Here is a 66826-nt window from a genome sequence, read left to right as displayed (position 1 = left end):
TGGCTCTGACAAGCCCATGAGCCCATCCTGCCATACATGACCGTGAGCAGCACAGCCCACTCGAATACCTGCCAAAGTCAGTGTGTGGGAGCAGAGGGAGCTGCTCTTCCCCAGGTTCACCAGCTGGAGAAGAGATGGTGTCCATCCTCACCCTGCCTCGGGGCTGTGGCAGTCACCTTCAGGAGACGAGTGGTCTTGGTCTGCATCTGGGCAGTGGAATGGGATATTTGCCCTGTGACACAGAGGTACCTCTCGGGCAAAGCAAAATATTTAGAGATTTTTTTGACGAATTTTCATTTTCATTCTGATTTCATGCTGCCTGAACTGTTTTGTCGAATCCTGACTGTTCTCCCCAGCTGTCCATCACCCACTCTCATGTTTTGATGGCTCGTGTCACAGACAGCCTGGTAAAAAGATCTTGGTTATTTTCTCTTTCCTTTTTTTCCCCTTTGAGAAGTCTCATGAACTTTTTGCAGCTGTCCTGACTCTCCTCCCCTGTCCTCCCTGGGCAGCAGTGTGGCAGTTAGAGTTGCCCCCCCGGGAGGAGGTGTGCTCTGCTGGCTGTTAAAGAGTTGGCAGCGCTGTGCTCTGTGCTCATCTCCAAAGCTTCTCTGTTCCCCCTGGGCAGTGGATTTTAGTGTTCTGCCATTCCGAGTAAAGTAACATCTGTACAAATACAAAACCTCTAGCTCATGGATTGGGTTCGTGAAGCCCTGATTCTTTTAATCTCCTTCGGAAGCTCTATTGCCCCACATTTTCTCTCTCCCCTCTTCTCTGTCAGACTGTTTCACAGCTGCCCTTCTTCCCCAGGCTTTGCCTCGTCCCCTGGTCAGACTCGAGCTGTTCAGTTCCTGCAGGCCCAGGGGCTGTTGGGGGATCTGAGCTGCTCAGAGACAGCAGGGCCTGATCTCTAAAGGAAGCAGATTTTGTGGTCTGACTCTGATCTTGCTGAAGCTGCTTTTGTCACCCTTTCAGAAACCAACCGAGGGCTGAATCAGAGCTGGCCATTTGCTGAAGGTACCAAAGAATGGGGGGTTTAGAAGTCAATGCCTAATCCTGTGGACAACCTTAATGCTGTTTGTTTGGTAACTTGTCGGAGGTATTTTATTGTGGGTTTTGTGTAAGGTGCTATAAAGCAATCCCATGCAGCTGGAAGCCAGAGGCAAGACTATTTATTTCAGGGCTTCAAAGATCTCTACTCCCGGGACAGCTGTCTCGCTGCTGCAGTGGTTGGGTTTTATTTTGCTTTGGAAAAACTGAACAAACACTTTCGTTCCATTTCCTTTTCCCTGAGGTGGGAGAATTCCTGGAAGTCTCCAAATCGAGTTAAGGGGTGTCTTCATCTTTTTTGCCTGGGCTGGGCTGAGTGCAGCTCCCAGAAGGCCGGGGTTTGGAAGGCTGGGAGCGCTGACCCGACCAGTCCGAGAGGATCCTGACAGCAGGGCTGGGCTGCAGATGTGGCTGCAGGTACTGCGGGGAGATGCTGGGTGTCTGGGTGGGCTGACCTGGCTGGTTTTGTTGTTTTGAGGGTGCTGTAGTCTCTGCACCAGCTGCTAATAAGGTGTTTTCTGTGGGCAGGGCTGGTGGCCCATCGGTCTGTGTTCTCAGAGATGAGCCCACAGGAGTCCCTCGCTGGGGCTTGGCTGCAGAGAGCTCTGTGGTGTCTTGACAGTGTTTGACATTTCCCAGACAATGCTTAAACCTGCCAGCTGACGCTGTTTAACACTCTCCTCTGTCAGAGCCTTCCAGCGGGGATGCCTATCAACTCTGGCTTTCCCTTCAAAGAACTGTTACCAAAAGCTGCTGTATCTTTGTCACTTGCCAGATGCCACCAATGAATCTCTACTTTTGTTGCTTTGGGCTTTTACATGTTGCCTTTAATTAGGATGTGTGCTCATCTGTCCAGGGGCTGGTGAGCAGCTCTCTGGTGACCAAATCCCAGAGAAAAGAAGGGGGTTTACTGTATTACCTCTTGTACTTGAAGGAACAATCCTTTAGCCCAGGTGTCTTTGGACGTGTCTTTTGGGAGGGGGATACCAGGCCTCCAAATCCAGCAGTTCGTCAGTTTATTCTTTGTCCTGTTTGTGTTTTGCTTCTGGCCCTTAATCTGCAGCGGCAGATTGGGGCTGTGTGATGCACAGAGGTTCAGGGCAGGGTCACCTGTTCCTCCAGGACAGGATCTGCTGATTCAGCTCAGTATTTTAAGCAAGATGGAGCCGAATGAATCCTCCTTGTAGCAAGAGCTGGTAGCCAGGATGGATGAGGAGTTCATTCACAGTTACTGAAACACTGAAGGAAATTCAATTTGTACATTTAAAACTGCTTTCTTAACCAGTGTTTAGCATCTTGGGGTCTCAAGGGTTAAAATACCCCTGGCACCTTGGATCAATCTATGGGGATATAAAAGTGCTCTGGATTAAACAGGCAAATGAGTTAAACAGCACTTAGCTGATTCCCTGGCTGTGAATAATCCAGCCAACCCTGTGCTGAAGACATCTGGGGCTCGTCTGCTGTTCGTAGTGGAGGTTTCGGACCCTTTCTCAAAGATGTCACCGGTCTGTAAGTTACGGCTTTACTGACCAGAAGGTAGGAGGCACTTTGGGAGTGGCCCCTTGTGATGGAGACTGGAGACCTCTGCTCTTCTGTCCTGGACGTCAGGCAGTGGCTTTCACACTGGTCCCATCTCTCAGCTCAGCTCTGCTTTCTGTCCTGAGGATACAGCTTTGATTTGCCAGGGCTGAGTGAATTGGGACATCCCCTACTGCAGATCTGCACGAGACATACCCCTCTAGCAAGGTACAGGACAGCCTTACAAATACAGAAAGCTGAACCTCCCACTAATTACTCAACGGGAATGCAGCAGGCAGAGCTTTTTGTCTAGATTGCATCCGTGCTGCTGTTAGCTTCAGGAACCCAGTGCTTCCAGCCCTGCATCTTCCTCCCCGTTCTCCCCCATGCCCTGGGCAGATCTCTGTTTCAGGGTTGGCCCTGCTGTTCCATGAGCTGTGCCCTCTAGGTGTGGTTATCCAGTGTTAGGACAGACTTTGGGTGCTGCGCTGTGTTGTTGCAGTGGTTGTGTCAGTCAGATGTGGACAAGTCCCAAGTGCAGATGTGTGGTGACAAGTGCCCGTTATTTGGCCCTGACTGCAGGAAGAACTGAACCCCTTCAGCCTTCTCAGTCTGGGTGGCAATGAGTGATGGAAAGCAGTTGCATACTTTCAAGGGATCAGTGAAAGGAGGATGCTTTGCTCTGCTCCCTCAACTAAAATGCTCTGCTGGCAAGCAGCAGCTCTGGGTTTGCCTTGATTTTTGCAGCGACTGCTTGTGTTTAATCTGCTGCGCTGTTATAAGCAGTCTCCCTGCGAGCGAGAAACTTGTGAGTGGCTGAGCTGAGATTTCCAGGTTCCTGATCAGAGGAAAGGCTGTCCCAGCCACATTGGAGTTGGGTTCCTGGTTGCATCCCGATAGAAAAGATTATTCATCCAGTGGGAAAAAAAAACCCAAACCAGAACTGCTGTTTTATCGAGTGTTTGACATACCTTAGCTGAGCAGATCTTGGCACTCAGTACGAGTTACAGCTCTGCTTTTCTGAGCCCATGAGCTGGGCTCACTTACAGCTGGCCTGACTCTCAGGAATGCTGCCTGCTTTCTGACTTTTCCTGCCCCGTGGGCCTTGGGGGCTTCAGGAACCCTTTTCCTCCTTTCCTTTTCATTATTTACCACATGCTCCATCAGGTTGTAATAGCACAGTTAAGCTTTGGCATGAGGAAATTATGTTCCTCTTGCCACTGGCCTGGCTGGAGCCTCAGTGCCAGTGGCGCATGGCCAGGTAGTCTGGGTCTGCATCTGTGCCCGCATGTCGGGGGTCATTCTGACCCAGCTCATTGAGGCTGAGTCATGAGAGGGTCAGAACTACCAGAACAACAGTGGGTTCGTGGTTTTTAAGAGGGGTGTTGTTACACATCATCTGCTGTAAACAAGTGTGCGGAAGAGACCCAGGTGTGAAGCACGAGGCTTTGCTGGAAAAGCAGCTTGTGTGGTTGTGTGTATGGAACTGTGCTTTGTGCCCCTTGAGAAGGTGAAGCACTGAGTCATTTCTGACTCGTCTTTGGCCTGTAATTTTGGGAAGTGAGGCTTTGGGTCTAGAGGGGTGTTCTGCAGGGCTCTTGGATATCTGTCTCGGTCTGTTTCCCTAACGGACTGGTTTACATTATCTTACAGCCAACGAAGATTGATTATGGTAGAAACCAGGCAATTTCCTTTTGACTTTCATAATATATTCTTATGATAATCTAATAGTTCTGAAAAGATGGTTGATGTCTATCACTGGATGGGTTACAGACCAAAACTGTTCATTTGGGTGCTTGGAACACTTGTATGTAGCTCCCACTCTGGCAGAAGGCAGGTGGGGAAGGGGCAAACAGGCACTTTCCCACGCAGCTCTGCAGTTAGCACTGACTTCTGCTGGCTATGAGCTTGCACGTCGTCTTTGGCAACATGGTCTTCCTGGGAAGACTAAGCCAGGTGGGGAGTTGTTTCCTTGGTTTCTGTGTTCAGCACCTGCAGCACAACAGGGTGGCTGCAGGTTGAAGATCCTGAGTTACAGAAACTTAATCAAAGCTGGTTTGCGAGCGTGGTGCTAGGAAGGCAGTTTCCTTCTAAAGTCTTTTTCTGCAAGTCAAACGTTTGGGATTTTCTCCGGCAGAGGGAGCTTGGTTTGATTGATGAACAAACACATGTACACGCTTGCATTTCCTGCCCTATTTGTAGTTCACAAGAGTGCCCGGTGCGCATCAAAATAAACATCAGTGCTGGCAGCTGGTTTGCTCCTGCCTGTTTCAATCGGAGCGTAACTCCCTGCACCACCGTTTCCTGACTGATGCGCTGACATTTCCAAAGGTGCGTATCTAGGGAGATGCCTCTGGGCATTTGAAACAAGCTGGCAGCTCCCAGGAGAGCGCCGCTGCTGTGTTTGGATACAGGCGTGCAGCTGTTTTCCCTGAAATCCTCCTCGCCCTGTTTCTGGTTGGGCTTGGGGGGCTCCCCCAGCTGGGCGGGTTGCAGCTGCCGTAGCCACGGTGATGGGAAGGAGAGCGGGGATCTCCCCTGCCCGCCCTGCCTTCGGCTGCTCCGGAGAGCTTGGTAACTGATTATGACTTCATAAATGATCATGACTGTTCCGTGCCCCGGCGACGGTAACCGGGCACAGGGAGCTCGGCTATACCTGTGGTCACAGCCCGGGCTGTCTCCAGTGCGCGAGGAGCTGCGATGGCTGCCACACGCGCGGCGGGGCTGAAGGGCCGAGGCAGGAGCACCAGCTCCATGCAGGGCCGGAAGGCAAAGCTCAGCCAGCACGCCCAGGAGCTGCGCACCATCATCGCCTCGCAAGGTGCTGCCCCTTGGGTTTGGCGGGGACGGCCCAGGGCGGGCGGGGGGCTCTCGGTGCCCCCCTCGTCCTGCATGGTACCAACAGCACCTTCGTGTCCTCCAGAGCAAGAGAAGAAGGCTACCCTGCAGTTCTGCGAGGAAGAGCTCCACCGTAAGAGAGAGCTTCTCGCACACCTGCGTGAGGCGGTGAGGGACGTCCGTGCCCCGAGCGGCGTCCAGAAGGTACCAGCATGTCCCGCCTGCTGTGCCCCTGCCTGTGCTGGCCCTGCAGAGCCAGCTCCCCCACCGCTCCTCTCCAGGAGCAGGCAGCACCGGGCAGCCAGAGAATGTGACCGTCCCCAGGTGGGGAGCTCCCTGAACAGATCCTTGGCCCCAGCACAGCTCCTGGCCGTCCCAGCCTGCATGTCCCCAGGGCTGCCCGGCTTCCTGCAGGCTCCAGCTGCGTCCCTGGGAGAGAGAAGCTGTCTCTGCCCTTCCCTGCCTGTCCCCAGGTTATGACCTGGCTGTAAGGCCGTGGGGACAAGGGGCGCTGGCCCCACGGAGCTGCCTTTCCCCGGGGCCCTCTTGCAGGGACAGGGCGGTGCCACCGCTCTCTGCCAGCAGCCACATCTGGGGCACCAATTGATGGATTTTATTGGTGCCCAGCCCCAGGTCTGCACTATGCAGAGCCCCTAAGCCCGACCCAGCGCTGCCCTCAGCACGTGCCCACCTCCGCCTTAGCCCAACCAGCCCCCTAGAGCAAAGCTCTCCCAGAACCCGTCCTGCCAAGGGAGCGACGATATCCCGGAGCAACGTCCCGACATCTGTGGCTCTACCTCCGGGGCAGTTTTCCAGACAGGACCCTTCTGCGAGAAGGTGCCCAGCGAGCCCTGCCTCCAGCCTGGCCAATGCTCCCATGTCCATCCAGGTGGCCCAGGAGAAGCTCCAGGCCGAAATCTATGCCCGGGTTAACACCTGCAACATGCTGCTGTACCAAGTAAGGCAGCGGAGCCGAGCCCGGGACGAGCTGCAGAGGCGGCTGCGGTGGCTGCAGGCTGTCGAGAAGCAGGACAAGCAGCACCAGGAGCAGCTGCAGGTACCCAGGGCCCCTTCCTGGGGTGGCAGCACCCGTGGGGGGCCTTCATCCAAGCCCTGCACGCCCCGGGTGGGTTCCAGGCTCGGCACGCGGGGTCACCCCGTGTCCCCCCTCCCGTCTCTGCCCCAGGTGGTTCGCCAGCTGGAGAACAGCATCGAGAAGATGCTCATGAAAGTCCACGCTGGACAGAAGGTGACCGCCCTGTACCTGGAGGTGCGGGATGCCCTGAGAAAGGTGAGCTCCTCCTCACTGTGCCATCCTCCCACCTGCTCCCCCTGCCAAGGCAACAAGGTGTCCAAGGGGCTGCTCTGGTGGGATGCCCTGCTGCATCAGCCAGGTCCTCCTGCTCCCCTCCACCCCCTGTCACAGTGCAGGGGACCCCTGGGGCTCAGTGGGGTGAGGTGCTGTGACTCCCTGTGTCCCAGGAGCTGGCCCACCTGCCTCCGCACCTGGACCTCCTGTGTGGGACAGCCGAGCTGTACGATGGGGAGCTGGAAGACGTGGAGCTCATGGCTGCGGATGCCCTCAGAGCTGCTGCTGCAACCAAGGTGAGATGGTCCAGGGAACCTTGGGGCCCTTTCCCATACTCCAGAGCCCACAGACGGCACCATGTGCCCTGGCTGGGGAGTCTTCCTGCAACAGAGACTCAGCTGGGCTTGCCCACAGCACGCACATGCCTCCAGAGCTCCTCCTGGGTCTCACTCTTGGGCCAGACTGCCCTGGGGCTGGGGACAGCCTGCCTGAAGCACCAGCCACGGTGAAGGCAACGTGCACATCACGCTCCCATCCTCCAGCCCTCCTGGCCCACTCTCCTTCCCAGCCTGGTTAGGTGGTGTGGGGGGGTTGTCCTTTTTGACACTGGTCACCCCAGAAGCTCAGCTGGCTCCCAAAGGTCCATTCCGGCTTTGGCAGTCACTTCTCCCTTCTCTGATACGCTGCAGGAGGACCTGAAGAAGGTGCAAACCCAGCTGCGGGCGGACAGAGAGTTCAGGTACCGCTCCCAGGCTGCGCAGGAGGGGCACGTGGAGGAAGGCAGGGAAAGGCATCTGAGAGAGGTGAGCTGCGGGGACCCGGCACAGGCAGGGTTGTGGGCAGGTGACAGGCACCAGTGCCGAGCTCCCCGTGGGTGGGGGGCCTGCTGGGCCAGCTCCCCCAGGGTGCCAGCAGCTCGGGGGTGACACTGAACGTTCTTGCAGCAAGCCGGGCACAACCTCGCCACGGACTTCTTGAACCTGCACCTGCAGGACCCTCTTGCAGGTGAGTGCCTGGCGGGGTGCACGGGGGTGGGACGTGGGCACAGCTGCAGGCAGCATTCCCTGACGCTTCCCTCCCACCCCAGGCACCCAACTGGAGGCCACCAAGTCCCAGATAGAGCACGAGGCCTGGGTCGCCACAAAGATGGAGAAGGCCAAGGCTGCGGTGCCATGCTCCCACCTCTGGGTAACGTAAAAACCCATCTCCGTTAAAACGCAGGGCTGCGCCAGCCCTGGGGAGCCGAGACCTTTGTGTCCTTGCGGGGTTCTCTGCTCTCCTCCGCCCCTGCAGCCCCCCAGACCCCCTCTTGTGCAGGCAGGGATGGAGCTGCTTTTCTCCATGCCATGAACCTGCAGCAGTCTGTGGTGCAGAAACCTCCCCGAGGCCACGGCCCGGCTCCTGTACCCTCCAGGAGTGCCACGGGCTGAGTCCTTGTGCTCTCCCCTGGCCAGGGCATGGCTGGCAGGTTCCTGGCACAGCAGAAGTCCTCGGCGGAGCTGGAGCAGTATCTCCAGCAGTGCAAGGAGAAGGAGCAGGCACTGAAGGACACGCTGAGGAAGCTGGAGCTGGAGCACGCTGAGCTGAAGTTTCGCCAGCCCCCCAACACCCACAGGTGCTGCTGGCCTTGGGACAGTCGTGCCAACTGGGCTACCACCCTTGGAGGAGGGACATGGGCATCCTGGGTGTCCCAACAGGGCGCCCCTTCCTCCGTCCCACTGCAGCCACCCACCCCTCCTGCTCTGGGAGGATTTCTGAGCAGAGTGCTCCCCCAGCGCTGGTCCTGGCAGAGCACCCAAAGCTCCCACTGTGGGTGGCAGCAGGAGGACCCTTGCTCCTTGCCTGGCATGGGGAGTGGGACCAGCAGCGTGGGGTTGGGTTGCAGGCAACATCTCTGCTCTGCAGGCGGTGCGGGGGGCGAGACGAGCAGTTTTGGCAACAGATGTGGGGTGTCTCTGCACCCCTATGCAGTTGTATGGATGTGAATGTGTTTGGCTGCAGGAAGCTGGAGGAGGAGCTGAGGAGGAAGTTGCAGCAGGAGGAGGCTCGGCGGGAGCAGATGCGAGCCCAGATGCTGAGGGACGAGGATCTGCTGTTCCAGATTGAAAATGCCACCAACAACCTTGTTGTCCTTCTGCGTGGCATCACCGTGCCCGGCCAGGTACCCGTGCGGTGCGGGGGTGACCACGGCTCCAGCCGGTGCTTGGGGGTGCAGCGCGGTGACGCTTGGTGCGGCCACTGTCACCCCAAGAGGCTCTTCTTCTCACCAAGGGGGTTGTTCTCTCTCTGATTCCAGGACTCTTCTGCCAAGGCCCAGGGGGTGCACGAGAAGCTCCAGCACTGTAGGCAGAGGCTGCAGTACCTGGTGCAGCGTGTGGACAGCCTGCCCCGCAACAGCCACAGCCTCGATGAGGACGACAAGGTGCGTGTGTGGGGGCTCCATCCCTGCAGTGGTCTTTGGGGACCCGCACAGGGCTCTCCCAGGTGGCCATCCCAGCTGTCCTCCCAGCTGGGAGGATGGAGGTGGCCCCAGGGAAGAGCTGTGGAGCAGCTCAGCCCCAAGTGGCACTGGGTGCTGTGGGGTGTCCCCCACAGGGGGACATGGAGGTGGAGCACCCCTGGGCTTGGAACACCCCCCTCCCCTTCAGCACTTAACCCAGAGTGTCTTTCACAGGCTTTTGTGAAGGTCAGAAACCTCCTGGAGAAGACGATGGCGGAGGATCCCCAGAACCTGAAGATTTCCTTGGAGGAGACAGAGAGTAAGAGAGCACAGCGGGGACACTTCCCCCAGCGACTGTCCCAGCCCCTGTCCATGGGGAGTTCTGAGCGCCCCACTGTCCCAGCAGACCCCGATCCAGGAGTTGCCTCCAGACCTTGTCTCCAAGGCTTTGAGCACGGGGGGTGGCTTTAGGTGGGGATGTGGGAGAACGATGGCAACCGGTGGGGTGGTAAGCGCTGAGCCCCAGCAGAAACAAGGAGAGATGCTGCGGGGCAAGGAGGGGGCCCTCGTCTTCAAAGTCCCCTTCGCTGGCTGTGAAGAAGAACTAGTGCTTGGCTCTGCCTGGGGCCTCCTCTGATTAGATGCTCTTGGAGCAGACAAGGAGCTTTTGGCAGCTCACCGCCCTTTTATACCAAAGCGGAGGTGAACCCACTGCCCCGCAGCTCCAGACCTTCATGGGAAGCCCCAGCAGTGTTGGGGATGGACCCCAGCAGTGGCATCCCCAGGTCCTGCAGGTCACCCTGGGATGCTGGGCTGGAAGAGCCCGTCAGCAGTGCCTGTGCCCGAGGGCCTGGCACGGGGCTCTCTGGGATGCCACCAGCCCTCCAAAACGGGCCAGATCTCCCCGGGGACACGGGCACAGTGGAGGTGGCCCCGCAGACCCTCCCCAGCCTGCTCCTCTCTGCTCTCTCCTCCAGACCCCCCTGCTTTTGATGATCAAGACCACGACCTTGTCCTCACCCGGGAAGACATCAAGAAGCAGGGGCTGCGCCTGATAGAAACCAGCAAGAAACATGGCAAGAAGTAGCGGTTGCTCTACGCACAGGAGCTCTGGATGCCTCCGACCACTCCTTCTGCTTTGGATGCCCCCGACCACCCATTGTACCCTTTTTCTTAATACAGCAAGTGTTCTTAGGCTTAATACAGCAGGTCTTTGTCATTTCTCCCAAGCCTACAGTAGACCTGGACCGGGAGCTCCTCGGTCACTTCTGTCAGCCAGAACGCAGCAGGGTCAACCCCTGAGGGGTGCTGAGCTGGGTTTGGAGGCAGCCCTATCCCCCTGCCCCTCGCCCGCCCAGCTGCTCTCCCCGCAGAGGTGGGGATGGGCTGGGCCGGGCTCAGCTTTCCCAGACAGAGCAGAGCTGGGGGCAGGCTGGCTTTCTCCCCCTTGGTCCTTCCTGGGACCTCTGCCCCCCCAGACAGCTCTAGGAGCCCCGTGGGCTGGTGTCTGCCCAAGGCAGCTCTGGGGAAACGTGGGGCAGGGGCTGAGGCCTGGACAGGTACTGGATCTCGGGGGGGGGGGGGGTGCGTCTTCGTGTGCGTGCGTGGGAGTGGAAGGGCAGAGCCTGCCTTGGAAAGGGAGAGCCGAAGCGGAGGTGAAGCCCCTCGCCTGGGCTGTCTGACCTGGCGTGGACCCTTCGTGCCTCTTCCCTCCCCTGCTCCCTGTACACACATTGTGCGACTCGCCCCCCTGAAATCCGAGCGAGCGTCGGGGACAACCTCTGGGCTGCAGGGAGGTGCCTGGAGGGAAGGGCTGACCCAAGGTGCCCCAGGCCAGCAGAGGATGCTGCAGCAAGCCTTTGGCTCCAGGATGGGATCCCCAGCCCTGTCGATGGCTCACAGACACCCAACCGTGGAGGCCGCAGCATCTCCTCTGCAAAGGCAGAGAACCAGGGACGCTGCTAGGTCCCAAGTGCAGCCAACGCTGAGGGATGCTGCCGGGGACCTGTGGTCCCAGCTGGAGGCCCCCGAGAGTGGCACCTCCTCCAGCTCCCCAGGGGCCATCAGTATCAGAGTGAGCTTTCCCTGCCCTTCCGACTTGGTCCCTGTGCTTCGTGCTGACACCACCACGGGGGCAAGGAACAGCTCTTTCTGCCAAGCCTCTCGGCAGACTGGCAGGTCACCCCAAATGTTCGTGGTGAGTTTTGTGTGACTGCAGGTGCGGGGATGACAGTGCCCAAATACAGAACAACTTGTGTGTTTTAAAGGAAGCTCCAGAGAAAGCGTCACGTGCCAGTGAACGCATCTAACGGAGCTTCCCCGATTCGACAGTCGTCTAGGCGGGCTCTTCTGCAATTAAAGAGCACCCTAGAATTACACCCACCCACCCACCTCCCAGCCCTGTCCCCTTCTCGCGTGCCCACCACAGCCAGGCTGTGGCTCAGGGAATCCTCTGCTGCCAGGAGCTGCCCAGCCATGGCAGTAGAAACCTGAACATACTCTGCAAACCAGGGGGCAAAGCAGACAGCGGGGGTGGGTGGTGCCGGGCCACTCTGACACTGCCCACGCTCAGCACACCCAGGGTTTGAAGAACCTCAGCCAGGCTGTGCTCAAAGAGGTGCCGTTAAGAAACAAAACACCTGCCCAGCACCCCCCTTCCTGCTGACCTGCCATCTCTGCTGGTGGTGTGCAGGCAGCGCGGGCAGCGCGGGCAGCGCCGCTTCAGCACCCTGGAGAGCGCCCGGCGGCAGCGGCGCGGGGACCGTGCGCGGACGCGCCCCCGCCCGCGGAGTCCCGGCCCCGCCCGGAGCCGAGACACGGCCACGGCCACGCGCGACCGGCCCCGGGAGACGCGGCCGCCACCCCCCGCCGCAGGCGCAGCGGCACAGTCGCGCAGGGGCGGAGGCACACGGGCACCGGGGCCGGGCAGGCGCAGAGCCCCGCGCACAGACAGCGTGTGCTCACGCACCCGCGCAGGGGCACACTGAGACACGCGCACACGCAGGCACCGGGGCGCGACACCCGTGCGCGCTCCCGTGGGCGCGGGATCACCCGCACCCTGACGCCGACACCCCCACAGACCCCACACGGCCCCGCGCCCCACTCGCGCCGTCGCACACGCACTTTCTCACCCGCCGCAGCCCCCGTCCGCGCTCCCACAGCCCCCCCAAGCGCAGGCACAGTCCCACGCGTACACCCAGCGACCCCCGGACACAGTCACACCCGCGCACGCACACCCGGACCGCGCGTGCTCCCGCCCCCCGACACGCCGACACACACGCCCGCGGGAGGGGCGGCAGGCGCGGGGGGGGCGCGGGGCGGGGCGGGGCAGCTGCCGGCCGCGGGGCGCGGGGCGAGCCGGTGCCGCCCGTCCCGGCGCGCCCCGGCGCCGCGGCCCCGAGGCGGGGGAGCAGCTTCCAGCCCCGGCCGAGCTGGCGGCAGACAGGGACAGCCCGGATCGCGCCGGGGCTCCCCCGGCACCTCCCGCCCCACGGTCAGGCTGCGCTCGCGCCCGCAGCGAGGGGGAGGGGGGCTGGTCCGTGAGCGGGCGCGGGGGGGCGCGGAGCGACACGCGGGGCCGGCGCCGGGCTCCGCGCCGAGGGGGCCCGTCTGAGCGGGGCCCGCGCCCGCCCTCGGGGCCGCTCCGGGCAGCGCTCGGTCGTGGCTGCGCGCTGGGGAGGGAGGTGTCTGCTGAGAGTCTGTGCGTGTTCATGGGAGAGGGAGAAAATGCGCGAAGGATAAAATTGAAAGCGTGCAAAGTAAATTAAAAAAAAATGAGAATAAAGTAGGTGTTTCTGGGCGCCAAATCCATGTGGAAATTGCATTTTGGGCAATAGTGAGATTGAATAAAGGATCAGTTTTCTCGTCCCTTCTCAGTATAACTGGACTATGTATATTTTAGCGGATTTTTAAAAGCTGCGGGGAGTTGTCTCTAGGGAATGCTGATGTCAGACTCACAGCAGACACCCGGCATTACCCTCCCGAACACCATCTGCCAGGCTGTCTGGAGATGGGGGCTGGAGTCTGACATGGGATGGCTGTTAGAACCCTTTAACCAAGGTAAGAGTGTAACTGCTTGAGGAAGCAAGAGTTAATGCCCTGGTTGTGGCCGGGTATAGAGAGGAAGGAACTGGCAGAATTATTTCTGGTGCAGGAGCACAGGACAGAGGTGCAAGGGTCTCTGTGACCGTGTATTTCTGGGATGTACCCACGGTGAAGCGATGCTCCCAGACCCCGGGTTTCTGTTCTTTATAATCCATGACCAGCCACATCGGTAACAATAGCAGCCAGGTGTTGTTTTTAGGGTGTACTGAGCTTTTTGGATTGCTGGTAGATTTTGCATAAAGTGTGTCAGTGTAGGTTTGAAGGGTTTTGCTTCAGAGGTGAGAGCCTGCAGCCTCTGCTCTGAGTTGGCAGTGCTGTGGTTTTCCATGTCCGTTGGTAGAACCTGAGGTTGAGAAGAGACCTGCTGCGGTGTGAAGCTGCAGGAGGGCACACAGTGACGGGCGTTCCAGAGATACAGTTTCAGTTGGTGGCACTGGATTTACTTGTAAAGGTAAAACCTGATGTCTTTCCCCATTAATGTTTTTTTTTTTGTTTGCTTGATTTGTTTGTTTGTGTGTTCTGGTGTACTTAACCTATTTTAAAAACAACAAATTAATTGTTTAAATAGCAATAGGTAGCTGAACTCTAAAGAACAGGCAAACCTCCATCTGCTGGAGAGGACTTTTGCCTGTTAACTGAACTGTTTTGTGTACCAGTCTGTTACCAGAGCTGGAAGAATCACACTGTTTCATGGATAGTCTGAATAGATTTTCTTGTAAACTGGTTACAGGTGGTTATTTTCTCGGGTAAGATAGTACTGCTTCTAGTCAGGAGATGTGAGAGATGTTTATCTGATTCGTGCCCATGTGAGTGATAAAATGTAATTCCCTTATGTATGGAGTTCCTAAATGCTTTTGTATTTTTTTAGGCAATAAGATGTTATGTCCATAGCTCCTGTTGTTAAGATCAGTTGCTGTTAGAGGGCAGTTAAAATAGCCGTCTTCATCGGACCAGACAGTGTCATGTCTGGACTCATTGATACTATGTCTGCAATCGCACCTGTGCTCGGACATCAGCCGTGCTGAGTCATCTTCATAAATGGGAAAACCCGAGAAACCCCCCCGAAAATTGACTTCGCAGACCCCTCAGGGAACACACCCATGCTCATGAATATGTATAAGGACTTCATTGTAAAAGGAATCGGTTTTGGGGTGTGTGTGTGTGTGTCCTGGTAGAGCAGAGACTCCCGGCACACCCAGCACTGTTTGCTTGTCTTTATTCGAACAATAAATTTGGAGTTAAGTTTTTAAAATCTGAATGAGTCTGAGCTCATTTATAACATCCTGATCAGCGTATGAAGTCAGGTAACGCTGGGTCAGATCAAAAATGCCAACAGTGAAGAGCGTGTTCTTGAGCAGCATCTTTCGTACTGACCTTGTGCTTCTGCCACAGCACACTAAGCGCAATTCCCTCCCCGTTGGGCTGTTTCTCTTTCCTTTTTCTGTTCAGAGTAGTGGGTAGGTGTAGTGTGATAATTAGCTAGCAAGTGGATAGGAGTCCCTTCTGGATTCTCCCAAGTTCAACCTCCCTCCCAACTTATGCTTAGAGAAGAAGAAAAGGTTTATAAATTCAGCACGTTTGCTTTTTTAATTGTTTTTCTCTGATCTATTAAATACGACCTATTCAAAGAACCCTCTCTTTTTAGCACTAGCATCCCTTAACAGCGGGCGATGGGGGAAATGCAGTTTGGGGCTGGGCTGGGTTGGTGTGGGGCATTTTGGCAGCGGCCGAGGGGCTACAGGGACGGCTCCTGTGAGAAGCTGCTGGGAGCTTCCCCAGCCCCAAGTCGGCCCCGCTGCTGGCCAAGGCTGAGCCCGTCAGCGCTGGTGGTCGTGCCTCTGGGAGAAGGTATTTAAGAAGCGTCGGGGGGAAAAACCCCAGGAAACTGCTGGAAAACCTGCAGCAGGGAGAGGAGTGCACAGTTTGCGCGTGCCCCCGTGGGAGGGGCGTTGTGCGAGCGCGTGCATCGCTGGGGTGTGCTGTGAGCTCGCGGGTGGGCGCAGGGGCGGGTGCACGCAGGGTGCGTGTGGGGCGTGCGGGTGGGTGCGTTCCGTGTGCTGCAGCGTGTGTGTGTGTGTGTGTGCACACTCGGGCTGTGTGTGAACACCGCGTGTTGCACTCTGTGTTCCACGTGTGTCTCGCAGTGCGGGTGTGCGCACGCTGCGGGTGTGCATCGCACCTTCTCTTTGTACCCACGTGTGTCTCCAGGCAGTGTGTGTGTGTGCATGTGCCCCAAAGCTCTCTGCATGTCGCATCGACTTTTCCTGTCCTCTTTCTGGCCCCGATGTGCAGGTCTGCTCCGTGCTGTGGGGGCTCTGAGCACCCTCCTCTCAGTAATCAGAGACCCCCATCCAGAAAATTGTCTTATCTCTGGAACTCGGGGAAGCATCTCAGACAGTGACTTCTGAGGAAAAAAAAAATTTAAAAGGATTGTTAGTCAAGAGTCCCCAGCTGGAGTCACCACTTTTACTAGAAGAGGGAAAAGTTCAGGCAGCGGTTTGCCAGCGGTGAAGTAACGGCAGCGTGGGGCGGGAGGGCGGGACGGGCTCCACCGGGAAGTTGTGAGATCGCAGGAATAAAACAATAAAGTGAAGAACAAGGCAATAAAACATGAGGATTTTGGCGCAGATGCGGGAGGAAGAGGAGCTCCGTGGCTGCCAGCCGGCCGGTTCTGCCGGCCCGGCAGAGAGAGCAGCCGGTCAGGGCGAGCAGGCAGCGTGCCCGTGGGCCCGATCCCGGGCTGGTGGCAGGGCTGGGCCAAGCCTGCCCATACCCCCTGCCCGTACCCCCTGCCCGTGCCCCCTGCCTGCACCCCCTGCCCGTGCCACCCCCCCCCCCCCCCCAGTTTGCATCCTGCGAGCCGTGGCAACCGCGGAACGCTTCGGGGCTCCCTGGGCAACAGCCCCGTGGCCAGGCAGTCCGGCAGCGGACGAGTGATGGCCGGCAGCAGCGGTTTGGCTCTCCTGGCGTTTCTCGCCCCCGACCCCCCCCACGCCCCTCTGGCCCCTTCCCCTTCCCGCCGCACCGGGCCCCACCGCCTCGTCCCTGCCCCGCGGCTCTCGCCCTATTGGCGGTGGCGCCGCTGGATGGGCCGGCGCGGCTGGGCCTGGCGTGGCAGCACCGCCCCCCAGCTCTGCCTGGCCCGGCCCTGGCCCCCGCTCCCCCCGGGGCCGGCGGGGGGCTGCTGTGCCGAGGCCGCTCCCTCCCCGCCGCCGCCTCCGTCTCTGCCTCCTCCGTCTCCTCCTCCTCCTCCTTCTCCCCGGGCTCCCCCGCCCGCCCGCAGCCACTCGGCAGCCCAAGTGCCGGCACCGAGCCACCGGTGCCCGGTCTGGTTCGGGAGGTGCTGAGCCCGGGCCCGGAATCGGGCGAGGGGGTCGGGGTGCCGCTCCCGAAGATCCCCTCGCCGGCCCGTCGACGTCCCGGGAGCGGCGGGGGGCTGCATGTGGCCAAACCACCACCAGGTCAGAGCGGGACGGGCCGGTTTGGCTGGGCCCGGTTCGGCAGGGGGCGGGGGGGTGGCCGGGGCGGGGCGGTGACGGCCCGGTCTGGCCCACAGGGAAGGAGAAGGGGCGGCTGGAGAAGCTGTACCGGGAGGGGCAGCTACTGGGGAGCAGCGGCTACGGCTCCGTGTACTCGGGCATCCGCCTCTCCGATGGCACCCCGGTAAGTGGCGGGGACGGTGGCAGAGCGGAGGGGGGGAGGAGAAGGAGGAGGGGGAGGCTCATCCCGCCACTCCCCTTGGCATGCAGGTGGCCATCAAGCACGTGGCCCGGGAACGTGTCACAGCATGGGGTGAGCTGGTGAGTGACCGGGGCTACCGGGAGAAACCGGGGCGTCACAAGGTGGGGGATAAGGCGAGGCCCGAGAGGACGGAAACTGGGACACCGCAGGGGGAGCAGGTGTGGAGTCACTGGGGGACGCGGAGCATCCCGGGTGAGGGGCTGCCCAGTACTGGGGCGGCCGGGCGGGGGGGCACTGGAACTTCGCCTTGGCAGGGGGGATGCCCGGGCACCTGTGGGGTCAGGCGGGGGGCACTGGAACATCCCGGGCAGGGGCTACCAGACCTGATGGCATCACGGTCCCCCCGCAGCCCAGCGGCACTCGAGCGCCGATGGAGATCGTGTTGCTGAACGCGGTGGGCTCCTCCGGCTTCCACGGTGTCATCTGCCTCCTCGACTGGTTCGAGCTGCTGGACGGCTTCATGCTGGTGCTGGTTCGTCTGGAGCTCGCGCAGGATCTCTTTGACTTCACCGTCGAGAGGGGATCCTTGTCAGAGGAGGTGGCGCAGGGGCTGTTCCGGCAGGTACTGGAGGCCGTGCGGCACTGCAACGCCTGCGGTGTCCTGCACCGGGACATCAAGGCGGAAAACATCATCATCGACCTCGCCAGCGGTGAGCTCAAGCTCATCGACTTCGGCTGTGGCACCTTCCTCCAGGACACGGCGTACACCAAATTTGCCGGTGAGCCCACAGCCGGGGGGATGCTCCCGGCACTGCACGGCCCAGCCTGACCGGGCACCGGTTCCCCCTTTGGAGGGGGGGGGCGGAATTAATTACTCAGCCGGCTGCCAAGTTGTTTTTGGCATGGGGCGGATGTTGTGAAATGGGAGCCAGCTCCCAGCCACTGCCACCCACCTGCCCGGGGCTGGGGTGGGGGGAGCCAGCCTGACAGAAACAAACACCCGTGGGGGTAGCAGAGGCAGTGGGGTGGGAACCTGTATGCTGGCCAGTTTGGTTTGCAGGCGTGGAAGGGCTTGGGCTGCTCCACTCCCCTTGTTTGCCTTGGCTTTTTTAAAATTTTTTTTTGGGCTAAGGCAGGGGGGAAAGGCGTGGTTTTTCCCCACCCATGGGTTTTGGGTTTTTTTTTTTTTTTGCACGTAACAGTCAGGCCTTCCCCAGGCCCGTGCTGCCCTCTTCCAGCACCAGTGGCTTTTTTTTACAACCCAAAGTTTGTAAACAAGAGTCCCGTGTTGGCGAGGGGGCGGCAGGTCACACCATGCGTCGTCCCCCCCACCAGCGGTGCAGCCCCCATGTCCCCAAGGACGCTCGGGTGAGGATCCGGGAGCGGGCAGCATCCGCCTGACGAGCTCCGCCTGTCTCCCGTAGGAACACGAGAGTACAGCCCGCCGGAGTGGGTCTGCTACCACCGCTACCACGGGCGTTCACAACAGTGTGGTCCCTGGCCATCCTGCTCTATGACATGGTCTGCGGGGACGTCCCCTTCGAGCAGGATGAGGACATCATCAGGGGACAGCTCTTCTTCCGCCAGCCGATCTCCCTCGGTGGGTCCCCGGCTTCGTGGCGGGCAGCGGGTTTGGGAGATGGCACCGGGTGCACGAGCATCCCTGCTCTTACGGCTGTGGAGGAGGGTGATCTCCCGTGTTTAGCTGGGGGAGGTGGCACATGAGGAGGGTGATCTCCCAGGGTTAGCGGGGGGAGGTGGCACGTGTCCTGCCATCCTGCTCTCCTCCAAAACAGCTCCTGGATCGGGAGGTTTGGGGGTAGCTCTGAGCACACCCAGCATGTCCTGGGCACTGCGGACGGGGGTGGAAGGTGGACAGGAGCCTTCTCTGACCGGCGGTGTCTGGTTTCTCTCCCCAGAGTGCCAGCATCTCATTGGGTGGTGTTTGTCCTCGCAGCCTTCAGACAGACCATATCTGGAGGACATTTTCAACCACTCCTGGCTGCGAGGTATTCACCTGCCCTAGGAGATGGCAGAGACCCCACCTGGATGGTTTGGCCCGGGACCCTGGCACATAACAGCTCCAGGCATCTCCTGGCCATAAGAAGCAGAGAAGACCAGGCTTCCTCACCACCGTAGCACTGAGCAGGGATCATCGGGAACACGCACATCCTGTCCCGAAGCTGGGCTGGAGACTGATCTTCCAAGTGCTGGTGGCCACCACCCCACCCAGCTGTCCTGGGCTCCATCTGAATGACCCTGTGTCATTTGCTGGTCTTGCCAGTAATTTTTTTTTTTTTTTGGTTTTGGTTCTGTTATTGGTGGAGAGAGGAGACCTTATTGCAAACCGTCTGGTTTTGGTGGCTCCCAAACATCTCCCTGACCACCTGAATTCGGGATGGCGAGAGGATCGGAGACCTTATTGCAAGAGAAGCTTCAACGGGGGAAAAACAGTGGCCGAATGGCTGCCGCCTCCGCTGTCACCGTAATCGAGTGCCTTCAGCTGAGATCTGGGCTGTGCTGGAGGAAATACTTGAATTTCCCTACACTGCTGCTTTTCCAAGACTCGCCTGGGTATAGACTTCCTCTTCCCCTTTCAAAAAGAAAACAGGTCAGAAGAGACCTGGGAGCCAAGCAGGTGATCCCTCACCTCCTGTGCCTCCACCTCGCCTGGATTTTCTGGGTTTCTTTGCTTCCCGGTGCCCTCACGAATGCACAAACAGTGCAAACCAACAGAGCTGTAAATGTGTTCAGTTATACAGGAGCGAAGTTTGATGTACAGTTGTTAATAGTGACAATGTTTTACCTTTTTTTCTTTTTTCCAGTTTTTGTTTCCAATTTATTTTCATAGATTTGTTTATTAAAGAGAGAGTTCTAGCCAGCAGGATAACTTATTTATTTATTTATAATTCCCGTGGGTTTCCAACCCACGCTTGCTCCCACAGCTGCTGCCCCCCCGGTTTTCTGTTCGGGCCTTCCCTCCGTGTCTGCCCCGTGCCCATCCCCACCCGCAGTGTTTCTGGCTGGCGGGGTGCGGAGCGGCTGCCTGCTCCCCAGCTCTCTCTGTACAGAGTTCTGGTTGCTCTTGTTCCCTTGCCAGGTGTTTTGGTTTTCCCCGCGGGTGTCTTGTTTGGGGCTGGGGAGGGGGGAGCTGCTCTGGGCTGTCCGCGCTGTCAAGTCTTTATATGTTTTAGCTGGCGGGTTTTTTCTTAGTAGTTCGTATTGTACAGGGAAATTCAGAAATCTTATATTTTTTTAATGCAGTTTTAAATAAAAACAAACCACTTGATGTGACGGAGACATCCCTTTACTGCGGGGCGGGTTGAAGGATGCTGCGAGCGTGCTGGGTACCGGTGGCCACACCGTCGCGTGGCTACTGCGGGGCTACTGCGGGGACTGCCCGTGTGTCTCCAGCTGAGACTAACCCCAAAGGCTCGCTGAGCCACGTCAGCCAGGACCAGCCAGCGACAGCCCCATGGGGAAGGCTGGACCCATCCCTCGGCGGGGTGTTTCCAGGGCCGACAGCTCCTGGCAGGTCTGGGAGGGATCGAAGGGCTGTGGAGCCCTTTGCATTTCCGTTCACCCGCAGGCTGGTGCAGAGCGTGTGCTGGGGACGGCGAGGGAACAACCATCAAAGTGACCTTGTGAAAGGCCAGGTGTTGTCAGCCACAGTAAATTTCAGTCAGGCAGATCCTGTTGCTCCAGCGCTGTTGGCGCAAAGCAAGTGTTGGGTGCCGGGGGTGAAGAAAGCCACCGGCGGGCTGTGCCCACCTCCAGCTCGGCTGCGGCGAATGCGGAGCGAGAGGAAGTTGATCTTGGGATTACGAGAAGTCGGTCGCTGTCAGTCAGCAGCGGTAACGCTTCGCTCGAGCTTTTACCCTCCACCCTGTCAAATCCCACTTCCCAGCTCTGCGGTGCTCCGGCTTTGGGGGTGTTGGTTTTGTTTTTTGTTTCCACTTGGGATTTTTTTTTTTTAATTAGTGTGCTGAATTTTGAAGCCCTGTTCCTGCTTGACCTCATGGCGCACCTGCTGCGCTGCGCACGCAGGGCTGTGTCTGCCCCAAGGAAGGGGCACGTTTCCCCTTCTGCAGGTTAATTTGCAAGTCCCCCAGATCTCAGACAACAGGACCATCCTTTCCTTTTCTTGCCCCAGGGCTTTCTTGCTTAAATCCCCCGTGCCCAGGCAGCAGTCCCTCTCCCAGGCTCACCCCGGGCTTGCCAGCACCGCTGTCCGAGCCGGGGGGCTGCTGTGCGAGGGAATGGGGGGTCCTGGAGCCACGTCCCAGCCTCGTGGGGTGACCTGGTGTGCTGTGTCACTGCTGTGCCTCCGTCTTCAGCAGAAAGCCTTAACTCTGTTTGTTTGTTTTGCTTTTTTGTTTTTTTTTAACTCAGCTGCATCTTTCATCTCCTCAGGGCTGCTACAAGCAGGAAGCGCAGCTCCACACGCCTTCAAAGGCCTGTTTTGAGACGTGGTTTGTATTTAACCTCCTCTCTCACTCACTTTTCCCCCCGGACCATCAGGGAAGCTGCTCTTTCACAAAGCAAACCTCCCCGCCACGCTGCCTGCTACCGCGAGGAGCCTGAGCCCCGGCTGCGGGCTGAGCTCAGCCTCCCCGCGCCCGTAAACGCTGGCTGACTGCTGCGGTGTTCCTTAGAAAACTCGCTGCAGAAAGGCTGAGCAGGTCGGGCGCGGGGCTGGGGCGCTGGTAGTCACTTTGTTTCCACCTGTTGCTGATGGTTTTGTCCCTGCCAGGCGTGTGCTGCAGGAGGGGAACGGTGCCATCGTGTCCCCCGGCAAGATCCCGCTGCCCGGGTACCGTTTTGTCCTGCCAGGGTGATGGGGTGTATCCAAGGTTTGGGTGTTGGGAAAGGATCGGTGCGTGTTTGATCCCCGTGCACCCACCTTCCTGTGCAGTAACGCCTTCACGGGGCTGAGAGCCACCAGAGTCATGTCCCAGACCTCTGCCACGGGGACAGGACCACGGTAGGTGTGACGGGAGACCTGAAGATGGGCAGCCGATGCCCGTTGCTCCCCTCCACATCATCGCATTGTGGCACAGGGGCTGGGGGAAAGGAAAAGGCCTTTTCACCCCTCATTTCTCCTCGACAGGGAGATGTTCGCTGCCCTTTGGGGCTGTCAGCTATGATAGGAGAGGATGAAGAGGCAAGAGTTTTCCAGCAGGAAGCGATTTGGAGCCAGCATCGCACTCCCACCTCTATTTCACAACTTTTTATTGCTCCCCGCTGTCAGCAGGGGAAGGACCCACATTTCAGAAAGCAGAAAAAAACGATGAAGCAGGAGCAGGATGAGATTTCAGACTGTTGGACCTCCCATTCTGGGAGTACCAGAGTCCCATGGATGGCTGAGGACTTGCAAAGGGCCAGCACTCATCACACCTGTGGCTTCCTGTACCCACCCAACCCCAGCAAAGGTGCTTGGTGATGCAGAGAGGACTGGCCAGGGCAGCCTGCAGCCACAGCGACAGCGAGGGTTGTGTTTTGCACGTCCCTGTCTGGGACTGAGAGATGAGCAACAGCCAAACCCCTGCCACGGCTGGAACAACACAGATGAGCACCAAGGAGAAAAACCCCCTGGGGAGCGGGGGCCGGGCTCGCCGCAGGGACCCCCAGAGCTGGAGACTTGGAGGTGGCATCTCACCCCACGTCCTGCCGCAAGGAGAGCATCCAGCTGCCCCCAAGGTGGCGTCTGAAACCCTTTGGCCCTTCTCAGCACAGTGAGGCACAGGAGCTATTTTAAACACCTGCCTTAGGATGGGGTGAATTATCAGCAAACCAGGTGTCCCGCGGCTCCGCCCCCCAGTAATGAATCCTGGTGGAAGTCGGTCTCCAAAGGCTTTTTGCCGACGGCCTGTGTGGCAACAGCACCACCTGCACAGGGCAGGTGGGGAAACTGAGGCACGGAGCCCCAACCTGCTGGAGATCTTTTGCAGTGGAGCTTGGGCTCACCTGCCTTTCCCTGCCCTACCCCTCCTTAGGCTGGGACCAGCCGCAGAGGAGCTCCCAGCCTTAAACCCCTGATGGCCCCACATCCCCCAGGCAGGGGATTTAGTGCTCCAGGAGTCGAGACTAAAGCCCTGCACCCCCCTCAGCATGAACCCGGGGTGAAACCTGTCCCTTCCCAGCCCTCCTCTGAAAAACAAACCCCGTGCTGTGACAGTGGGGGCGGCCAGGTGCTGGTGTCAGGCACCTGTAGCCCCGCTCCAGACCAGAGTCTCATGTGTTGGGGTTTACACCGACCTTCCTGAGAGTGGGATCTGCGCTAACCCTGCCTGCGTGACACGTCGAAACTGCATCACTCGGCCTGAGAGTTGGTGGGGGTTTTAGTGAGGAAAAAACCACTTTATTCACTGTAAAACAGACAAACAAACAAACAACAACTGCAAAACCTTTCCAGTGTGTAAAGTTGAGTCAAATTTAGCAGCTTCAGCTAAGGAAACATATTTTTTAAAGGAATAATCAGTGTGATTCTTTCATCCTTTTCCAAGCTTTTGGTCCCCTTTCTCCAGGGTAATATTTGTGTGTCCTTAATCACTGTGTTTATTACAGTTAGGAGGGGGTTAAGCAACCCAAACAATGGAACAGCTGCTCCTGTTTCACATTGAAGCAGCCGCTGCAGTGACCCTGCAGTGACACCCCGGCACGCGTGTGCATCTCAATGGCTGCAGGGACGGAGATCTCACCCCGCTGCAGAAGCTGTGAGAAAAACAGAGCAGCAAAATGTCATTTCAGGTCAACCCCTGCCAAAAGTCTTCCTCTTGCCCCAGCTCCCCGAAACGGGCAGGCAGGGCCGGGCCCCCGGCACACGCGCGTGGCCTCGTAAGCCATCAGCACCCACCCCAAAGGAAACCGTCCCCGTGCTGCCACCCGCGCGGCACGGGTGTGCCACGCCAGCCGTGATCTCGGTGACAGGCTACTACTCGTAGTAATCACTCGCTGTAGTGTCCCTATGTGTGCACATGGGTGTGTGTAGATCCCCCCAAACACATAAATTTGGCTCAGTTGGGCCCAGGTTGGCTCCTGCCGTCACCAGCTGAGACCTGACGGCAATCGAAGCACAGCTGAGGATGCTGAGGACTTGGATTTCAGCCCTTTTCCCCCATCCTCTGGGGGGGGTTTCCTCTCCTTTTGGGGAGAGCAGCAGGATGAGGGCACCGTGGAGACAATGAGCCCCCTTCCCTTGCCAGGGTGGAGGGGTCACTCTCCTGCTGCTCTAGCAGGGTGTTTCCAAACAAAGTCTTCAATAAAGCCAATAAATGAAGCACGAGAACATGGAGTGGACTGGCCATGACTCCAGGACAGACGGACAGACTCTCTGGCGTGCTCAGCCTCCCGCTGACACTGAGGGCTCCCGCTCTGATGCAGGATGGTTTCTATCTCTCAAAGTCTGCAGCTGTGTTACGGGATGAAGTGATTTGCAATAACCCTGTTTGTCACACCTTGCAGCCCACAGGTTTTTAACTCTGGTGGAAGGAACAGTGTTTCCACCCTGGATGAACCAGCACCTTTCTGGAAACTTTGCTAGTCCAACACTGCACCCCCTGACCAGGAGGGCAGTGATCTCCCTGCAGCTGGGTACCTCGAAATGCTCTACTTTTTATCAGTTCTTAAGTTTCTCTTCTCTGCTTCAGCTTTGAGATGGGAAAAGGAACCGACTCTTCTCTCTCAGTTTTCATTCTCATTCAAAATTGAAAGCTGTCAGAGATCCCGGGCTTGTTGCCACGGTCTTGGGCTCACTCTGCCCCCCGAAATATCTCCCTGTACCCCGAGAGCAGCCGATGGTGAGGGAAGGAGCAGGAACAGGTTGGGTCAGGGCAAAGCACCCAGGTGCCAGGCCAGACCCTGTGGTGAGGCGCCAGCGACGAGCCTGTGCTGCCCTTTGCTGTCAGCCCTGTCCGCCCAAAACAGGCTGGTTTTGCAGAAATGCACCTGCTTTTTAATTTTTCATCCCTTTTTTGAGTGCTTCCGATCCTCCTGTGTCCTGAAAGGCTCTCCAAGCCTCTCCCTGAATGCTTGTCAGGAGCCATGATCCTGCCAAGCCGGGACCTGACCCTGAGGGGATGGCAAGAGCCACCCTGGCCAGGAGGCTGAGCTGGGGGGGGGTAATTATCCCTTTTCCGATGACGCCCCCCACCTGCGACACCCCGAGGGACAGCCAGCTCCCCTCCTGCCATTGCCCTGCCCTTTGCAAACAGGGGAAGCTGAGGCATCTCCTCAGGACCTGACTCCTGTGGGGCAAGGCCCTGCCGGCGGCCTGACCGTGTGAGGCGGGTGCTAATTCAGCAGGGCCATCGCACGTTTCCCTCAGGAGCAGGACGTCCCCATGTCCCCACAGCCCGGGGACACTGGTGACAGCAGACCCTGTCCCTCTCTGCCCACACCTGGCACCATTAAGGCCCAGTGGCTGCTGGCCACCCCTGTGGTGAGGTTTCTCCTCAGGGTACGAAAGGGATGGCAGCACCCTGCTGGCTGGCAGGGTCCCAGTCCCATGTCACCTGGGAAGTTTGGGGGGTTTTCTGACATCTGTGGGGTTTTTTTCCCAGTTTATCCCCATTTATTCAGGAAGTGACTGCTTGTGCCTCATGGTATGTCCAGCAGAGACATCACATCACAGAAGTGGTCAACTGGGCTGGGCCACAACCCTTCAACTGGCTTGAGAAGTCTGTGATGATTGTGAAACCAGTCAGTGCCCCAAGCCCAGAGCCGGCTGCCAGCGGGGAAAACACCTTCCAGCTCATCAGCCTGTACAGAGCATGGGGTGACACATGGCCAGGGACTGACTGTAGGACATGGTGGCCAGCGGGTAACACTCGCAGACTGCACGAGATCCAAGGAAATGGAGCTGAGCCGTGCAGTCCTGAGCAGAGGTGGTCCGTCCCCCGTCAGGAAGCTGGCCAGCAGCCCGGGCGGGTTGATGGAAGCACAGCACATCTCCGAGCTGCTCAAATCCACCAGAAATACATCGGGCTGTGGCGACGCTGGTGTCACCACCAGCACAGTGACGCTGTTCCCAAGCACAGCCCCTGCACAGACACTGAGAGAGAGGAGGAAGAGGCACCTGGAATCAGGCGCTTTCCCAACCCCAGCAGCAGAAGCTCTCCTGGTGACGTGTTTTTCCCATTCCCCTTTCTCCATCAGTGTCCTTGGTCTGTCTTGTCCCCTCCTGTCAGAAAGGGCACCTCTGAGAGAGGGAATATTTGTGACAGAAAGCGTTACCAGAGGGAAAGCAGTGTTTGCATACACCAGGCTGTATTGGGTACCCTGAACAAGAGGCCTTACTCAGAGTTGCTTAAATTTTATGTGCTTGCTACCCCTGGGAGAGGATGTATTGTTTACCGGGAATCATCGGCCACAAAACTTCTTCTCATGGCCCCCTGCAGGCCCCACAAAGGCTTCTCATCACCCCCAAGGACACAGGGGACATTTATTGTCCATGCAAGTGTTTCTCATCAAATACAAGGACAGATTGGACACATCAGACAGGTCAGGCTGTCCTTCAAACAGTCAGCAAGGAACTTCTAGTAAGGAGCTACCGTCCTTGGAGAGGAGAAACACCCTGGAACATGGAAGCTCATTAAAATTGTTTTACTTAAATCAGTTTAAGAACCTGCCCGGACACAGACCCTCACCCTTTGAACTGGCGCAGACAATTAAAACCCCACTGTCACTTTAAATCAGAGCGAGCACGTCACTCCCCACCGAGGGGTACAAGCGATAAGTAATTAACCAATACTCACTGCAGTAAAGGTGTAACCATGTAGTCTGGGGTGTATGAACACTCCGAAGTTCTTTTGTGCCGAGTGCTTGACCTGCGGACTCTTCCCCTGCGCGGGATAAAGCAGTATCTCCTCTCCAAACTCACCTTGGTCTCCAGAGTCTTTATTTCAGGTGTCACACTCCCGTGCAGGGCTCCACACTCCGTGCGAGAAGAGCAGCGGGGTCTTGGCGAGGCTGCTCCTCGGAGCGCGCCTTTCCCCCGAGCAGAGGAGTCGCCCCAGGGAGGTCCCTGTCCCCGCCTCTGGAATAAAGAGGGAACAGCCTGTGCTCAGGCTTCAGCAGCACGGCCGCTGCGCCTCAAGTTATTCCCAGGACGCTCTGCACAGGCGGGAAAGGTTTCTCCGTTTGCTGTCGGCGGGAGAAAGGCACCTCAGTGAGGGAGAGATTTAAATCTCAGCCCACGGCCGAGGAGAGGGAGCAGCACCAGCACCCCCAGCTGTGTGTCTGGCCAGGCAGGAGCTCCCGGCACTCCCTGAGTTGCTGCGGGGGGTGTCCAGCTCCTTACCGCGTCCCGGGATGGGCCCTGCAGGAACGGCACGGACAGAGCAGCGGCAGGACAAACGGACAGCTCGGAGGGGTCCAAATCTGGAAATGCGGAAACTTCAGATTCCAGACATTTTTAATTCAACATCCTGGCATTTCAAAATACAGCACTTTCAAATTCAGACTGCCGACATTCCAAAACCCGGACAGCTCAGATTTCCAAATTTTGAAAGTCAGAAATGTCAAATTTCAGAAATGTCCAGTTCAAGATGCGGACGTTTCAAAATTTGTCATTTTCAAATTCAAAATTCCAACATTCCATAACCCAGACATTTCAAATTTGGAATTTGGAAAATTCAAATCTAAAGTTCTGAGGTTTCCAAATTTCCAAATTCAGAAATTTCAAATGTGTCCTGGCACCCCCACACCCACCAGACTCCCCCAGGACCCCCAGACCCTCCAGACCCCTCCACAACCCCCCCAGAACCCCCAGACCCCCCCCTAGGACCCCTCCTGGCACCCCTAGAACACTCCCAGGATCCCTAGAGCCCCCCCAGACCCCTGCCATCACCCCCAGACCCCTCCAGGACCACCCCCAGCACCCCCAGGACACCCCCAGCACCCCCTGAGGATTCCCAGAGACCCCCAGACCCGCCGTGGTACCCCAAGACCCCCCCCCCCCAGGAACCCCCTGGCACCTCCAGACCCCCCCAGGCCCCGCCCCAGCTCACCCTGACCAGGGCGACCATGCGCTGCCCCTCCTCCCGCAGCTGCTCCTGCCGCCGCCCCTCGGCCTCCTGAGAAGGGGTGAGGGCGAGGGGGGGGTCAGTCGCCCCCCCAAAGGCCGGGGGGTGTTGGGGGGACGCAGGGGGGTTCGGGGGGGCAGGGAACCCCCCCAGAGCGGTGACAGACATCACAGACGCACCCCGAGCCCTGGTTGCAGAAGGTGCAGTGGGGTCACTACCAGCTCTGCAGTAAAAAAGAGGTGGGGGGGTCAGGGCTTGGGGTCACCCCCAAAACTCGGGGACCCCCCCAGGAAGGGCGGGGACCCCCCAAACTGACCTGGGGGCTGGGGGGGCCATTGGCGAGGGGGGGGGCAGTCGCAGACCCCGCAGAGGACGCTGGGGCCGGGGTTCAGGAAGGTGCGGGAGGCGCAGGCACAGCCCCCACCTCGCTGCTGGTGTTGGGGGGCAGCTCCAGAGTCGGGGGGGGCCCTATAGCGCTGGAGAGGAAGAAAAGAGGGTGAGGGACCCTATAGATCCCCGTAATCCCCCATAGGGGATCGGGGGGGTTGGGGGGGCTGTACCCTGGGGTCCCCCCATGGGGCTGGCTGGGGGGTCCGCCTGGAGGAGGTAGGGGGCGGGGGGACACTCTCAGGATCTATAGGGGCTCTATAGGGGCCCTACAGACCCACATGTGACCCCAGGAGCCCCCCCCCCAGGCCCTTCAGCCCCTCTACAGACCCTCCAGCCCCTAGGGACCCCCCAGCACCCCCTATGGCCCCCCCAACCCTACAGATGCCCCATAGAGCACTCACAGCCCCTACAGAGCCCCCCTATAGCACCCCCAGCCCCTACAGAGCCCCTCTACAGCCCCCCCAGCCCCTATAGAGCCCCCCCCAGCCCCGTACCTGTGGGCCTTCCCCATCTGTTATTGGCAGCGAATCAGCCACCAGCAGCCCCTGGGGGCAGGAAGAGGAGCCGCTCCCAGTTCACAGCAGTACAGACCAGTATGAACCAGTGACACCCCCACTCCGCCCCTCCCTGTACATCCCTGGGCACCCCCAGTATAGCTCAGTGCCCCACCCACCCCTCCCAGTGCAGCCCAACCTCCTCCCAGTCCCTCCCAGTATAGCTGTGTGCTCTCCCCAGTCCCTCCCAGTTCCCCCCAGTCCCCGCTCACTTCAGCCCCCCCGCCAGGATGTCAGTGAAGAACTGGGGTTTCGGTGCTGGTTCTTGGGGGGAGGGCAGGGGGAGAGTCAGAGTCCTCCCAGTGCATCCCAGTACATCAAAGTGTCCCTCAGCACGTCCCACTGCCCCTCCCAGTACTCCCCAGTATGGCCCAGTGCCCTGCAGTATGTCCCAGTAACCCTCTCAGTTAGCAAAATACTGGGATGCTAGAGAGGGAAATTGGGGTTCTGTGGGGTATATATTGGGGTGATACGGGAGGATTGGGGTCCTTGAGGTTTTGGGGTCCTGCGGGTTTTGGGGTACCTGCACGGTGTTGACGGTGCCGCAGCAGACGGGGTTCCCGAAGTGGACGGTGTGGCAGTGCCGGGGGGGCCGGGCTGCAGCAGGTTCCAGCCGTACTTCTCCAGGGTGCTGAGCGCCGTCCGCAGCCCCCCCAAACCCTGTGGCTGCCCCCTGGCACCTGGGGGGGGACAGGGAGGGTCGGGGGAGCCCCCAAACCCCCACCGCACCCCCACATCCCCCCACTCCCCCTCCCACCGCCCCCCACACCTCATTCCCCTGTATTTTGAGTGCCCCCCTCCATTTTGGGTGTCCCCCTCCTGCATTTTGGGCCCCCCCTCCACCACACCAGGCACAGGCTGTCACACAGCAGCTGGGCCCCGTCCAGGTGCTGACACTTGTCTCGGGGGGGCCGGGGGACCCCCAAAATCGGGCTCAGCTCAGCCAGCATCGCCTCCCCGGGGTCCTGGGTCAGAGCCACCTCCAGTGCCGCACGCAGCGCCCCGAGATTGGGCGGGGGGGCCCCTCGCTGCCCCCCAGGGTTCGGGGGGACCCCCCCTGGGTCGGGGCGTGCCCCCTCGGAGCGGTCCGCGATGGGGGGGCACCCCTGGGAGGACCCCGTGGTGTGGGGGGAGCCCTCAGGATCTCGGGGGGCCCCTCAGAGGCCTCCGGGATGGGGGGGCCCCCCCGGGGTGTGTGTGGAGCCCCCTCCGCCGGGACGGGGGCACTGGGCTCGGCCTCTTCCACCATCACCTGAGGGGTGAGAAACGGGGAGAAAAAGGGAAATTTGGGGGGGGGGGGGGGGGTGATGGCGAAAATAACGAGTTAACGGGGCAGCGGTGACTCTAATGGGGGCGCACCCCTCACCTGGGGTCCCCGAGGGGTCCTGTCCCCCAAAACCCCCCTGGTGGGGGGGATCCCAGTGGGGGGGGGGGTCCCATCCCCCGTTCCCAAGTGCCCTGTCAGGGGGGTCCCCGGGAGGGGGGGGAACGGGGGTGCGTGAGGGTCCGGGGGTACCAGGGAGAACTCGGGGACCCCCGTCCCCAGCGCGGGGGGTGCCGCGGGGAGGGGGCGCCCAGCGGGAAGCCCCTGCCTACCTCAGGGGCTGGCGGGGAGGAAGGCGGGGAGAGGAGGGGGGAGAGGAGGGGGGAGAGGAGGGGGGAGAGGAGGGGGGAGAGGAGGGGGGAGAGGAGGGGGGAGAGGAGGGGGGAGAGGAGGGGGGAGAGGAGGGGGCAGCGGCGGCAGCGCCTGCCCCGACCGGCGCCGCCTCCACAACGACAGCGGCGGCGGCTGCTGAGGGGAGGAAAGAGCCTTCCCGCCCTGCCGCCGCCCGCCCCCGAACGGGCTGCCCTCACCCGCCATGGCGGCCGCGGCGTCGCTCCGCACCCCCCTCCGCGTCCTGCGCATGCACCCCGATGGCCCCGCCCCTGCCCTGGCAATGCCCACACTCTCCATGGAGGACGCGGCGTCGCCGGACCCGCCCCTTCGCGCCTGCGCGGAGCCGCCTCCCTTTAGTCTCGCCCCTTCTCCCCGCTCCCCTCAGGGCCACCATGATGGCGGCGGCGGCCCCGCGGCTCTGGCCGCTCCTCCGGGCCCTGCGGGCTCAGGTGAGGCGGGAAGGCGGGTGGGGGGGCGGACCTCGGGGGTGGCCTCACCCCGCCCGGGGGGTGTGAACACGGCGGCTCGGGGGGGGAGTTGGGGTCCTCCCTCCCCTCTTCCCTTCCTCCTTGTCGCCGTTCCCTTCCCCGTCCTTCCCGGGGGGCACCGGGGGCCGGGATGTCCCGGCGAGCGCCCCGAATGCGGGTCGCGCGGATTCAGCCCCCCCGCAGGCCCGGCGCTGGCGGAGCCGCTGGAGGCGGGGGGGTGCGGGCAGGCGGGCGGTCTCGCACTGCTCACGCACCAGCGGTGGCAGCGGGGCCAGGCGGGGCCCAGCGTCCCTGGGGGGCGACGGGGGGGTCAGGGGCAGCCCCCAGGGAGCCCCCCCACACCTGCCCCGAGGCAGCCCCCACAAATCCCCACCACATGAACCCCCACAGGGACGTTTCACGGACCCACAGAGACCGCCCTGGCCCCACAGAGACACCCCAACCCACAGCCACCCCCCCGATCCCATAGATCCCCCCTCAGCCCCACAGAGATCTCCCCCAACCACCCAGAGACCCTCCCCCAGTCCCACAGAGCTCCCCCAACCCCAGAGACCTCAGCCACCCAGAGAACACCCCAGCCCCACAGACTCCCACAGAGACCCCCTCCAACTCCCCAGATCCCCCCTCAGCCCCACAGAGCGCCCCCCCGCTCACCAACAGCCATGGCCCCCACCAGGGCAGCCCCACGTGGAGGTGCAGGAACCGGAGGAAGTTTTGCACCAGCCCCGCGGGGGTGTAGGCCCCCAGCCCCAAATGCTCCATCCGCTCCTCCCCCTCCACACCCACGGCGGGGAGGGGGAGGGGGAACCGAACCCGCAGCAGGGGGTTCAGACTCACGGTGGGCTCTGTTCACCCCACGGTGGCTATGGGGGGTGGGGAGGCTGCCTGGGAGGGGGAGGAGAATGGGAGTTATAGGGGGGTCTGACCCACAGCCCCCCCGAACCCCCACCCTGCCCCGTGGTGCCCCCCAGAACCCCCAATCTGCCCCCCAGAGCCCCCAATGTGCCCTCCCAAAATCCCTGTCCTGCCCCATGGCCCCCCCAGAGCCTCCAATCTACCCCCCAGCCCCCCCAATCTGCCCCCCCCCCCCCTCCCCGAACCCTCCGTCCCCCCCTCACCTGGGCACTGGCGGTGGCGAGGGTGGGTTCAGGACGTGGGGCCCAGCCCCAGGGGGGGTCTCCAGGCCCAAAGGGGCCCCCGCAGCGTCGGGGGGGTGGGGGGTGGGGGGGGGCATGTGATGTCACATCACATCATCGCCTCCCACCCCAGGGGCAAAGCCCTCCCTCCGCAGAGCCCCAGCACGGCCGTGACGTCACCACGGAGGGCAACACTCATAAGGGAGAAGTGGCGGAGGAGCGTGACACCACTGCCGGCCATGATGTCATGATATACTTTAAAAAAAAAAAACACCACAGGAAATGACCCCTACTAGGTCCTGCCCCTCCTCGTCACTGCCTCTACCTGGCTTGTCCTTGAGGTATGGTGGGACGGGGCGGTTTGGGCAGGACCTACAGGAATGTTTAGAAATGGAGAATATGGAGGGTTTTGGTAGGACCTACAGGAATATGCAAAGTTTGGCTATGGGGGGGTGGGTAGGACCTACATGAATGTGGAGAGATGGGGAGTATAGGGGAGTTTTGGTAGGACCTACAGGAATGTGTGGGGTTGGGGCACACAGAGGGGTTTGGGTAGGACCTACAGAAATGCAGGTGGCACCAGTGCAGTGAAGGTAGAACCCAGCTCTTGGGGTCACCACCCCTGAGAGCCCTGTGCAGCCCAGGGACACGGAGGCTGCTGCAGGCACAGAGCAGGAGATGGGCTGGGGCAGCTCTTGGGCTGCATGGGAGGGGCGGTCACTGCAGGGAGTTGCAGAGGTTTGGGGGTTTTTCTTGTGGTGTGGGAACAGTTTCCGTGTGTTACAGACACCCAGTGCCCCCTGCTTAGAGTGACAAGTATTCTCCTTCCCATCAGCTCTTCAGTGATGCATGGAACCAGCAGCTGCTCACCAACAGAATTCAGATTTCCTGGGCCAGGTCGCGGGAGAACTGGAGGTAAGAAAGGCTCCACTTCCTGCGCTGCTCCAGAGTCATTCGCAGCTCTGCTCTTTTTTCCCTCGGGGAAAGCAGAGCCTGGGGCAGAGGGTAAAACTCTGCAGGCATGGGAAGCTTGGCCTTGTGCTGGTGACCCACGGGGTTTGTGTGCTGCTGGTGTCTGGGCTGGAAGGGCTGAGGTGGGGACCCTCTGAAGAGCCCACGCTGCCCCAGACCCAATCTGACAGACCCACAGCAGAGTGCAGCTGTTGCTTTCGTACTTCTCAGCAGCAATTTGTCCTGATCCTTCCCAGAGCTTTGACCTGCAGCAGGAGGGTGACAGTCTGTCGGGGGAAGAGGAGCTGCCCTGAAGAGAAGCCCCCGTCTGCCTCAGCCCTGCACCCTGGGACTGTTCTTCCCTCTGCTCTGGATCTCTGGGGCTACTCAGAGCTGCCCTTGGCAGAGTGAATCTTCTCAGGCCCCGAGAGCTCTGGGGATGTCGTTACTGCAGGTTTCTTCAAGGCAAAGCTGGTCAGGAGAGAGAAGCCATGTTTGGGCCTGCAGGGCAGGGTCCTGCCAAGATGCTTTAATGGTACCTACTGGAGAGAACAATCACTAAATAACTTTTTGTATAAAGCTTTGAGCTCGCGTGCTGCTGCCCTTCTGTCAGCAGGCAGCCCAGTTACTGTCCAGTGCCAGTCCAGCTGCCAGCCCTCGCCATCGCCTTCACAGCCAGCGCTGCCTCTGCCCATCATGATCTCTGCTGCAGAGTTTCTCTGGGTTTCCTTCCCCGTTCTGTCAGGGAGCAGCCAGGGCACTGCTGAGCACGGGGGATTTCTCCTTTCAGTCCCACTAGAGCTGAATCTGGGGGACTCACCCCAGGAGGTTTCTCCTGTCATGCAGTTTCAAACTGTGAGTTGCTGTCAGCCATTTACCTTACTTGGCTGTAAGCTTCCCTCAATGTGCAGGGTATGCCCTGACCTACTAGTTAATTCTTGAAGCCTTTTGGCTGTTCCATATGTTTCTTCTTATCTCTGAGGAGAAAATAGCCTCACTCCTCAACCCGTCAAATGGACCCATTGCTCAACTATCAGGATGTGTCCCGATCCCAAAGTGTCAGATGGGTGATTTGTCCCCAGCAAAGATGTCATCTTTCCTGCCAGCTTTTACTGCTGCACCATTAACGTGCTTCAGAAGTGAGTCAGCTGGTAAAGATGGTGGTGTGAGTATGATCTCTTTCTTGATCCTTCTGCAGAGATGTGTCTGAGCTGAAGGCAGAGCAGATGAGGCGTTCTGGCTCTGTACTTGTAAACTGCTCCCACCTGAACTCTGGTGTGCAGCTCTGGGAGCCCGTCAGCCTGGGCAGACCTGTCCTAAAGGGTCAGGCACAGCAGCAAGCGGGACAGGAAACAAGCCAGAAGACTTGGGAAGTGATGCCCTTACAAGTCAAGGGGGACCTGGAGAAGAAGGAGCTTCAGGACAGGTGAATGTGTTTTAAACTTTGCTGTTACCAACATTACCTTTTGTGGCTGCTTCTTGGATTCACAGGTGGGCTGTGTTCACATTTAAAACCCACCCGTTCTGCACAGCCTTGTTTCTGTCCCTAGCCAAGCTATGGCCTTCAACAGCACAGGTAGAAAAACACGTCTGACCGACAGAAGCTTTTGTAAGACAAGACTGGAAAAGAGATCACAGTGTATTACAGTGTTTTTGCTGTTACCTGATTGTTGGTGAGAAGTTGAGACCAGCATAAAGAGAGCTGTGTCTCTTGTACAGCCCTTGGTACCCCCAGGGCTGTGCAGAGGAGTTGGGAGGGATTTGCCCAGGGCCATCCTAAGCCCCTCTGTACTGACAGTTCCTTACCAGACTGAGTGCAGAAGTCCTTTGGGGCAGGAAGGGCCATTTTGCAACATCAGGCATGTTAACCTGTAGAGATGAACGCTGCCTTTGCTGTATTTTCTGGGCTGAACTTTCTCTGCTGTGCTTCTGGGAGCTGCTTAGCTCCTCAGCGGGTGCTGGTGTGCGATGCTTTTGGAATGGCACGTGGACCTTCTCTTCTCAGGGGGACGGAGCTCTCAGCCTTGCTCGTACAGTCTCAGAAGCAGAACGAGGAGAAGGAGAAGACAGTGAAAACACTTAACGACACTGTGGAGATTCTAGTATGTTTTACCTTTATTTGGGAGATGGCCCAATGGTTGCTCTCCAGCTTTAGCACAAAGGGGTGTGGTTTCCTCAAGAGAAAGAGCGGTGAGGACGCTGACTGTGTTGGAGCATCAGGCACGTGTGAGTCAGCCCAGGGGCAGGCAGTGGCGGGGGAGCCGCAGACAGTTCCGGGGGTTGCACCAGTGCTATTCTGCCTGTGACTAAATCTCTAGGGATCAAAGTTCCTTGGAATTGACAGCTTCATAGCAGCCTGTGAAAACCAGCTGTTGGTCTTTCTCTTCTTAGTTTTAGCAAAGAAGGAATTCAATAGATGTGGGAAGGGATACACTGGAATCACTAGGGCTGAGGTTTATCAGCACGACGATGCTGCTGAGGCTGGGAATGCTGCAGAGGGGAGCAGCTCTTCCCCACCCACCCTTTGCTTATTCTATTCTCAGGAAGCAAGTCGGTTAGAGAAAGAATATGAAGCTTCATTGACTAAAAGTGTCAAAGAAGAGAATCTTTCCCTCCAAAAGCTGATAAAAGATATAACAGAGGTGAGTACAGAGTTGGGACCACATCCCTGTAATTTGATTTAAAAGTACTTGAGGAAGGCAAACGACTGGCCCAGGGAATAGATATATATGTTTTATACTGTCTGTGTTAACTGCCACTGGCTGTTTAATTATTATACCACTTTTCTGACATCAAACCTGCTCTAACTTCTGAGTTGGCTGTCCTGTGACACTTGAGCTAAGTCACTAGAAGTTTCCGTACCTTTGCCTTTCCCGTGAGGTCTCTATTTGACTATGCTTTGAGTTGGCTACTTGACATTTGTGTTCTAGTGTTGCCTGGAGGCTTCTCCCACCTCCTTGAGCAATGACTCTCTTGTTCTTTAGATTTTTATAAAAGGTCACTGACTGAATCAATGCGCTTGCCAACTCTGCTCCTTCACTCTGCATTCACTGACCATTATTATCTCCCCAGAATTGCAACTGATCTAACTGTTTAGGGCTAACTTTAGCTTAGTCCTAAACCTCACTCTAGGGAGGGGGGTTTAATCATCAGATGTTTTACACAGCTTCTCACAAAGCCAGTTCTTTCCCCTTATGTAGTCATTTTTATCCTCTTGTGCTACTGCTCAGAATAAACATTAGCTTTTTCATTGCTGTTTTCCAGTATTCCTCAGCTTCCTTCTTCCCTGGGTAGCATTAATATTTCCTTTCATTGCTATTTCCAGTGTTGACCTGGTGCTCCTCATCTCCGTGGCTCTAAGAAGCTGAAGGAGACTAAAATCATTCATGAGAGCTTCAAGAAACTGAGCGTTCAGGCAGCCTCCAGCCACTTCACACTTGTTTCTTCTTGTTTGTAGTAGCTGTATTCAGAAACCCCTGGAGCACTTGTGACCGCAGGGACAAAACTTCTTTGTTGACTGAAGAAATGAGAGAATTGAGTTTTTAATGACTCTAGGGTGAAGTGGAGGGAAAAGGAGAAATAGACAAAGAAAATCAAGTAGAATGAGCAGAGAGTAACAGCTTGATGTGGGCTTTCAGGTGGTGTTAGATGAATGTGCCAGCGTGGTCGCTGACAGCTCCCAGCAGGCAGAGTCTAGCAACGTCCTCTCTTGTCTGAGCTCCGTTGATGCAGAGCGTGCCTTTGTGTTGGTTCAGGAAGCGCTGGCAAGGAGGAGAGGAGCAACACAGGTGAGAATTTCTCCTTGCCTTCACCACTGGCTGCAGGCTCAGCTGCTGATGCCTTGCTTATCTTGAAACCTTTCCATTCCCTTAGCCAGTTTCTTTCTAGCCATCCCACTCTTGGTACTATATCACCTCACCAGTCTCACCAGCTCTGTGTTCTGCTGCTTTTCTCTCTTTGATCTCCACCCCCTCATCACAACTTTTGCCTTCAGGTGAGCTGTCTCGCTGCTTGCTTCTCTCACAGCTATCAGGAGCCATCTTCCCTGCTCCTTATTGCTGTTTGTGCTTTTCCCTGCCCATTCCTTGCAGGCCCCAAAAGAAGAGCTCTCTGCCAGGCAGGACTCTATCAGTTTCCTGCTGCACCAGCACAGGCAGCAGGAGGAGAAGTGCCGGAAGCTGCAGCAAAGCCTCGAGCAACTGGAGCAGGAATGCCAGACGGCCAGCAGCCACCAGCAGCACCTGCAGTCTCTGGTAGAAGCATTCAGAAGGTGAGTGTTCCCTCCTCCTCCTGCGGTCTGGAGGCAATCTGCTTCCAGTTCTGGCAGTTCAGAGCTGTTACGGGCAAAGAACTCGCCTGCCCTCCCCGTGTATGCCCCTGTTTGGCACTTCAGCATCCTCCTGTCGCTGCTTTTCCTGCTCTACTGTGAATCCTAAGGCTGTCTCGGAGACTCAGAGCGACGTTGGAATACAAGACGCCTCCCTCTCGATGTGCTGCTTCTCTGAATTCTGTTCTTTGGGGTCCCTTTCCTAGCCACAGCTTCTCAGTGAATGAAGGCAAAAGCCTGTCTGCCTTCCTCTGTCCCTCTCCAGTGACCTTGTGAGGGGAAGGGCAAGTTCTTCCTTACCGTGCTGCCCACAGCGCCAGCCTGGAGTGACTGGAATGGCATCCGTGACTCTTCAGGCCTGTTCATTCTTCTGACTGAGCCTTGTCTCCGCAGTGACTGTGCAAACCTCGAGAAAATCAGGGCAGAGCTACAGCAACAGCTTGAAGAGACGGAGCAAGAAGCCTCGCGTCTGCATCAGAGTAACACTGAGCTGCAGCTGAGGGAAGATGCAGCCCAGGGGGAGAGGGTGGAGCAGCAGCAGAGGATGGAGAGAGCACGTCGTGACCAGGAGCTCCTGTGAGCATTAAAGCTTCCTCTGGGCAGGGGTGGGTGCTGCCGGACGGTGGGAGGCCCCCCTAAAAGAACGGATTTTGTCTGCTCAGCATGTGTAGCACAGACTGGTGAAGGGAGCCCGTGGGCAGGGCTGGCTCCCTGCTGACACACAGCAGAGCTGCCTCCTTGTACTTTCTTTATGGCCCTTGAAAAAAATCATTCCAAAGCTGACCAGAGTAGTTGATGGCAGGCCTAAGGTGAAACAAGAGAGGTTCAGGCTGGATTTAAGGAGAACAAAAAATGGAACCATGAAGGCAATCCTGCAGCAGAACAGGTTGCTCAGAAAGGTTGTGCAGATTCCATCCCTGGGAATTTGGAAGCCCCAAGTGGATCGAGCCTTGAGCAACCTGGACTGATCCCATAGCTGACCCCAGGTGCTTTGAGCTGAAGATTGGGCTAGAGGCCTCCTGGGGTCCCTGCCAGCCTGAATCATCCTGTGATCTTATGGTTATTGGATTGGAAATTCATACAGATCTCCCCACATAGATTGCAGGCTCTTTCATCGTTTTGTTGCCACAGGCAAGAATAATGGAGAGAATGTTAATCTGGGCTTTAAAAGTCTGTCTTATGCAAAGAAGAACTTTGGAAAGTCTGGTATCTAATGTATCAAAAAGGAGAGAGAGAGCTAACAGGCAGGAAGCTGTTGAGAGCACCTGAACTTTTTGGAAACCTGTGATTTCTGGAAGCTCGTTTTACTTTCTCAGTGATGAATGTTTCACCTGGGTCAGTGACAAAGACTGATGCAGCACTAGGCAGGAAATTGCAGCATTCTTTGGGGGTAAATAGAAAGCTGTTGCAAATCGTTCCAACTGCCATATCTCAGAAATAGTATGTAATCTTGGTTTTGGAAATGAGACTGTTTTTACATTAAAAACTTGTTTGTCTTTCCCCTTCTCATAGGCTGAAGGACTTAGCTGCACTTGAAGAAAAACATTCTTTATTAGAGAGTGAGCTGGTAGTTGCAAGAGAGACACTGGAGGAATCGCACCTTCAGAGGGATCTGCTGAGGCAAGAGAAGCATGAGCTTACCATGGCCCTGGAGAAGGTGTGGTCACCTTATTCCTAGCAGAACTTGTGGGAGAGGGAGTTGTGATAGCAAGACCAGCACAGGTGCCGTTTCTGTCAGTAGAAGACAGTGACAGTGTTGTTCTCCTTCTTGGAAAAGGGAGATCAGACCACACAGGCTCCTTGGTGCAGTCAGTCCCCACGTGGTTATTGGGAGCGCTGGGCAGGGGGTGTGTCAGAGACACCAAAGGGGATCTGGAGTCGCTGCTTAAAGTCAGGGATTTTCTTGTCTCTGCTTTCACGTTGTTCTTTTGTCTCTTCAGGCAGAGCAGTCAGTAGCAGAGTTGAGAGGGGCTCAGAATAAGCTGAGTGCTGAAGTAGCTGTTCTACACGTTGCAGCAGCGAAGATGAGCAGTGTCAGTGAAGCTCTTGCACTGGATAAAGTGCGACTGAACAAACTTGTGTCGCAGGTGAGCAGTTGCCAAAGATCTTGCCAAGTGTTCGTCTGCAGCTGCTGCTGCTTTTCAGACTTCTTGCCTTCAGACGTATGACTGCCTGAATATGGAAATGTTCCTTTTTCTGTCGAAGCCAAACCTTCTCCATGGTAAATCTCACTGTATTTCATTTCCTCTGTGCTTCTGTGACTGCAGCTGGAGCAAGAGAATGAAGTTCTGTCGGGTAAAGTGGCTGAGCTGGAGAAAGTAAGGATCTCTGACCAGGAGAAGCTGAGCTTGTGTGAAAGAACAAATGAAGAGCTCAGTGCAGAGAAAGCCCACCTGGAGCAGCTGCTGAAGAAAGTGGAGGAGCAACGGGAGGGGCTGCAGGTAGAGCTGAGGATACTGGCAGAGGAGAAGGCAGAAACCAAGAGCAGCTCAGTCAGGTGAGACCAAACACCTGGTGCTTTCCGGGTGGGCTTTTGGCTGCTCGGCTCGGTGAAGCTCAGTCTGTTGGATTCTGGGGTGGTTTTGTCAAGGAGACACTTGGTAGTGCTGGAGGTCAGAAGCTTTGTTTACTGCCTTTTGGAAATGTGTTGGTGGCTGGCAGAGCTGTTCTGCAGTTCTCTCGGTTGTCCTCTGCTGCTACAGATGACTTCAATCCACTTGCCTGTGGTGGCCTCTTTTTTGGCTTTTGATAAGCTGCAGAGAGATGATTTGTCTTGCCCATGAATCTGAGTGAGGCTGCCACTCTCCCATGTGGCAAAAGAAGCAAACAGCGTAGCTCTTCACCCTTTTTCTGAGTCAAAAAAACCCGGGGTTGCATGTTTCTACTTACGCTTTTTCTTGCGAATCTGCAACTTTCAAAACTCCATTTGTTGGAGCCTGGAGAGTGGAACAAAGCTGCAGGTCAGTGTCTGCTGTCTTGTACTGCTAAGAACGGGAATGAGACCTTGAAATTGTTGAAATTGTATTTTAAGACATACATGCAACTTTGTGGCTGGAAATATGCCTGGGGAAAAGGACCTGGGGGTGCTGGTCAGCAGCTGGCAGGTTATGAGCTGGCAGTGTGCCCAGGTGGCCAAGAAGGCCAATGGCATCCTGGCTTGTGTCAGAACTAGTGTGGCCAGCAGGACTAGGGCAGGGATTGTCCCCCTGTGCTCAGCACTGGTGAAGCTGCACCTTGAATACTGTGTTCAGTTTGGGCCCCTCACTCCAAAAAGGCCATTGAATGACTCGAGCGTGTCCAGAGAAGGGCAACGGAGCTGGTGCAGGGTCTGGAGCACAGGTCTGATGGGGAGCGGCTGAGGGAACTGGGGGGGTTTAGTCTGGAGAAGAGGAGGCTGAGGGGAGACCTCATCGCCCTCTACAACTACTTGAGAGGTTGTGGCAAGGTGGGTGTTGGTCTCTTTTCACAAGTAACAAGCAATAGGATGAGAGAAAAAGGACTCAAGTTGCATCAGGGGAGGTTTAGGTTGGATATTAGGAAAAATTTCTTCATGGAAAGGGTTGTCAGGCCTTGGAACAGGCTGTCCGGGGAAGTGGTTGAGTCACCATCCCTGGGGGTATTTAAAAGCCATGTGGATGTGGCGCTTAGGGACATGGCTTAGTGGAGGGCTTGGCAGTGTTGGGTTAACAGTTGGACTTGATGATCTTAGAGGTCTTTTCCAACCTAAATGGTTCTATGATTCTGTGAGCTGTTAGAGCCTCTTCAGGCTTTGAGGAAGATGAGAAATAGGTGATCACACAAGACTCTTCACTCTGGACTAACTGATTTTGATACCCTGGAAAAAGAGCTTGGGAGAATCATGTCACTGAAGGAGACCAGGGAGTTTGTCATCATTTTAATGTCAGTTTCATAATGTACAATCTTGGGTATTATGAGATAACTTTGAGAGAATTGTTTGTTTTTGATGGTCTGTTCTCTGTTAGATAGTCAGTCTTGGAGTCCACGGTATGTTTGGCAAATACCCAGCAGAGGTGTTATATTGAAGAAAAAAGCTAAAAAATCATGGTTAATCTTCAAGTTTGACTACCAGCAAGGTATATTAGACAACTTCTTTGTGTGAAACAAGCAAATAGTGTTGTTGACATGAACTACTGTAGGAATAGAGTCTACCATCTCTTTGGCCGCATCAGCCAGACTTTGATAACTCACCCCAAGGGCTGTTTCCCTGCCCAGCATCACCTCATTGCAGCCAATGCACTTGGATCTTTTTCTTTTTTTCCAGAAGGAGAAACCACGTGTATTTTCACTTTCTTCAGCGAGCAAAGTTGCTTTTGCTCAAACTTTTCTGAAAATTTCCAGCACTGGGATAGATTCTGATAGAATTCCAGTTTGCAAGGTGGCAGTTCTGGAAGGTGCCGTATTTTTGCGTGCAAACACATAGTCTGGCGTATTTATGTTTGCTGTGAAGGGGCTGTGTGGTCGCAGGCAGCCCAGCGTGGCCTTACTCATCACTTCCAAGTTAACAGTCCCAGTGCCTTTTGGCAGCCCAGGGTATTAGCGTGGTATGGAGCAGATGCTCTTAAACTTCCAGCCCGCAGTACAGGAGCTCTTTCTCCTCCAGCTGAGGCAGAAGTGGCACTGGCTGGCTCTGCACAGAACTCCAGAGAAAGGGCTCTAACTGCCTTTTGTCCTGCTTTCAGGTTTACCACCAGCAAGAGTCAGCTCGCAGCGGTCTGAGCAGCTGTGCCAGGAGTCCTCTCGCTAGGGGCATGCACTGGCCACGGTGTCCAAAGAGAAGGAGTTCCTGGAGCATGAGGAGGCTGCCCTAGAGGTGCGCCTGGCAGCCCTGCAGCGGGACAGACAAGGCCTGTCAGAGCAGCTGGCAGAGGCCAGGTAAGGGCGGGGAGGAAACCCTAGGCAGGACATTGTATAATGGCTGTAATTATAAAGGTGGTAATCATTCCACGAGGATTTACTGCATCCTGTGTGCTTTTCAAATGTTTTCACCTTCCACTGGCAGAAAATGAAAGAATCTTGAGTAAAATGAAAAAAAGTATACTATGATTTTAACGTTGTTTTCCTGACAGCTCAAACTAGCAAACATCTCCTGGGCCTCGGGCTCAGGTTTATGTCCCCCTGCACATTCCTGTGTGAAGTCCAAAGCAAGGCAGCTTGGCTCTGAGTTGAGCAATAATTAAACCCTGCAGGCGTTTACTGAAACTGAAGTTTCTCTCTGGTTTTGGTTTCTTGTTCTATGCATTTGAACATAGATCTGTCCTTATCAAGTAGTTTGGCTGTTGATGGCTGTTCCATGCAGACGTTGTGAGTAGGACACTGCCATCTAGGGTGGAGCCAGAGGCTGGTGCTGCAGATCTCGAGGGCCTTCTGGTTGGAAGCTAACTCTTGTTACTGTGGTGCAGGACCCAGGGCTGGTTACTGCTCACGTCTCTGAGGATTCTTGCCCATCACTGATGTCTGCGCCCTGTACTCCTTACCACCTGCTGTTTAGAGACAGATGTCGTGGAGAAGTTACACAGGGAAGGAGTGAGATTCTGTCCTTCTGCCTTTCTAAGGTCATATGTGACAAGTTCTGCTCAGAAAAAAAAAAAAAAAAAGAGTCGTTTGTCCTCCTTGTAGGTGTTTTTTAGAAGACTCCTGAACTTGCAGAGCTGTACAAATGATGTTTTAGACATTGTTTTTCATGTTTCTTGACTTTTACACTTTATTACTCCGGAGTATGTCGTTAGGATGGCTGATAAACACCCATTTTGACTCAGTGTTTCTTGAGAGCTGCTGCTTCTTCTGAGCTCCAGCTTCTCTTATTTGATCCAGCTGAGTTATGTTTGGTCAGTTATTGGGCTGTTACTAAACTATTAAATGTTCAGCTCCTTTTTAAAAATTTTTTTGAAAAGGGATACATTATTTTTTGAGAACATAAACTAGTTCTGAAGAACCTTTGACAATAGATAAAAATTCAGCAACTGTTCTTGCCAGATGTTGTTCTCAAGAGCCTTTTGTTGTCACAGTTTTGGACTCTGTCTTTTCTGTTCTGTTTTAGAGACTGATTCTATTTATCCTAAAATGGAGCATATTTGCTTTGGACTGCCAGAGATTGGCACAATCAGAAATATGTGCTTGTTCTCCTTGAAGATACACCCTCCATTGTCCATCCAAGCAGTGAAATTCTACTGCTGTGGTTTTTATGGCACCCCCGTCCTAGTGAGGCAGTGCTGTGTGTTGTGGGAACCTGGCACACAGGGCGCTGTGTTAGATCAGGGAGGTCACTTCAGCTCCTGGTTCCAGAACCCTCATGTCATACGCAGCAGTTGGTTGAAGTCTGTGGCTGTAAGAATTTGGCTCTGCAGTACTACAGCTTCCATTTTAGAGAGCAACAAGTCACTTGGGCTACTGCCTCCTTAGTTAGCAACACTTAGAGAAAAGCAGCAAGTTTTTCTCTTGAACTTTCAACAGTTGAAACTGAAGGCTGCCCGTCTCTCCTTTCAGTGGTCCTTGTTCAGATAGAATCTAGTTCAGGTTTCTTACGAGTGCTGCTCCAAGCGAGAGATCCTACTGTATCATCTGATGTATTTCTTGAGTCCCTTTTAAACACAAGGAGTCTGGAAAGTTACTTACCTATAGCTACACTGTGAACAGCATTCAAAAAGTCACCCAGGGAAATAGTCTTGTTCTGTCCCCCTGCAGAGCAGCTTGGAAGCGCTGATGAGCTGAGGGCTGTGAGCAGAGCCCGGGCTTTTGCTTGTTGGCCCAGACTCTGGGCACAGCTACTTGTGTGTCAGCCAACAGCAATTCCAGATTTGGCCGTTGAGATCAAATTCGGCTGGGCTTTCTGTGTTATGCTGGGTCATAAGCAAAGCCTGGGCATCCCCCGGAGGGGCCGGCATTGCTATTTTAAATGGCAGAAATAGGCTTTCTGTATACAAGTTTCCTTGCAACCCATTTTCTGTACTCAGGGGTAGGGATCTTGAATGACTTCTTACTGGAATAACTCTCAGTGGGTGTCAGGAGCAACAAACTCATTTCTCTCTGTACTCACAACTCACAGGTCAGTGAAGGAGACGCTGGAATCCAGCCTGTTTGAAGCTCAGCAGCACTTATCTCAGCTGGAGATCACCAGGAGTCAGCTGGAAATCCAACTTCACACAGTCACGCAGGCCAAGGAGGTGATACAAGGTGAGAGCCTCCTGTCTCTGGTGATCCCCCTGCTAGGGAAGGTGGTATAAAAATAGCTCTGTGTCCGAGTGCTTCTGAGGAGTGAAGGAGATGGAGGCAGATCTCTCCTGCACTGGAGTTCAGATGGCGTAAGGTCAGTGAAGTCAGAACCATTGTGTAGACTCTGAATCTTGCTGTTTGTCCTGTTTGCAGGGGAAGTGAAGTGCCTTCAGTGTGAGCTGGAAGCAGAGCGATCTCTAATGAGGCAGGAACAGGAAAACATGGCACAACAGCTCTTGCAGACGGAACAGCAGTGTAACAATACCCTCAAACTGCAGCAAGCTGATCAGGAAGTGGAAATAAACCAGCTCCTACAAGACCTGGTAGGAAACAATATGCTTCTGAATTCTTCAAGCAAGCTTTGTGGGCTGGCTTTAGAAGAGTAATCACCTGAGTGTGTGAAATGGGAGAAACCATCTGTCATAGGTCACACCTTGCTGACCCCTAACCCCATAACCCTAACCCCCAACCCCTAACACCAACCTCCTACCCCTAGCCCCTAACCCCAAACCCCTAACCCCAGACCCCCAACCCCTAATCCCTGACCCCTCACCCCTACACCTAACCCCTTCCCCTAACCCCTCACCCCAACCCCGAACCCTTACGCCTAATGCTAACGCCTAACCCTGACCCCTGATCCCTAACCCCATCACTAACCCCAACCCCTAATCCCTACCTCTTACCGCCAGCTCCTAACCCCAACCCCTCCCCCTCCTCCTTACCCCCTAACCCCCAACCCTCCACCCTAACCCCTAATCCTAACCGCTGCCCCTAACCCCTTATCCCTAACCCTATCCCCTATTCTCCCTAACCCTAAACCTTGTACTTGAAGGCATGTGAAGACCCCCAGGACTCTGCCAGGACAGTAGAAGCAGCCACAGATTCAGTGTGGGCCTAAGGCGAGTTTAGCTGGAGGTTGGGTGCTCCCCACCCAAAGCCTGTCAGGAAAGGGGTAGGATCTTACAGACTCCTGTCTGCCATGAAGTAGACTCCTCACATTGCTGCCAACTGCAGTCACGGGAACTTTCTTCCTTTCTTTCTGTCCTGTCACCGTCATCAGAGGTGTTATCTCTGGGCTTGACGCATGTGGAACAGGCCCCTTGTTCCTGGTACTTCCGTTCGTGGCCTGTCTTGTGACTGGGGCATCAGGGTACCGGTCTCTTTCTCACCCTGCAGTTCATCTACATCTTTTCACTGATGGAAAGGGATGTGAGCTTTGAAAATAGACTCTAAGAATAGAGAGAAATCCTGAGGAGACAGGTGCTAGGAAACAGGCAGCCATGGAGAGAGGAAGGTAACATCTCCTTTTCATAATGGTTGGACTCAATGTTCTTAAAGGTCTTTCCAACCTAAATGATTCTATGATTCGTCCACCTGCTGACCCACCTTTTAAGTTCCTTGACAGGACGTGATTTATGGAGAGCACAAAGCCATTGTTGTGCACTGTTGAGGTGGGGGGTTGTGAGAGGGATGAAGCTTCACATTTGTTTTGAGGAGCGTGGCTGGGACTTCACCTTGAAGTCTTTCCCTCCACTCCTCAGGCAAGCGAGTGGGAAGGGCATCATTCAGAGCTGCAGAAGATACTGGAGCAATGGGAAAAAGAGAGGGCAGAGACAGAAGGGGAGCACGAGGAGAAGCTGTTTGATATGAAGCAGAAAGTTGCTACCACGCGAGCTCAACAAGAGGAGGAACGAACCAGAGTTGAAAATGCCAAGCAAGAGGTACAGACTGTGAAAGGAGAATTTGTGTAGCTTTTTTGCAAGGCTAGAGCCGTGGGAGATGTCTGGATGTCAGGCTGTGTGGCGCATGCCCTACATGTTTTCTACATTGAATTTGGTGAGGTGAAAGGCAAGCAGGGTTATCTTTGGGACTAGGAGTGAGACCTGTCAGAGGAAGCCAGGCAGAAGCATCACCTTTCAGTTGAGATTTTTGTGCTGCTATTGGTTTTTTAAGACTTACCTCAGAGTATCTTCACAGTTCTCTTTAACAGTCCTCCTTTGATCTGTACTGATACATGCTTATAACCTTAACTCCATTAAAGACCAAACGGAATTTGTAGGACTGAATCCCCATGAGGATGGGGTTTTTGTTTGGGGGGGACAGGGGGGCATGGCAGGATTGTTGACAAAAGAAAAACAATTTTCAAGACTCCTCTGAAATATTTCTGAGCAGTAAAACAGGGGTGTCTTCTGGGCTGTTTTAAGTCACTTGCTGGTAAGCTGTTTTGTGCCCAGATCTCCTGTGCAACCCTGTCACACAGTGAGAGTCCTCCCTGTGTCCCACCCAAAGTCCTCTTCACGGAGTCTGCCTGGGAACAGCAGTACCCCCAACTGTGTCTACAAGTATTGAAATGCCAGGGCAGTGCTCAGAGATGTCAGTGTGTCCCTGTCATGTCAGTACTTTACCAAAGTCTAATGAATACCTTAAAAATGAAGTAATTTTCACCAAACCCCACTTGGAATACATGAGTTTTCTGAAGGAGCTGCTCGCTTCAGCCCTCTGGCAGCCCTGCATTTTCTCTGCTGCTAACTAGGTGTAAAAGTTGCTATTGAAAGACAAACAGGACACAGCAGAAGATGAGGGACACCCTCACCAGCAAGGCGAGACATTTGAGAAGTGCCACACATTTTCCTGTTAGATGTTTGTTGGAGGTTCAATCACAGGGGGACTGTGGCTGGACCATGTTCATACGGCCAGTCTCACTTAGGAAGCTGTGTCTGCAAGTGGGCAGAGAAGGGCCTGGGAGAGCAGCAACACAGCACTTTGAGAACGCGTCAGCCCGTCGGTGTTGGAGCCTTGCCACACAAATTCTGTGTGGGAAGTTTAAACCTGTCTTCTCCTTGTTTCTATGCAGGTCCTGCAAGAAAAGGAGCATGAGAAGAGTGCTTTGTTAGAGACACTACTTCAGCCTCAGGGAGAGCTAAGAGAAGCCAACCAGCAGCTGGAGCAGCTCAGGCAGGAGGTGAAAGAGCAGCACGAGGATGGGCAGGTAAGTCTGACTAGTAGGGTGGGTTGAAGGAACAGGCCGTTGGCAACTGGACGTAAGCTGAGAGAGGCTGAGAGACCCAGGTAACAGAGTGAAGGGCAGTAACAAGGAAATAAAGCCTAAGTGCTGTGACTGAGGAGGCAGGGACTGCTGCAGGCACTGAAAGCCCAGAGCCTGATGAGCTGCAGAGATCAGCAACAGGAGGGAAGTGTTACAGTGGAAGCAGAGCTGGGTAGAAAAGCAGAAGTGGCTGAATGAATGTGATTTTGAGACAGAAAGAAGAGAAAGCTGGACCTGATGGCAGGTCCCAGCAGCTTGCTCTCCATTTGTGTTTGCAGAACATCACAGAAAAACTGCAAGCAGAGCTGCAGGAAACTCAGAGTAAGATCAAGGCAGTGGAGAAGAGGCACAAGGAAGAAATCAAAATAATGAAAGAAGAAATTAATGTCCTCCTTCAGCAGAGGGATGCTCTACAAAACCAGGTGAGTGAAACAGCAATAGCTACTCCAGTCATCAACCAGGTGGTCTCTCCCCATGGCAGAGCAGCAGGGGATGGGGTGAGTCCCTCTGGCTGCCATCACACTGTGGTCTCCATCTCAGCTGGGCTGAAGGAGACTGACCGGCCAGCTGCTGCCCTGGACAGATGGGCTGCTCTTTGTGCCTCTTTGCCAGCACTCATCAGAATGGATTTCTGCTGGCCTGGTACTGCTAGCCTTGTTTTTTAAGGTGCTTTTTCAGATGAACATGGTGACCCACTTAGATTTTTAAACAAGCCAGCTGTATCCATTGTGGATCTGGTATTTTCATGAAAGGGTGAAATTTAAAGTTGTTCTTTCCCTTTCCTCACAGTATATGATATGGCTGACAGTGGCAAGCTGTAGTCTTTGACTGCTTTGTTGTGTTTTACTTGAGGTGGAAGAGTTGACATCTCAACTAGCAGCCTCCAAAGAGTCCCAGCAAGTGATTGGCCACAAAGCTCAGCAAGATCCGAGTGAGGCACAGGAACTGTCAAGGCAGAAGGTGCTGGAGGTTGTGCACGTCCAGAAGATCCGGGAGGAGAAGAGGAGTCAATGGGAGAAGGTAGAACATCAGAACAAGGAGCTGCAAGTGTGTTTGCAGTCTTTGGAGGGGGAAAGGAGTTGATGAGGAGAAGTGGAGCGTCACAACACAGAATTTCAGGCTTCGTTGAAGCTCCTAGAGAATGAAAAAGCCAGGTAAATGAAAGTCTGTGAAACTCTCTGTTCTGTTTAATGGATTCCCTCTTTCAGATCTTCACATATCCAAGTGGCTCTGGCAGCATTTCATAAAAAGCAGAATTCTGAACTATCCATGCAGATATGTTTCATTCTCTTGATGTGGTGTTTCATTTTCTTTTAATCCTTCAGTTACAGTTTTTCTGAAGACAGTCGCTTTTGGAGTAGTCCTTTCCTTAAAAGGAGGTGTTGTTTTGTTAGGTCAGCATGTTAATGCTGTTAAATGAAACTTTCAGGGGTTTCAAACCTGAAACACACCAAAGGAGGCTGAACGAGCTGCAGTGTAATGAGCTAGATACATCCATCAGCTCTGTCTTGGGTCTAGTAAATTTTAAACATTTGGGATCTGTATCGGTCTTCCATCCTGATACCTTTGGTTAAAACCATGATTTTGAACTAAGCCAGATTCCCCTCTGAGGCACCCAAGAAATAAGCATGTTTCTTACTGACATCTGTTTCCTCATTCCTCAAAAAATCCCAGCCGGTGTCTGGAAGGGCTTGAGCAGGGTCCCTGCCCGCCTCAACAGTTACAGATGTTACTGACTGTCCAAGGAACGCAAGAAAGAAGATGAAGGGTAGGTAGGGTACTTCACCTGGTAAAGTCTTGCCAGCCTTCAACACACACCTTCATTGAAGAAGAGAAATAAAAGGCCGTGCCCTCTTGCTTCCCCCATGAGGGATCTGGCGTCTTATATAAGGATCTGAGTATTTCCTCCAAACCTCCATTACTGCTTCTGGTATCAGCCTTCATTTCTCTAGCTGAAAGTAATATGGTGCTGCAAGTCTTGTGAAACTGCCCAAAGATCACCTGGCTGTCAGTTGCTGCTGTTCCTACCAGGACAAGTTAGGGGAAGAAAATGTCTCTTCATTATTGACAAAACCTCTCCCTTGGAGTCTCATTAGTCAAAAGAAAAATCTTCCTCTGCCCTAATGTCTTCATTTCAAGACTTTGTTGTGTTTCTATTCACATACCCATCTCAAAAAAAAAATAGGGTATTTAGCCAATAATTCACCTTTCTTCTGTGGAAAAAAGCGTAGTGGGCACGTGCTTGGGTGTGGTTGTCAACCTGGCTGAGGACTGAACAAGCAGCCTAGTTGTTCAGACAAACCTCAGCAGACAAATCATTTTTCCCCTTTGGTGGTGGAAGTCCTAAGAGTTTATTAAATGTTATATACCATGTAGTAATGAGTTGCTCTGACTTTCAGGCTGACTGTGTCTCTGGAAGAGAAGGAACTGAGCCTCAAAACCCTGGAAGAAAACAACCTTGCCCAGCACAACAAGGTGTCTCAGCTTCCTTCTGCTCTTCGCCAGGCCGAGCAGCTCCATTCAGACCACAGAAGAGAAATACAAGAGCTCAACAACCAGGTGACCTGTGCACTAGCATCCTCTTCTCCAGGGACATAGAATACCACCTTCAGCTTGTAGGCCTCAACTTGTTTTCCCTCCCAACAACATGCACTCCTTCTGTGGTCTGCCCAGAGACTGCACACTGAGGCTGGATCTGCTGTGTTCTGCCTGGGTTTTCCCTGGTTCTCTCATGGTTCATGGCATTGAAGACTCCTTTGGAGCTTCTCAGTATCTCTGTTCCAGATGTTGTCCCCAGATGGTGTTTCTGCCCCTGCCAGGCCCTGAGCAGTCTGGTGAGACAGCATTGGTTATGGCAGTCTGTGGGAGCACTCCCGGCTCGGCCGTTCAGCTGGCATTGGGGAGGTGCCCCATGAGGGGTGCCGATTGTCTCCCCTTTGCTTCTAATCTCAAGCGTCCCTGGCAGCCCCACTCTCCATGCAGGAATGCTTCATCTGCCACCTCACCCTGCCAGCCAGCCCCTCACACCCTCACACACACAGGAACCTTCATTTCTGAGGTTGGAAAGCACGAAAACCTGACAGTGTGACCGTTCCTTTGGGGATGGGGAAACTTCCTTCAGGCCCCTTAGCCTCCAGGTACCTGTTTGTAGCTTGTTTTGCTCAGTTTGAATCCTTGCCCTCGTGCGTTCTGTTTCCAGTGTGGTTTTTGGCTTGAAGTAATTCCTCCTTGGCCCCTTCCTCTATCCCGCTCTGTTCCTCAGCAGCAGCGCTGTCCCTGAGCGCTGTGCGTCTGTGTTACAGGTGCAGTCGCTGCAGGAGGCAGCGCTGGAGGAGGAGGCTGGCCTGGCAGCTCGGGAGGAGCAGCTGCTGCGGGATCTGGAGGAGTCCCAAGCAGGCGAACGGTGCTCGAGGAACTCTCTGCGCATGCTGGAGGCTGAGGTGTCTGAACTGTGTTTGAGGCTCTGTAGCACAGAGAGCAGAGCACAGGCATTGGCCACGGGGTGTCAGCAGGCCAACAGTGCCCCCCGCGAAGCCCGATCCCAGCTGGACAAACTGCACTTGGTTCTCCAGCGCACGGTCTGTGACAGCAGAGACTTAGTCCCTTGGAGTTCAGGCAAGTGTGGGGCTGGGTTCACAGGTCTGTAGGCGGGTATAGGGGAGCAGGTGCTGGGGGTGTGGTTCTTTGTAATCCTGATGTGACAGACCTGTCCTGTCAGTTTAGGCTGATTCAAGCCTTGGGAAGTCTTGGAAGCCTGACATCCCTGCAGAGACAAGTCCGTGTTTGTATGTGGAGAAATGACCAGCATCAGAATGAAATAGGGCCCAAGTCCCAGGGCACGTGTGTCCTTCCTTGAGGCAGTGCTGACATTAGTGGTCATCAAAATAATGTTAGCCCAGGACTTGCTGTAACACGAGCTCTAGGACGACATCAAAGGCACTGCCACCTCCTCCTGTGCATAAAGAGGCCTTGTTTGTTGGAGACCCTTTCGGTTAAAGCTTGCAACAGAATGGCTTCTCTCTCCAGAACAGGGTCATGCCTGGGGCCCAGCTGTTTCCCAGGCCAGGGACCTCCCTGCAGAGCTCACAGTGGACAGAGTGGCCGCAGCCCTACGAGACCTGCGTCAGCACCTGGAGCAGACTCAGCAAGATCTGGTAACTTGTGTCTAGTGCACCCAGAAATCCCGTCCTTCTGCTGCACTGAACTGACAAGCAGAGTGCCAAAGCCAGAACGGATGTAAATTCTTGTGGGCCAGGTTGGCTTGCTGCCACGGGGGAAAGGAGAATCCCCATCCCATGTACCATTACTGCCCAGCTGCCCCCTCCCACCTTGGCTGTTTCTGCCTGTGTGTTTGTACCTCTTTGTCTCCCGCCAGCAGTGGCTCTGTGAGGTGATGCTTCTCTTCTTACCTCTTCCAGAAGGATGCAAGGAAGAAGATACAGGACTCGAAGCTGGAGCTGAGCAAGAGGCAAGCTGAGAAGGAGTATTTCAGTGCCTGCAATCAAGAGCTGCAGAAACAGTTGGCTCAAAGCCAGGAAGGTACAACTTCCCTTTTCCAACCCACTGACCCCATCCTGTCTCACCAGTGGGGGTCTCTGATACCACGCAGAGGAAAAATGCAGTGCCCAGAGATGGGAAGAGGAGAAAAACAACAAGCCTGAGACTTATCGATAGAACTACCAGGGAAAGATTTTTGTAGAGGAAGATCCAGTGTCTGGCAGTGCATCTGGCTGTGTGACTGGTGATAATGTGCAGAGGTGGTGCCTTTCAGGTCCCACGTCACTGCTAAGTAGGTGTAGTGTGATGCCTCACAGTATCCTTCTCTGTGTGGTCTTTGAAAGCACCAACCTCAAAAAGCCTTGTCTTTATCGACTTCCTTTTCCTCTTACATGGCAGACTCACAGAGCATGAGTTCAGTGTTAAGTTCCTGTGGTATTGCATCCTTCCTTCTGCTGCTTTTCCTCGTTCTCTGGTACCTAGTGCTTCTGCATCCTTCTTACCTGTTTTCTTGCCGATACTGATTTGGTGTCTGAGCTCACAGCCATAGAAAACACAATTTTTTACTTCCGTAGCCTTTGGTAACATGTTCATGTTGTGTTTATAAACTGGTTTTCACATGTAGCTAGTTGCCTTTTCCTCTAATCTCCAGGCCATCCCAGAGCCTCCAGGGCTACTGGCCTCTCTCTATTATAGCTGGACAGACATTCCTTCTCCTTTCTCTGTCATTGCTTTCCCACTCCCCACATCAGAATTGGGTTTTTATTTCATTGTTGTGTTTTCCTTGTCCCAGACTGCAGGAACAGGGAGGTGTGGGCATTGCTCGTTGCCTCCCTCACAGGCTGTCGCCTGCTCATGTAGAGCCTTTACCTGTTCAATATTTCTTCATGTTCCCTCTCTGAGATGGAACTGCTGATCATTTTTCAGAGAGTTTTCTAGGCCTTGGATCACTGCTTTTTTCTGGAACATCCATAGTTTTTACTACATATGTTACATATGATAAAGCTTATATACTTGAAATTCTGCCATTGGATGGATCCTGCTTGTCCCACTAGTCAGTTCTTTCCATCCTTAGTTCCTGTCTATTAGTTTAGTGTATTAGTTTAGTTTTAGTCCTGTCTATCTGTAGTCATCCTTGATTCAGGTCTCGGTACTGGTGTGATGTTCAATTGTTTTTTCCTTGCCGTTGTCCTAGTACCACTGAATATTTCCTTTCTTCCTTTTCCTGCCAGTGCACAACATATTCCCCTAGCTTCGTTCTTTTGAACAAATACCAAAGCACATCTTCAAGCACAACATTGACAGATCTGTTTTTTTCTGTAAAGTCTCTTAAGTCTTCCTGGTCAATGAACTGTGTCACAGTCAGTCTTCACTTTTGCTTCTTCTTCCTTTTCCTTTAGGACACCGGATCTGACTCTCACGTCCTGTCTCTGCCCGTGTTTCACTGATGTCAGTGCTACCTGCTTCTCACACTGTGGGTGATGTGCTGCCATGCCCTTAGCCCTGCCCTTTCAACTCACAGAAGAGCAAGCACATTTTCATATTCTCCTGAACCTTGCCACTCTCATTCTTCTTCTATTCTCTGCCTGGAAGTTTCCTTTATTTATGTGTGCTTTGAAAGCCCTTGTGGGCTTAGGGCCTGGAAAACACAGACAGGCAGGTAAGAAAATGGTGTTTTCTCTGTAGGATGCAAATCAGTTTGGTTTTGCTTTGCTTGTCATCTTCTCCTTCATCTTTCCTGCTGCAGAGACACAGATGGCAGAACACAGGAAGAACTCTCTACAAAGTGCCTTGCAGGAGGAGGCTGCTGCTCTAAAGAAGGAGACTGTGACTCTACATCAAGAGGTGGCACCTTTGGAAAGGAAACTTGAGACCACTGAGAAGCACAGAAAGGATGTCCTGGTGAGGATGGCAGATGCCATGAAGAGCCATTTCTTACATATTTTTTGGCCTTCTGTTAATAATTTTAAGGAGCAACTTTTTCCAGTGGAGATCTGATTTTAGGTGGTCTTGTACAAGTGCAGTCCAGATCGGAGAAGGCAGAGAATATGCAAATGCTCACCAAGCTTCCCTCATTTTCCCCTTCCATTCATCATTCCTGTTTCCCAGACTTGCTTTCCTGCCAGGCCAGGTAAGCTCAATTAGCAGGGTCATCACCTTGGGTAAGAGAAGGCAGTCCAGAAAGGAGAGATCATTGACATGACCAATATCACAGACTTTGTGGAGAGACCACAGACCACCATAAGAGCAGAAGAATATTGTTTAAATCAGTGGCTGTTTTTTAGTTTAACTTTTCCAGTTACATCCCTCTGAATAAGTAGGGAAAGATGCTGTAGTCATATAAAATTCAGTTAAGATTCAGGGTGTTTATTTTCCTCTATTTTGACGATTTCTCCCCTTGAAGCTTAAGTCAAAGTAATTTTCAAACTTGTCTCTATTTACATTGCATGGTGCGGGCTATTATTTGTGTCCAAATCCGTATTTAGATTTCTAAATATCTGGATCAGAAAAAAGGGGTGAGAATACAAAAGTTTGCTAATAATAGAAAGCTGTTCAACATTACCACTGAGAGCAGACAGTGGGAAAAAAATAGAGACATTTGAGAAACAAAAGTGCTGAGCCAGATAAATATGTCTGCCTGCAAGGGGACAGCCAGTCCTGATTTGAAACACAGAATGACAGTCTGTGCTCTGACCATCACTCCTTCGAGAGGCCACAGTGCGGTTCTGGAGGATGGTACCATGAAAACACTACACAGTAGAGGTCCAAAAAAACCCCCAACCCCAAAATGGGAAATCAAATGTCAGGGTTGTTCTCTCTTCCCTTCCTCCCTAATAAAGAGAACATCATCGTGCCACTGCCTAGATCATGCTTAGTCTGGACTTTAAATCCTGGCTGCAGTTCTGCTGGCTCCTCCCCAGAAGAACATCCCAGAAGTTCAGAGAAGGGCAAAAAGGCAGATAGGCCAGTGGGACTCTGAGGGAAGAAATAGCCATCCTGCAGAGAATGGTTTCAGAGAGGGACACGGGCCGGTTTCATCATCTCTGAAGGATTCTAAAGGTGTTTCCCATAAAGATACAGGAATATATATTCCTACAAATACATGACCTGCTTGGCCAGAGAAGCCATGCTTGCAGCCAGCAGGTTTGCCTGTCTGTATAGCTCCGGCCGGAGACCATTCACCTGCTGGAATGTTTTCTGTCAAGCCCAGAACTACTGAAGGAACTACGGAGCTTGCTGTTAAAATTACCTCAGGTGCAAAAGCTGGGGATGGGTAATTGGTTCTCTCTTACCTGGGCAAACCTAGCCAACATGTTGTGGTTAGGATTTGGCATGGAAAGGAAAGGGCACAATTGAGCGAGAGTAATGTACTAAACTGTTGTGGTTTGACCTTGGCTAAATGCCAGGTACCCACCAAGTCGCTCTATCACTTCCCCCCACTTCCCCTTTTTTTCTCAACAGGGCAAAGAGGGGAAAGAAAATAAGATAGAAAAAAAACCCAACCCTTGTGGGTAAAACAAAAACAGTTTTAATATAAGCAAAATGAAGCAAAGGTCCGTGTGCGGAAGCAAAAAAAAAAAAGAAAACAGATTTATTCTCTACTTCCCATGAACAGGCGATGTCGGGCCTTCTCAGGAAGCAGGGCTCCAATACTCATAGTGTTTGCCTCGGAGGACCAAGGGTGACCACCCCCCCCCCCCCCCTTCCTCCTTTTTCCCAGCTTTATACTGAGCAGACGTCATATGGTCTGGAATATCCCTTTGGTCAGTTGGGGTCAGCTGTCCTGGTTGTGTCCCCTCCCAAGATCTTGCCCACCCTGTCCCACTGTGGGGGGGAAATGTCAGAAAGAGCCTTGGTGCTGTGTAAGCACCACTCAGCAGTAGCCACAGCACCAGTGTGCTATCAACACCCTGCCAGCTCCCAACATAACACAGCACCATGAGGGCTGCTACAGGGGAAAACCAATTCCGGCTCAGCCAGACCCGGTACATAAACTTAGTAGAATCGTATCACAATGGCTGAACAGCAGCTGCACTGATGGTGCTTAGAGGATGCTCTCGGAGATTTAGACTTCTGAGGTACAGCTTTTCCAGTGTATTGAAAGGAATTGAATTGGTCTCATTGCCTGATCTGGTTAACGGCTTCCTTGTGCATTCAGGACATCCTTATGCTGTGGTTCAAAAAGCAAGAAGGCAAATTTGTGTGGATTTCTCCAAGGTGATCTGGAGGAGGGCCCCTAGGGAGAGAGTGTGTTGTCTTGGCCTGTGGACAGGAGGAGAAGGGACTTAGCACTGTCCATGCCTTGGGCCGGTCACTCTCCCAGACTTGTTGATTCTGGCCCTTCCAACCCTGATGTGGCAGCAGCTCACGTAATCCCCTCTCTGTACCCAGCAGGCTGCTGCAGAAGGGGAGCAGCTCTCATGGCTCTTGGAGAAGAGACTCCTGTCGCAGCGGCTGGAACGTCTGCAGCAAGCGGTTGCAAGGCTGGAACTTGAGAAGAAGGAGCTGAAGCAACTCATTGCTGAGCTCAGGAGGACTCTTGAGCAGGTAAAACCGGCTTTCACTGCCTCTGCAAAGCCTCACGGTCCTCTGGAACACAACACAATTCCACAGACAGCACTTTGGAGTCCTCTGCTTGTTTCCTTCCCTCTCCCACTTTCCCCTGTGGACACACACTTTGGTATTTTCTCTCTCTTCTCCCACCCCATTGCCTTCACAAATGCACATTCACTCCAGTACCACCCTTCTTGCCCCAGTGTCCCCATACGCACACATTTGTCACTCTCGTGTCAGGAACTGTTTCCTCTTGCTCTTTCTCTTCCATAGTCTACTTCGAGTGCTTTTTGCCCTCGCTGTTCTCTGGTGCAGTTACAGTCTCTGAGCAGAAATCTCCTTGCCGTGATGCCCAGAGGTCCTTTCGCCCCTTGTTTGGTGGCAGCTTTCTGTGACCCTTTCTCCTGTCTGACCTGCAGGTGGAACGTGAACGGAGGAGACTGAAGAGATGTTGTTGGTCACTGCCAGATGCACGAGGATTTTCCCTTTCTGACCAGCACTAGATCCCTGCTTCTAGAGAGGTGAGAACAGAGTCTTACTTGGTGGGAGGAGGGTCTGGCCATACGGAGGAACGATGGCCAATCCCAGTGGCAGCAGCCCCCCAGTATAGACCCAATAGAAGTTGAGTACAGACCATGGCCCTGACCAGACTGGAAACTAAAAAGAAATCCTTGTGTTTTCTTCGCAGGAGGAGTCTTGGGCTCGCTGCAGTCACTGATGAGCTGAGTTGCAGAACCAGGTGAGGAATAGGAAAGCTCTCATCAAAAGCTGCTGTGCCCGTACTGATGGGCACAACTTTGCACAACTCTACAGCCCGAGTTCTGTCTGGCTGTCAGGAGGTGAGTGCAGCAGTGCTGGGAGGGCCCCGTCAGACACATCTGTTGGCCATGGCAAAACGACATCATTCACCTGGGTCTAGTCTCTGACTTGCCTAAAGGTCAGGCATGGTGGGAAAGAGATTGGAAGAAATTCCCTTTGCAGGGCTGGCTGTCTGGGTTTCACATCTAGTCTGCTCTCGATGCTTAGCAGATTAGGGTCCCCTTCTTTATCTGGTTTGGCTTTATGTTGACAGACCTTGGTACTGTAATTCAAATGTAGCAGGTTCCATAAGCCACAGAACTCCTTTAGGAATTGCTTCTGTTGTTTGAGTTCACATGCCAAGAGAATATTTTCATATTCCCAGCCTGAGGTTGGGGGTGGCATTCCCATGGGGAACACGGCCCTTGGCAAAGCTCGTGTCACTTTGAGAACAGAGGAAAGCCTCTGACCTGAGCTGTTTCCCCAAAACAGCAAAGCCCCGAGCGCTGCTCCCAGTGCTGGCGTCTCCCACTCTCCAGAGCAGACAGAGGGCAACATGCCAGAGCTGCTGTGGCTGCACCGCACTGCAAACCTACTGGGGGGTGGGAGCAGCGGGGTCTGTCCCACCAAAAACCCAGCAGGCACCACCCCGTGTTGCCAGGAGATGGTAGAGCTTGAGGATTGTCAAGGCCTCGGCAGTCCTCATCAAGTTACACTCTGCTCATTTGTGAAACGCTCTAAAGTTAGGAAAAATGAGGGTTTGCTCCCTTTCCGTGTGCTAGCTGTCAGGTTTTTAAGCCAGACCCTGCAGAGCAGTTCTTCACTGCCTGGTGTAACCAGTAGAAACTTGAATTGTTGCTCATCTGAGCTCGGCTCAGGGGACTCTGGGAACCTGCTGCTCCCTGCGGCACAAGGACACAGCGTCGGTCAGGGCTGGAGGTAGAAGGTGCAGCCGGAGCCGTGGAGCTGCGGCTGGGCCTGGCGCTGGGGGCTTGTCTGAGCTCGGCCTTTTGCCTCTTCCAGGCGTCCCTCCTGCAGGCACAGCCAGCACGAGACCCAACAGCCGAGCAGGACTCTGTTGGGTGCTGTGCGAAGAGCAGCCGGGAGCTGTCGGACCTTCCCCCAGAGCTGTCTTGCTCCGTAGCAGCTGGGCTCAGGGAGCCCGAAGCTGCTGTGCTGGGAGCAGAGACTGGGAACCCGGGTCCCCTCCCTGAGCCGCCGCGTCCTGCAGAGGGACAGCTGCAGCATCTCGGGGTTCCTTTCTTGTCTGCCCAGAAATGTGCCATGTTTTGCTGTGGGGAATGGGGGTGCATTAGTTCTGTTTGATTTGGAAGCATCTCCTAGTGACAGAGATTTTAAAAATTATTTTTATAAAAGAAATTTTGCAGGACTGCACTTTTTCACCATTTTTTGTCCTCATCCCTGGGTGTGTTTAAGGGTCGTTTGGATGAGCTGTGGGGGGATGTGGTGTAGGGGACTTTGTAGAGTCAGGCTGAGGGTTCGCCTTGATGACCCCGAGGGTCTTTTCCAACCTGAAGGATTCTGTGATTCAGTAGGAAAAAGCAAGCGGTAGGTAAATATGTGGTTTAGGGAGAAGGTGACCCCAGTTTTCGCTGGCCCAAGGAAGCTGTTCCAAGCTCCTCTCGAGCTCTGTCCGCAGCCGCTGGCGGGGCAGAGAGGGCAGTGGGGGCGTTACCCCAGCGAAGGGGGGAGCACAGGGCGGGGATGGGGGGGCAGGAGGGGGGGTTTTTCCTCCCTTCCAGCCTCAGCACCAAGCGCCGGTTCGCTTCCCGAGGCGGCTGATCTGCTGTCAGTGAGCGGCTGTGAGAGCAGCCTGAGGGCAGCCCAGGGGGTCTTGAGAGGGCACCAGGAACCCAGCCCCGACCGGCCAAAGTGGGAGGCGGTGGCGGGGGGATGTCAGCCCGTGCGGAACCGCGGGGTCGGGGGGGGGCTCGGAGGGGTCCGGCCGGGGCTGGGGCCGGGGAGGCCCGTCCCGCCCCGGGAAGGGAGCCCCAGCCCGGCCCGCCAGAGCCCTTGGCCGGCTCCAGGGTGGGAGGGTGGTGCCCGAAGTTCCAGAGATGGACTCTCCAGGTGGATCCCACCTCGCCTAAGATCCAACACACGCACACAGCATTTGGGAAGTTGACCAAGTTGGGACGGTTCTGGATCAGATCCCGTCTATCGTGCCAGTGATGGGAGTGGGTTAGGGTCTGGGTGCCAGCAAAGGGCACAGGTGACAGTGAGGGTCTCAGCTCCAGCCGCTGGGACCAGGACCAGTAGGTGTGCCCCGGGTGCAGCTACTGGAGGAACTGGGATGAGTAAAGTGAGCAAGTTGTGGCAGCAGCACACGAAGCAGGACTGCAGGTCACAGCCCGTGGGCCTGGTGCTGCCTCTGGGGAGCCAAAGTGATTGCATCTCCCACAGACAGCAGGGAGAAGTGCTGGGGATGTCACGTCTTAACAAATTTCAAGGGGGGGCGACTGGTGAGCAGGAGGTCCTGGGTCCAGGCAGGGTATCGGGCACAGGCTCACGCTGGCATGTGGGGAATGTGTGGGTGTGGAGCGTCTGTTGGGTAAATGTGTCAGTGCGTGTGTGTGCGCAGGAACTAGACCAGCTGGTGTGTAGGAGCGAGCCGGAGGGCTGAGGGTACAGGGCAGGGTTATCAGATGGACGGAAGAGCTGTGCTGGTACTCAGGGCATCTGTGCTTTCACTAGTAACCTGCAGTCCTTGCCAGCTGTAGAGGAGAAAAGGGACATGGCTGGCTGTGGCCATGTGTGTTGGGTTTGTGTGTGTGTGACAGGGGGTTGGTAGCAGGGGAGGGGGCTACAGTTGTGGCCCCCCGTGAGAAGCTTCGAGGCTCCCCTGGCTCCAAGTTGGACCCACCTCTGGCCAAGGCCGAGCCAATTAGTGATGGTGGCTGCACCTCTGTGATAATGCACTTAAGAAGAGAAACCTGGGAGGAAGAGTGGGAGTGGTGAGGAGGAGCTGAGAGACACCTCTGCAAACACCGAGGTCAGTGGCAGAAAGGAGGAGGAGGGGGGCAAGGCACACTGGAGCAGAGACCCCCCTGCACCCCATGGGGAGAGGGCAGGCTGTGCCCTGCGCCTGTGGAGGTCACCGGGGGAGCACATGCCACCTGCAGCCCGGGGAGGACCCCAGGCCGGAGCAGGGGCTGTGCCCAAAGAACACCGTGACTCTGAGGGCAGCTCACCCCGGGGGGCTGTGACACACCGGAGGGACGCAGGCTGGGTCAGCTCGGGAGGAGCTGCAGCCCCTGGGCAGGGCTCCTGCTGGAGAAGGTTCGTGGAGGACTGTCTGCCGCGGGAGGGAGCCCACACTGGAGCAGGGGAAGAGTGCGAGGAGTCCTCCCCTGAGGAGGGAGCAGCAGGGACAGCAGGTGACAAACTGACCTCAGTCCTCATCCCCTGCGCCACTGGGGGGGAAGAGGGAGAGAAATCGGGAGCAAAGCTGAGCCCGGGAAGAATGGAGGGGTGGGGGGAAGGTGTTTTTAAGATGTGGTTGTATTTCTTACTGTCCTACTCTGATTGGAAAATTAACTGGTGGTGGTGTTTAACTTAAATTGATGTTCTTCTTCTTCCCTTAATGAGTCTTTTGCCTGTGACCATCATGGGTGAGTCGTCCCTCCCTGTCCTTACCTCGATTCTCAAGCATCAATGAGGACGGACTTAAAAACTCACAACAGCTCTACTGGAGGAATCGCTCATGGCTGTACTCAGCATTCGCACCCCCCCACCTGCAAGCGCAGACATACTGCAGGGCACTGGGCCATACTGGGATATATTGGGGAGCGCTAGGAGAGTCACTGGCACATAGTGGGGGCATTGGGAGGGTTGCTGGGATGTACTGGGGAGCACTGGGAGATACTGGGATGTACTGCAGGGCTCTGGGACATGCTTGAATATATTGGGGAGTGCTAGAAGAGTTATTGGCATATACTGGGAGGCATGGGGACATACTGGGGGCACTGGGAGGCTTACTGGGATATACTGCAGGGCACTGAGACATACTAGGATATATTGGGGAGTGCTAGGAGGGTCACTGGGACATACTGGGGACATTACGAGTTTTACTGGGATGTACTGTAGGGCACTGGGTGTTTTGGTAACTGGGGATATCAATTAAACTCAGACACCAGAGTGAGAAGAGCAGGTGTATTTTACTAGAAATAACTAAATAATGTAACAGAATAATACAGAAAACATACAGTAAGAAAAGACAGAATAGCGCACTCAAACAGGAAAATACAGGGTAATGCATCACATCATTGCTACCTGAGAGAGAGAATAGTGATTAAGGAAGATCCATCCCCACTCACACCCGTTCCCACCACCCAGACCCGCAGGCGCTGGGCAGCCCCGGTTACAGCGAGGATTTGTTGAGCCTGTCCCGGCGAGTGGGAAATCCTACGCGGGGCGTCCACCCATAGGTGAGGGACCCAAAGCTGTGAGCGGGTCTGGCCTTATATACCCAAAAACCAGCAAGGCAGAATAGCTGACACCTTTGTTTTAAGCGGAAATACCTGGTTTAAATTTCACATTAGGTTCCCCCAGAGCCCGGCCAGGGCTCAAGGGAGAAGCTCAGGGAGTTTCCCTGCTTATCAAGTTGATTTATGAGCAAGGTCACACACCAGGTCACAAAGCCAGACAACTGTCTGTGTGACCCTGTTACCTTGCTCACACACACAAGGAAGGATACATTCAGGATAGACATGTTTTATGATGTTTAAGCTACATCTTCTATGCATATTTCACTAATGACTACACACTGGGTTAGCAGTTTCAGTTCAGGGCCTGTTGCTCAGGCTTCAGTATTCCCACCTTTTACATCAGAACAGTTGGTTTGCTATAACTTAGTATAATACCTGTTAGCACAATGGTTATCAGTTATAAAATGTACAGGATTCATCTATAGGTCAGCTCTGGCTTGGGCTGGTTGTCCAAGCCTTAGCACTTTACTGGGACATACTGGGATATATTAGGGAGCACTAAGGGGGTCATTGGGACATACTGGAGGGCACTGGGATATATTGGGGAGCACTAGGAAGGTCACTGGTACCCAGTGAGGGTCACTGGGATGGTTACTGGTACTTACTGCAGGGCAGTGGGACATACTGGGATATACTGGGGAGTGCTAGGAAAGTCACTGGCACATAGTGGGGGGCTCTGGAGGGTCGCTGCTATGTACTAGGGGGTACGGACATATTGGGGCACACTGGGATGTATTGCAGGGCACTGGGGCATAGTGGAATAATTGGGGAGTGCTAGGAGTTATTGGGATATACTGGGGGCACTGGGAGTGTTACTGGGACATACTGGGATATGTTTGGGAGCACTAGGCAAGTCACTGGGACATACTGGGGGGCTCTGGGTGTCACAGATGAAAGTATTGACACGGTGATGGTTTAGCAGGAAATCTGGATTTATCAATAACTAACAGCAATTTATCATTACAAAATAATTCCGAGATGCTGAAAGAAAGAAAAGCGACTGATTCACAGACTCTGAACTGCCCAGATTCACACTCCCTCCCTCACCGGTGCCTTCCCTGACCCATCGATCCCTGCGCATCCACCAACGGACAGACACCCGGAAACGAGGGTCCGTCCCCCCATGAGCAGAGACCGAGCGGGTGACAGAGCAGCGAGCTCAGAGAACATTTCCCTCCTCTCGAGGGCAGAGCCAATCCTCCCGAGGCCTCGGCATTCCCCCGCGGGCCATCCCTGAGCCCCGAGCGGGGGCACCTCGCCCCGGCCTGCCCTCAGCTCTGGCAGCAGACGACACCTCCAGGGTTTGGTCCCTGCGAGGCTCCAGCTCAGGGCAGATGCTGGTCACAGGCCGCTGGGATCCAGGGGAGCTCCAAGGGTCTCCCTGGGGGGCGCAACGCGGCGTCCGCGGAGGCGCAGTCAGCGCGGAAGGGGGGGTCCGGGGGGGCACCCCCGGGCCGCGCCCGGCGCCCAGGAACCGCCGGTGCCGGGGACGCGCCGCCCGACGGGACCAGCCGGGACGGGCGGCCCCGCGTACCGCGGCCCTACTCTCAGTGCCCCTTTTTCCTACGCCAGTTTTTCGCCGGTTTTAATCCCTCGGCGGACCGTGTTTTAAGGCAGAACCAGTTTCGCTACAGCAACCCCCAGAGAGAAACATCCAGCCGCACGCACTGGCACCACGGCGCAGTCTTGGATTAAGAGCCCCGCGGACCAACAGCCTCTCGCTACAACAGTCCCAATTCTCCCCATTTTCCTCGTGCTGTGTCCTACCGTCCAGGATTTCAGGGATCTCTCCTTGTGCCGCTGAGTAGCGCCCCCACCCATCCCTGTGTTACTTGTCAGAGAGAGGGCTCGGACCAGGCGCAGCCCCCCCCATCGGGGGTGTCCCGCGAGAGCCCCCCCGCTCCGCTCTCGGCCCCGACAGGACCAGCCCGGGGCCACCCTGCCCGGCCCGGCCTCCCCCTCCCGCCTCCCCCCGCCGAGGGACACCCCCCCCGCCCCGCGGGGCCGTTCCGCAGGGCCCAGCGCGGAGTAAAGCGGCGTCCGAGCCGGGGACACCCTCCGGTGCGCCGGGAGACGGCGGCCGCGGGACGGGGGGGGGGGGGGCGCAGAAATCGGGAATTCCCCCCAGCCGGCGTGTCCGCCCGCCTTCCCCTCCCCAAAACACGGTGCTGGGGGCGCTCGCTGAGATACCGCGGGCGCGTAACCGAACCGGGGCCGTTTAGGCCGGGCTGTGGCGGGCGGTGACGGAAGCGCACAGCCGCGGAGCCGAGCCCCTGCGCGTTCCGCGCCCGCCCCGCACGCTCCGGGAATAACGCGCCTCTCCCCCAAAAACTCTCCCCTCTCGCGGAGCACCCCCGGCCACAGCGGTACCCGTCCCCCCGTCCCCCCGCCCCCGGCCCTCGGCTCCGCGCAGCCCTCGGGGGGCCCCCAGCCAAGCCCCGCACCCCCAAAGCGTGGCACCACCCCCTCCCCCCACACCCCCCCCCCCTTCCCCCCACGCCCACCCCCTTCCCTCTCCGCCGCAGAGACCCTCGCACCGCGCGGGCGCTTCCCCAGAGCTGCTCCGCGGCCGCGGCGGCTCCGCCGCAGGGCGCGGGGGGGCAGCGGGGGGGCCGCCTTCCCCTGGCCGCCAGCGCAGCCGCGGTGCCCGCCGCTGGGCTCCGAAAACAAGAAGAAACGGGGAGAAACCTCCCGCACGCTGTTTTTCCTCCAACAGCCGCTCCGTGAATTACTGCTGCGCGCTCGCCATCTCCGCGGAGAACAACGCGCGGACTGACTTCGTCGGCACCTCCTGCTGTGTCGTTCAGAGCGGAAAGGCGCTGGCGTGCGGAAAGGGAGCGATTTGATAGAAACCGAACCCGCAGCCTCCGCGAAGCGCGCACGAACGCCCGCACGGACTCGTTGACAGCGCGGAAAAAGGACCGAGGAGCCAGAAACCCCGCGCAGCTGCCGCCCGTCGCAGCGCGGCCTCCCCCCCCTACCGAGGTCTGGCCCCCGCCCCCTCCGCGCTTCGCTCCGCACCCCCCGGGGCTCGTCTTCCGCGCTGCCGCCGGGGACCGACGACCGCTCCGGCGCCGCAGCTCCGCCGGTCACGGACGGTCCGGGGGTGTCCCCGGCCCCCCCGCTCTGCCCGCCGGGCCGGGCCGGGCCGTGCCGTGGCTGGGCTGGCGGTCGCGCCGTGCCTGGTCGCGGCCAGAAAAACCCCCGAAGCCCCGCTTGCCTCGCCGTGGCGTCAGGACTAAACTCCAGCGCGGTGCCGTCCGGGCTTAGGTCGGGTTTAGCGCGGGACAAACGGGTTTCCCGGGGCTCGGCCCCGCCCCTCGCTCAGTGACGGTCCTGCAGAATCGGCTCCGAGGATTTGAAACAAGGATCAGGGCTTTTAGGGGGAGAAGAACACGGGGCTTCTCCTTTCCTGCAGCTGCTCGAGAGCAGAATTCCCTTTTCCCAAACGGACCGTGTTTAGGGACGGATGGACCAGTCTCCTTTTGCTTTCCTGGGGCTCCGCGGCGCGTCTCGCATCTCTCGTCAGGCGGAGCTGAAACAAGGGGGGGCGGGGGGAGATGGAAACACAACGGCGAGTTTAATTAAAGACACCTGGCGAGTTAAATAGGCGCAGAGAAGCAGCCCCCGGGTATTTACGGCCCCTGCGACGGACCCGCTGTTGCTTTATTCCCCCGCGATGTGCCGGGAGCAGCAGCAGCGTTTGGGGTGCGGGAACTCTGCGGGGAGGGCTGGGCTGGCGGGGGAAGGCGCCAGCAGCCTGCGGCCCCCCCGGCTGGGGATGGTCCCGGCTCTGCGGGGAGCTGAGGGCAGCCGGCGCCGAGCACCCTCTGCCCGCGGCGCGGCCGAGGCGCGGGGGTTCATTAGCCCCGCCCGGGGGTGTCGGGCTCCGTTTCGGCCCCGGAGAAGGGCCCCGGGCGGCTCCGATGCTCCTTTTTCAGCTGAATGAGGAAGGTTTTCTGGCGGGACCCCGGGGGCGCTGTAGGGCGGGGGGTGGCGGTTCCGGGGGGGCGCGCTCGGGCTCTGGGCGGCAGCAGGACGGACAAACCGCTCCCGCGGGCCCGCGCTCCGCCGCCTCCGCCGGGTTTGCTCAGTCCGCGGTGTAGGTCGGGTCTTTGTTTAGGCGGGGGCGGCGGGGGGAGGCTGTGGCAAGCGGGGAAGGCGAAGGGGGGGGGGGTCTCGCCGTTTTTTTGTCGCTGCCATTGTTGCTGTTGTCGTCTGTGTTTTCCCCCTCCTCCTTCCCCGGAGATAACGCTCCCGCGGCGCGCAGGCGGGTTTTGCGCGGGGTTGAGGCCGCCGAGGCAGGTCCCCGCGCCGCCGGGCCACCCGCTGGGAAACAGAAACTTTCGCTGCCGGCGCTGGGAGCAGAGACCCGGCGCGGGGTCCCGGGGCCGCCCGGGGGATGCGGTAGGGCCGGGCCGTGGGGTGGCAGCGCGACCCGCTGCTGCTCTGCGGCTGGAGGACAAGGACCTGCCCGCGCCCGGCTCCCCCCGCAGCCCGCCCCGACGAGGACTCCTGCTCTTCCTCCGCCGCCCGGTCGCCCTCCTGCTCGCCGCGGTCCGTGGCCTCGGGCTCCAGCTGCGGCCCGGCCAGTGCGTCTGCATCAGCTGCGGCCCGAGATGGTGGGCAAGGACCTGCTGAAGGGGGGAGCGGGGAGGGGGGGGGCGCCGGTATCTAACCCCAGTGCCGCGCTGCCCGCCCCGGGTCCGGCCTCCGAAGCCGCGTT

The 66826-nt window shown here is 56.0% G+C and overlaps 4 protein-coding genes and 1 pseudogene across 9 annotated transcripts; 4 read left to right on the top strand and 1 right to left on the bottom strand.

Annotated features, from left to right (window-relative positions):
- The first annotated feature begins 4858 nt into the window (after positions 1-4858).
- On the top strand, positions 4859-10345 carry LOC141950104 (coiled-coil domain-containing protein 183-like). Its single transcript, XM_074884504.1, has 13 exons — positions 4859-5389; positions 5492-5610; positions 6296-6463; positions 6593-6697; positions 6889-7011; positions 7405-7518; positions 7660-7720; positions 7803-7903; positions 8170-8330; positions 8717-8876; positions 9012-9137; positions 9390-9474; positions 10133-10345. The coding sequence occupies exons 1-13, from the start codon at positions 5269-5271 to the stop codon at positions 10240-10242; spliced, it is 1554 nt and encodes a 517-aa protein (XP_074740605.1). The 5' UTR covers positions 4859-5268; the 3' UTR covers positions 10243-10345.
- A 6000-nt stretch (positions 10346-16345) lies between these two features.
- LOC141950103 (serine/threonine-protein kinase pim-1-like) lies at positions 16346-19018 on the top strand (annotated as a pseudogene).
- A 6462-nt stretch (positions 19019-25480) lies between these two features.
- LOC141950102 (uncharacterized) lies at positions 25481-30862 on the bottom strand. The gene is made up of 9 exons (XM_074884503.1): positions 30763-30862; positions 30275-30366; positions 29889-30160; positions 29432-29588; positions 28281-28440; positions 28144-28187; positions 27950-28015; positions 26696-26976; positions 25481-26514 (listed from the first exon to the last, which is right to left on the bottom strand). The coding sequence occupies exons 1-9, from the start codon at positions 30860-30862 to the stop codon at positions 26463-26465; spliced, it is 1224 nt and encodes a 407-aa protein (XP_074740604.1). The 3' UTR covers positions 25481-26462.
- A 67-nt stretch (positions 30863-30929) lies between these two features.
- LOC141950018 (centrosome-associated protein CEP250-like) lies at positions 30930-50274 on the top strand. 6 transcript variants are annotated; one of them, XM_074884319.1, is made up of 20 exons: positions 30930-31014; positions 32323-32530; positions 33025-33104; positions 33595-33675; positions 34339-34566; positions 35146-35242; positions 35684-35782; positions 36779-36928; positions 37232-37410; positions 37861-38043; positions 38980-39124; positions 39408-39554; positions 39735-39964; positions 44531-44658; positions 44851-45020; positions 46239-46418; positions 47552-47686; positions 48022-48165; positions 48596-48897; positions 50143-50274. In XM_074884319.1, exons 5-19 carry the CDS (start codon positions 34367-34369, stop codon positions 48824-48826), a joined length of 2418 nt encoding a protein of 805 aa, XP_074740420.1. In that variant the 5' UTR covers positions 30930-31014; positions 32323-32530; positions 33025-33104; positions 33595-33675; positions 34339-34366; the 3' UTR covers positions 48827-48897; positions 50143-50274. The 6 variants fall into 6 exon arrangements, with proteins under 6 accessions (XP_074740420.1, XP_074740417.1, XP_074740418.1 ...); XM_074884316.1 differs by having other exon boundaries at positions 33398-33675; XM_074884317.1 differs by having other exon boundaries at positions 32976-33104; positions 33398-33675.
- LOC141950101 (centrosome-associated protein CEP250-like) lies at positions 49144-58982 on the top strand. Its single transcript, XM_074884502.1, has 10 exons — positions 49144-49219; positions 49464-49515; positions 50143-50302; positions 51046-51358; positions 51770-51897; positions 52162-52282; positions 53988-54142; positions 56633-56788; positions 57214-57315; positions 58616-58982. The coding sequence occupies exons 1-9, from the start codon at positions 49144-49146 to the stop codon at positions 57295-57297; spliced, it is 1245 nt and encodes a 414-aa protein (XP_074740603.1). The 3' UTR covers positions 57298-57315; positions 58616-58982.
- The last annotated feature ends 7844 nt before the right edge of the window (positions 58983-66826 follow it).

This window comes from Strix uralensis, chromosome 15 (assembly GCF_047716275.1).
Source record: "Strix uralensis isolate ZFMK-TIS-50842 chromosome 15, bStrUra1, whole genome shotgun sequence".
NCBI lineage: Eukaryota > Metazoa > Chordata > Aves > Strigiformes > Strigidae > Strix > Strix uralensis.
This window is presented reverse-complemented; position numbering and strand designations above follow the sequence as displayed.

What these genes read in the sequence shown, in the direction of transcription:
- LOC141950104 (XM_074884504.1), top strand. Translation starts at nt 5,269, where the DNA reads ATGGCTGCCACACGCGCGGCGGGGCTGAAGGGCCGAGGCAGGAGCACC. An exon ending in TGCGGGATGCCCTGAGAAAG is followed by an intron (nt 6,698 to 6,888) that starts GTGAGCTCCTCC and finishes CCTGTGTCCCAG; the next exon opens with GAGCTGGCCCACCTGCCTCC. An exon ending in GGGAAAGGCATCTGAGAGAG is followed by an intron (nt 7,519 to 7,659) that starts GTGAGCTGCGGG and finishes ACGTTCTTGCAG; the next exon opens with CAAGCCGGGCACAACCTCGC.
- LOC141950102 (XM_074884503.1), bottom strand. Translation starts at nt 30,862, where the DNA reads ATGGAGAGTGTGGGCATTGCCAGGGCAGGGGCGGGGCCATCGGGGTGC. An exon ending in CGCCGCGGCCGCCATGGCGG is followed by an intron (nt 30,367 to 30,762) that starts GTGAGGGCAGCC and finishes CCCCCCTGACAG; the next exon opens with GGCACTTGGGAACGGGGGAT. An exon ending in CGCTGCGTGCGGCACTGGAG is followed by an intron (nt 29,589 to 29,888) that starts GTGGCTCTGACC and finishes GTCCCCCCCCAG; the next exon opens with GTGCCAGGGGGCAGCCACAG.
- LOC141950018 (XM_074884318.1), top strand. Translation starts at nt 34,367, where the DNA reads ATGAGGCGTTCTGGCTCTGTACTTGTAAACTGCTCCCACCTGAACTCT. An exon ending in TTACCATGGCCCTGGAGAAG is followed by an intron (nt 39,125 to 39,407) that starts GTGTGGTCACCT and finishes TTGTCTCTTCAG; the next exon opens with GCAGAGCAGTCAGTAGCAGA. An exon ending in ACCAGCTCCTACAAGACCTG is followed by an intron (nt 45,021 to 46,238) that starts GTAGGAAACAAT and finishes TCCACTCCTCAG; the next exon opens with GCAAGCGAGTGGGAAGGGCA.
- LOC141950101 (XM_074884502.1), top strand. Translation starts at nt 49,144, where the DNA reads ATGTTAATGCTGTTAAATGAAACTTTCAGGGGTTTCAAACCTGAAACA. An exon ending in AGAAAGAAGATGAAGGGTAG is followed by an intron (nt 49,516 to 50,142) that starts GTAGGGTACTTC and finishes TCTGACTTTCAG; the next exon opens with GCTGACTGTGTCTCTGGAAG. An exon ending in GTTGGCTCAAAGCCAGGAAG is followed by an intron (nt 52,283 to 53,987) that starts GTACAACTTCCC and finishes TTCCTGCTGCAG; the next exon opens with AGACACAGATGGCAGAACAC.